Genomic DNA, 72,089 nt, shown 5'->3' with positions numbered 1-72,089 from the left:
AAAGCTATTTGAGGTCCAATGTGATGCGTGTGGTGATTGCTTTGGAGCAGTCTTGCTTCAAGAAGGGCATGCCATAGCATATGAGAGTTGAAGACCCAATGCCTATGAACGGGTCTTGGGCATATACAAAAAAGAGCTTTTAGTTGTCTACATGCCCTAAACACATGGAAGCACTATCTCTTGGGGGCTCCATTCATCCTACGAATGGATCACAAAGCCTTAAGAACTTCATGACGCAAACCAAGCTTTTCGACAAACAAATGAGGTGGGAAAATTTTCTTTCGCAATTTAAATATCATATTGCTCACATTGCTGGCAAGCGCAATCAACTGGTCGGTGCACTTTCAGAATGGCCAAGGGTAAATGTGGTGTCTATAGCAACTCACTATGATCTACCTTTTATGATAGATGAGTATGCTACTGACCAAGACTGTCAGTAGGTTATTACAGCCTTGCATTAGGGAAGAAAAAAAGAACCATTCACCTTGAAGGATGATTATTTTCCAAACGACAATAGGCCATGTGTTACTCACCCATACAATAAGAAAGTCATGTATGAATCCCATGCTTCTCTTTATGCAGGGCGAAGAGGGACTCCATAATCTACTCTTCAGGAGTAGAAATGTATTTCTGTTGGTCTACCATGAAAACTAAACATACAAGAGTATGTTTCAAAATGCGTGGTATACCAAAAATTGAAATTTGATCGAGGGAAGCAACTTGGATTGTTTCAGTCGACATGCTTAGCAAGAAAACACACTCTATGCCTGTCAAAGGACTATGAAGGCACATCAAACGTAAACCTTCTTTAGATCTCAAATTTTCAAGTATCATGGCTTGCCAACATCCACTGTGTCGAACAAAGATCCTAGAATGACCAGTAATTTCTAGAACGGTCTCTTTGAGAATGTAGGAAGTAGATGAAATTTCTCTTTCTATCATCCACAAACGGATGACCAAAGTGAATAACTAATCTAACGATTCTTGAATCTACTAAAAGCCTATGTCATGGAAGTAGATCAACGTTCTCAATGAGAGAAGTACCTACCTCTTATAGAGTATGCATACAATGATACTTCTATGGGGAAAGCACCTTTTGAGGTTAAAGAGGGAAGATCCAAAATTCCCTTACTACTTAAAGTATATGGGAAGATCTTTGTTGCTGATTAATATAGCCGAGACTTATAAGATTCTTTTCCAAAGATTAAAATGGTTATATCCATCTCATAGAAAACACAAAAAGGGCTGATGTTAATAAGCACAGAAGAGCCTTTAAGAAAAATGATTGGGTCTTGTTAAAGTTTCTCAAGGCTCATCTAAGGCATACTACGGGCAAGAATCCTACGAGCCACCAAGAGTATTATGTTAAACTAGCAAAAAGATACTCTGGTCCTTTCTTTTAAAATTCTTGAGCCGATCAATGAGATGGCTTATTAGTTGAAGTTGTCCAACCATTGGCTCATTCACAATGCTAACTATGTGAGCCTACTCAAGCCTTACAAAGGAGAGCCACAAAAAGAACCAATAATTGAGGATCCGCTAGAGATTCAAGATCGAGAAGAGGTGTTGCAGCTCGACTCGATTCTTCGACACAAAGACAAGGTACTAAGAAACGGTAAGATTATCCAATGATATCTTGTTAAGTTTAAGAATTATCCTTTTAAAGATGCTAGAGGGATGCAAGGAACCTAGCATAAGGATAATATGAACCTTGTCAATACTGACAATGCTACACTAGAGTAAACAAATGAAAATGTAGTTTAAATGAACAATGTTTTTGTCTTATAAGATTCATTCTCTTTCTTTTATTGTGCACAAAATTTAAGAAGTATGCATGCTTAGGATCATATTTGTGGTGATGACATCTCCCAAACACCAAGTAGAACTTGTCAACCTACTTTGCAAGTATCACATGGACTAAAGAGCAGACATGCTTGCGGAAGCTAAGTCTCTCAAGCACCAAATGGATTAGTCATCCATTCTTAAATGATGTCATAGTGTAAAAAGGGATAAGAGAGAAATAATGTCATAAAATATAATATCTAACTTTGCCAAATGATTTTCTCATATTAAACTGATCATTTGATATGGAAAGATAAAAGGGAAACAAGAGTTAGGATATAGATATGTGCTTCTAGACCTATCTCAAAAGGGGACCAAAAGGAGAAACGGTTGCATCTCAATAGGGGTCCAAAAGGAGACGGTCTACCAAAGAGAAATGTGCAATAAGTGCTTCTAGATTTACCTCAGCAAGGGGCCAAGAGGAGAGATGGTTACATCTCAGTAGGGGTCCAAAAGGAGGTAGTCTATCAAAGAGCAACGTGCATCTAATGGAGCTTAAAAGACCTTAGGGTTAGCTTCATTAAAGGCCTCCAAAAGTAAGTATTAAAAACTCCTTTGACTTTAGGCAAGCTAGGGTTGACCTTGAGGTGGGAACCCTACCCAAGCATGAGGTGCTTGTCGGCTTGCTAACTAAAGTGCTTAAAATGTTTGTGGGAAGCTTGCCCAAAGCTTGAGGTGATTTTTATGCTTGATTGACTAAGTGCTTGAAGTATTCAATTCAAACCAAATGACTTAAGAAGCATAAAAGACACATGTTCAAATGATCCTTCAATAAGTGCTTGAAGTATTCAATTCAAACCAAATGACTTATGAAGCATAAAAGACACATGTTCAAATAATCCTCAACATGTGGTCCTCATGATGTGCTTGAATCCTATTGGATAGGTTTTAAAGGGGTACAATGAGAATTTAGATGCATAAAAATAAATAATTAAGTACTTTCTCTCAAAGAGGAAAAAGAGGACACATATCCAAATGAAGTAATTAAATAATACGAGAGAGAGAGAGAGGTGTGGACCAAGCATGAGAGGGGGGTATACTCTCCCACACACATACACACACATTCTCCCATTATGTGGAGTACAAAGTGCAAAAGCTCCATCTCCTTCTCCAAGCTTGTTGAGAAGTGGAGAGCCTACACCAATACTCTTGCCTATGGAATGCAAATCCAACAAAGAGCCATGTTTCAATGCTTAAGCTTACCATCTTCTTCATCTTCATTACTATGCTATCATGCTCTGCTAAGCAAGAAGAGTGATGATAAGTGAGAAACTATTTCTTTCCCCCATGGATGATTCTTCTTCCTCTTCCCTACCCTCATTCCCCGCTAGCTCTCTCCACCTTCGAAGGTGTTTGAGGCCTTGGGACTGAGGCTTGCAATAGTTAATGCTTTTTGCAAAGTTTATGGTATGCTCGTGATGCATGAAGTTTTTTATCTTTATTGCATCACCAAGGTCACAAGGAACACAAAGATTATATTGTAACAAGTCTCTCTTGATAGGAGAATCTATAATACAAAAGGCTTTTGGAGGGGGGGACCGGCTCCAAGTAAATCCGGTCGTCAAGTATTGTCATGTTCTCTAATACTCTCTCTCTCTTGCAAAAGTATTGTTCATGCCAAGCTAATTAAGTATTGTGTTTATGTTGCTACCATCAATTAAGTTCACCCCTATGTTCTCAAAGTAATCTCACAAAAATTCTCACTTTAATTCTTTTAATTCCGCTATTCTCAAAGTTCATAGGCCATTTCCATTACAACAGCCAAAGGTAAATGTGGTGTCTATAGCAACTCACAATGATCTATCTTTTATGATAGATGAGTGTGCTATTGTTCGAGACTTTAAGTAGGTAATTACAGTCTTTACATTAGGGAAGAAAAAAGAACCATTCACCTTGAAGGATGGTTATCTTCCAAACGGCAATAGGCTATGTGTTACTCACCATACAATAAGAAAGTCATGTATGAATCCCATGCTTCTCCTTATGCGGGACAAAGAGGGATTTAATAATCTTCTCTTTGAGGAGTAGAATGTATTTCTGTTGGTCTACCATGAAAAGTAAACATACAAGAGTATGTTTCAAAATGCTGTTATACCAAAAATTAAAATTTAAACAAGGGAACCAACTTGGATTGTTTCAGGCGACAGGCTCAGCAAGAAAACACACTCTATGCCTGTCAAAAAAACTATTGAGGCACATCAAACGGCAACCAAAAGGAGAAATGGTTGCATCTCAATAGGGATCCAAAAGGAGACGGTCTACCAAAGAGCAATGTGCAATAAGTGCTTCTAGATTTACATCAGCAAGAGACCAAGAGGAGAGATGGTTACATCTCAATAGGGGTCCAAAAAGGGGTAGTCTATCAAAGAGCAATGTGCATCTAATGGAGCTTAAAAGACCTTAGGATTAGCTTCATTAAAGACCTCTAGAAGTTAGTGTTAAAAAGTCCTTTGAGCTTAGGCAAGCTAGGCTAACCTTGAGGTGGGAACCCTACCCAAGCATGAGGTGCTTGTCGGCTTGCTAACTAAAGTGCTTAAAATGTTTGTGGGAATCTTGTTCAAAGCTTGAGGTGATTCTCATGCTTAAATGACTAAGGTTCTTGAAGTGTTCAATTCAAAGATAAACTCTCAAGAGGCATAAACGGTTTCCATGCTTGATTGACTAAGTGCTTGAAGTATTCAACTCAAACCAAATGACTTAAGAAGCATAAAAGACATATGTTCAAATGATCCTCCACATGTGGCCCTCATGATGTGCTTGAATCCTATTGGATAGGTTTTGAAGGAGTCCAATGAAAATCTAGATGCATAAAAATAAATAATTAGGTTCTTTCTCTCAAAGAAGAAAAAGAGGACACGTGTCCAAATGATATAATTAAATAATACGAGAGAGAGAGAGAGGGGGGGGGGGGGGGGGGGGGAGGGGGGGTATACTCTTCCACATACACACACACATTTACTCATAGTGTGGAGTGCAAAGTGCAAGAGCTCCATCTCCTTCTCCAAGCTTGCTGAGAAGTGGAGAGCCTACACCAACACTCTTGGCTATGGAATTCAAATCCAACCAAGAGCCACGCTTCAATGCTTAAGCTTGCCATCTTCTTCATCTTCATTACTATGCTATTATGCTATGCTAAGCAAGAAGAGTGATGATAACTGAGGAACTATTTCTTTCTCCCATGAATGATTCTTCTTCCTCTTCCCTATCCTCATTCCCAGCTAGCTCTCTCCACCTTTGAAGGTATTGGAAGCCTTGGGATTGAGGCTTGGGATAGTTAATGCTTTTTGCAAAGTTTATGTTATGCTCGTGATGCATGAAGCTTTCCATCTTCATTGCATCACCAACGTCACAAAGAATACAAAGATTGTATTGTACCAAGTCTCTCTTGATAGTAGAATATATAACACAAACGCCTTTTGGAGGGGGGACCGGCTCCAAGTAAATCTGGTCCTCAACTATTGTCATGTTCTCTAATACTCTCTCTCTTTTGCAAAAGTATTGTTCATGCCAAGTTAATTAAGTACTATGTTTATGTTACTACCATCAATTAAGTCCACCCTTTATGTTCTCAAAGTGATCTCTTAAAAATGCTCACTCTAATTCTCTTAATTCCACTATTCTCAAAGTTCATAGGCCATTTCCATTACATGGTCAAAGTGTAGCATCGAAAAATCAAAATTGATCATCCTCTCAGAGAACAACTCATTCGATACATCAATGTGGTCCGAGGAGATAGTGTCAAGAGGGAAGATATTCTGACACCTTGGAGTCCCTCTAGGGGTAGATGTGAGCCACAAGCAAAAATTCACTTGGGCTATGGAGAAGATAAGAAGCAAGATGTGTATATGGGAGTTTGTGCTTCTTCCCTTCCAGAGTAGAGCTAAAGTAATCAACTCATTCATGCTCCCATATATAGCTTTCTATGGTCCTCTGCTTGCCAAATGCAATTGAAAAGAGTTCCTCAAACCAGTAAAAATATTCCTCTGGAAGAATAATACCAAAGTCTTGATGCCTTGGCAGTGGGCTAGCTGGGAAATAGTTGCGAGATTGGTCAAGCAAGGTGGCCTCGGGATTCTTAACCCCAGTATCTACATAGAGGCCCAATGTGCTAAGCTTGTGGTTGCACTAGCAAAACAAGACCAGTCTTGGGCTACTATGGCCATTGCCATGGTGGACAATGCCAAACTCTACTCGCAAGGTGGTCAGTGGAAAGGGCTCGAGGTACACAACAAACTGTTTTCCCCTCAATGGGGTAGCCTGAAGCTCGGGAGTGTGATGGGCGAGCTCATTAGGAAATGCAAAAGAGCAACGGAGACTTTGGGTTGAGGAGAACTTACAAGGTACTTTCACAACTCTGCATCTCATTGGTCCCCATGGTTGTGTAAGGTGGGAAGCATTTCTTTGAACCCATTTTGGAGAGAAGCTACTAGAAAGATCAATAACAAAGGTATCCGGACACATAGGCCAACTGTGGGATTATACCAGTAATCGATGGGTAAAAACAAACCAAATAGTGCTCTAGTACAACCTTGATGGGACTGAAAGTTTACTGATTAGTAGAGCCTTGGAACGGATGGGCAGATGGTGCTTGCCTAGCTATGAGTTTGAGTTTGAATGGAAAGCATGAAGATGGCCTAAGGACAGGCACATGTTTAATCCTCAAACCAAAGAAGTGTACCCACACACTTATAGCTGTGACGGATTGGTTATCTCCATCGAACAAACAGTGGGGCATGAACTGGTCACAATCAAGATGGGAGGAAGTCACCAAGAACATATGGGGCCCATAGTGGCCTCTCAATATGAAGGTCTTTCTCTAGAAGGTTCTAAGGGAAGCCTTCCTGATTGGGGTGAAGGCTCTAGCTAGGGGAATTGACCCGAATAGATGCTCACAATGTAGAACGGCTAGCGAAGACCTCTCCCACTTGTTCAAAGAATGCCCTACCATCAGCAGCCTTGCAGGTAGGATATGTAAATTGTGCAAAGGACATGGAAGATAGGCTTCTATAAGAATGATATGTTTTGGGAATGGAAGGTTCTTGAAGGCCAGGAGTTGCTTATTGCTACACAAATTGTTCGATTTTGCTACTTCAAGCAGATATGGAAGGCTATAAAACGGTTGGATATTTGACAACACCATGGAAACAGCCAGGTTTATAGAGATAATACAAGAAAGCAGGGGGGCAATCCTGGCTTTCGAAAAATGTAAGAATTCTAATGAATGGAACATGCTAATTGGCACCACAGTAGTTGACTCATATAGATAAGGACCCTAAATTGGTCGAGTGGTGGCTCCCCTATTAGGCGATGTATCGGTGACCTCTTAGAGATGTCATGGCTCGACACGAGCATGACAAGAATTTGTAATTTTTTGTGGTTGTCAATATAAATTACTCATCATTGTGAGTTTTGCCAAAAAGAAAAAAAAGGGCATGCAAGCAAGCAAGTAAATGTCACGCTTCAAAAAGAAAGCATAAGTTGCAATAAAAATTGAAAGTACAATGCAAAAATATTATCAGGTCCATGATGCTCATAGACATGGACATAGTCGCACATTGTTTTGTCTCACAGGCCACTGGGGTTGTTTTGTGACCAACATTTTAATTATTTTTAATGGGAAAAAATGTGAGGCGTTCTATAAAAAAACACTAAATTATTAGAAAACTACACTTTTTTGAAAATTTGAAGGTAAAGGGTGCCGTCAAAATCAACCGTGGAGGCAATTCTTGCATCATTAAGCTTTATCTTTCTTTTCTATTTTTGTCTCTCTTTATTTTGCATTGATTATAATATGCTAAAAGGTATTTCACCACCAACGTGACTCATGAACTATACACTGGTAAACAATAAAAAGCGACCATTAAGGAGATGTTATAACTTTACACATTGCCACCAACGTACATAAATGCTAGCAATTGAGTGAGCCACCAAAATTTGTTAGAGATTTGGGCAACATCCCATGCTTCTCCACATGGAGTAGACATTTTGGCGATCGTCAGAAGCGTAAATATGCATTTTCAATCTAACGTTTATATGTAGCCAAATGAGGGTAAATCTCCTTTGGCCATTAATAGATATAGTTGGCCCTTATGCTTTGTCGCCACCATGGTTGGCCGCGTCAAATTGAATCCTTGTGATACCCATGAATGGCACACCCTCTTGGTCTCTTAAATTGGCTTCCTTGTATAAGACCTCCCCCCCCCCCCCCCCCCCCCCCCCCTAATTTGTTTATTTTGAGATACAATTGAAATTTGAAAATGTTGCTAGGTTTTGCACAAGAAGGTTTGGAAATTTTCTCATGTAAGAAAATTGAGCCTTTTTTAGTGTTTTTCATACGATGCATAACATCATGAGCTTCTGCTCGAGAGGCACCGCATACCTAGCTAAGTACAATTGGGGGCAGGGGACCAGCGCCCCATCCCCCACCCTGTCGGGCCGGCGATCCCCTGTCCCCAATCATACGTAGCTAGGTATGCGGTGCCTCCATCACAGAAGCTCATTATGTTGAGGTACGTTAGAATGTGGGAATTATTGTGAGAAATTGTCCAAAACTTCTTGTGTTGAACCTGGGTCTTTACAAGTCCATACAACCACCCTAACCACTAGGTTGTTGTCCCATTGGCTTTCCTTTGTCTTTTTTACTTGTAAACTTCTTACAATGTCTCCTTATCTAAAATTAATATTTTCCTTTTTTTGCGTAAAATTGATTAGAACTTATACAAGGAGAGTCAATTCTAGTTGAATAATGCGAGATGTGGCTGGAAGGCTTTCAAAGTCCCTTTCTCTTAAGGATCTAGAAATGATTTGATCTTGTTGTTGAATGGGATAGCTTAGCCTAGCATCTTAAAACCTTGACCAGAGTAAGCCACCAACTTGCATAGTAGCTTTTGCATAGTGAGGCATCTCTAATCCTCATCTACAGCACATCATTGAGATGAGCTTAATCTTCTTTGAAGCACATTGTGTACAAGAACATATATGTATCTCTGCGTGTTGTTTGTTTGAAAAAAATGTATCTAAGCATACAACTCCGTTATGTTACAATTCAAAAATTCATGATGAGAGCACAAACAAGAAGGAAAACTACCTTGTGAAAATTGTCAAACAGGTTCAAATTTGTAAATAAAGTTGTGATGAGGGAAATGAATTTTCGAAAAACTTGCTTGGAGTGCACTATTTGAGAAAAGTGTGTCAGCTTCCTTACAATCGCATTGCTTAGAAATTGAAAACTGTTGATTACGAGGAAGAGGGAAAAAAAGCCTAGATTTTGAGGGAAATAGTGTTAGATTAGTTGAAATTTGCTTAATTTATCAAATTTTCCTCTTGGGAAAGCCATAAAAAGTTGCAAAAATGATGGGCATACATAAGAACATAAGACCGATAGAGGCACATTGTGGAGCTTGCGGACGCAAGGGTGGACACTTTCTTGAAGACTACCCTAGGAATCCAGCGAACAAGGGAGAAAACCGCTATAAATGTGGTTCAAGTCGTACCAAGTAGTTCATCAGAAGAGGAACCGACAATTCCTGTTCGAGTAATGACTAGAGCACGAGCCAAGGGAAACAACAGAAAAATGAGAGTGGATCTGACAAATCCAAGAATTCCCCCAAAAACTCCAGGAAAGAAAGACGCAAATGATATGAACTCAAGAGACAAAAACTACGGAAGAAAGTTGAAGAAAAGATAAGGAAGGAGGTTAAGGAAATGCAGACTCTTTCAACAGATTTTAAGGAACCTACATTAAAATTGAATGGATCAGTTCTGGTCGATAAAATTTACAAATCAATCAATGCATCCTTGGAAGCTTTCCAAGCAAGATTAAAAGTTGATCAAACGTTGGAAGACAAGTGGAAAAACTATCCAGCTCCTGATATGGAAGAAGCCAAATTAGAAGCCTACAAAAACCTGGTGAAAATCATGCAAACCATGCTGGAAAAACAAAAACCTCAGTTAGAAATTATAGGAGAACCAGTAGAACCTGAAACCAAAGCCATGAGAGAAAAAGCTTACAAAAAGGGTGAATTAGAAACCTCGGAGAACAATGACACACAAGCACATACACTGATAGTTCTTGATAGTGAAGAAGGATGGGACGAAGTGTCCATAGTCAAGGACGATTGGCCAAACCACCTGTGGGAAAGAGTTAGAGAAGCAAAAGGGGGGAGTTTGACCTTGAAATCAGCACCAATTGAAGAAGTTTGGCTTGATAAATCACCCATAGAACTAAATGAATAATCCTTGTACGGAGATTGGGGGTCATAGCAATCCGGCTCTACAAAAGCTGGAATGTTGCAAACCTTACCTGCTTACTTAGTTGAGAATGAAGAGAAATCGATGATCTACAAAATGACAAAACTAAACTGGCCAAAACAAACATTGGATGTGGCTAATTTGCAATCTACTATGTCAACACCAATTTAGTGCACAATCACTTTGGGTGAGTTAATGAAGTTACAACCACACCTATGGAGAGATTTACAAACCATCATTTTCCCAAATGAACTTGGAAAATTTACAAAACGAAGAGGCACAAGCTAAGCTTGTCAATTCTGTGCCTATGAACAAGGTAGGGGACTAATGTGAAGGGAATGAGGGAAACACTACCCTTCTAGTGCAATACAACGATGTAACAACCATGGCAATTTTAGACAGTGAAGGAGGCATTGCCATAGTGACCAAAATTGTATGGGAAGCTTGGGGAAAGCCAACAATCAGGCAAAACAAGAATGAAACTGCAATTGGTTGATGGACACATAGAGAAACCAATGGGATTACTAGAGAATGTGATACTCAACTCCTGCGGAATTCACTACCAACACATTTTTGCCATTGTAGACTTTGGAAGAAACTCAACTATGAAATCATCTTGGGAAGACTATTCATGAGACAAATACAACTAATCCAAGATTGGGGCAATGATTATCTCTACGTGAAACAAGTAGGAGCGATTACCCGAGTGAACTTGAAAGACCATTCTTACAAGAATGTCCTGAGGACACCTACACAGGAATTGGATTCTGTGACCTCTACTGAAACTAAATTTCCATCATGGATACATAAAGACACTCCAATTTGGATGTATGGGGCTTCTGAATCATGTAGTTTATGACGAGAAGACCGTGTCCTAGACAGAGAAGTGAATGATGCAGATTATGTACCTGAACCATTCCTTGAACATTTGTTCAAACCTTTTGAGTGAACCTAGATTTTTGCCACAATGGATTTTTATACTAATGAATCTACACCTACACACTTTTGCGATGAAGAGGGCTGTCATAAAATATAATATCTAACTTTACCAAATGATTTTTTCATATTAAACTGATCATTTAATGTAGAGAATAAACGGGAAAGAGTTAGATAGAGACATGTGCTTCTAAACCTATCTCAACAAGGGACCAAAAGGAGAGATGGTTGCATCTCAATAGGGGTCCAAAAGGAGATGGTCTATCAAAGAGCAATGTGCAATAAGTGCTTCTACGCTTACCTCAGCAGGGGACCAAGAGGAGAGATGGTTACATCTCAATAGGGGTCCAAAAGGAGGTAGTTTATCAAAGAGCAAGGTTAACTAATGGAGCTTAAAAGACCTTAGGTTTATCTTCATTAAAGACCTCCAATGGTTAGTGTTAAAAGTCCTTTGACCTTAGGCAAGCTAGCTTGGGGTGGGAACCCAACCTAAGCTTGAGGTGCTTGTCGTGCTTAATGACTAAGGTGCTTGTCATGCTTGATGACTACGGTACTTGAGGTGCTTGTCATACTTAATGGGGGGTAAGGTGCTTGAGTCAAAAAGAGACCCTACAAACTTTGAGGAAGGTGCTTGAGAAGCTTCCCATACATGGGGGGTAAGGTGCTTGAGTCAAAAAGAGACCCTACAAACTTAATGAGGAAGGTGCTTGAGAAGCTTCCTATGCATAAAAGTCCCAAAATTAGGGGACTTTGACTTTAAGTTAGGGGAATCTTTGACTTAACTCACCGAAAGGGCACCCCTTTTTCAAAGGGCACATGGGACACATGTCAGAATCTCCCTATTCTTAACCACATGGTGTGCTTGAATGCTATTGGTTGGGCTAAAGAGGGGTCCAATGAACTTCTAGCTCCATCAAACAAATATCTAGATATTTTCAACCTCTCTCTCTAAAAGGGGTAAGGAGGACACTTGTCCAAAGACTACCCATGTACTTGAATGCATGTTGCATGTGATTGGCTAGGGGGGAGAGGGGTCAAATGAGCTTGAAACATGTGTAAAAGCTACAACTCGCCCCAAGAAAGCAAGGGGCGTGCTGGGGGGATATACACCTCACACACACTCATTTTGTGGATTCATTCTCACTTGGTGAAAGTTGAGGAACTCCACCTCCTTCTCCAAGCTTGAAGTGAGGAACTATTTCTTTCTCCCATGGAATGTTTCTTCTTCCTCTTCCCTACCCTCATTCCCCGCTAGCTCTCTCCACCTTCGAAGGTGTTTGAGGCCTTGGGACTGAGGCTTGGGATAGTTAATGCTTTCTACAAAGTTTATGTTATGCTTGTGATGCATGAAGCTTTCCATCTTCATTGCATCACCTAAGTCACAATGAACACAAATATTGTATTGTACCAAGTCTCTCTTGACGGGAGAAACTATAATACAAATGCCTATTGGAGGCGGGGGGACCGGCTCCATATGAATCCGGTCCTCAAAGGTTGTCATGTTCTCTAAACTCTCTCTCTTGCAAAAGTATTGTTCATGCCAAGTTAACTAAGTATCATGTTTATGTTGCTACCATCAATTAAGTTCACCCGCTATGCTCACAAAGTAACGTCACAAAAGTGTTTCACCTAATTTCCTAATTCTGCTACTCTCAAAGTTTATAGGCCATTTACATTACATTGGTATCAGAGCATTTGGTTTCTCTTTTCTTGCTTAAGAAGAGAGGTCCTTAAGTAGCCTATTAATGTTTGATTTTGTTAATTATATTAGGGTAAGCGGGACTGGGATCTATTATCAATTTTGTTGAGCCTACTATGTGGGATATGGTGCACACCTCGAGAGCTTTGGTCTTAATAATGGAGTCTTTTTAGACTTGCCTACGGCTTTATCATTATTGAGCCATAAAAAGTCCGAAAGGAGGTATCCCGTGGCAACTTCGCTATGTTAGACTCACTCCACTACTCTCTATAATTAACCAATTCGAGCCGTGGGTGTAGTTACTTAAGTGCCTATTTTCAAAGGCTAAGAGGAGTAGCAGCTAAGGTTTTGAATTGCCAAAGCATACACTAAGTAAACACATAAGTTTAATTAGCATGGTTGACAATAACCAAGAGAGTAGAATGAACATTGATAACTTTGATTCTGCACATGAAGGTGCCAATGATGATGCCCCCATGTGTGTTAATTATCTTGTCACTAGGTTGCAACAAGCTATGGGCAACCCCGCTTTGCAAGCCGAAGTTACTCAACAACTTCGTGCTCATGGGATTTCCTTTCCTCTCCAAGAGGAGAGAGAGCTTACGAGGCCTCTTGATGAGGCCCCCAAAAGAAGACTCTCTCCCATACAAGAGGAGGAATCCAAAGATCAACAAAGCAATGAATCCCTAAATTCCTCCGAAGATGTGGCTCCACAAAGAAGGCGGATTAAACGATCGCCAACTCCTCCCAAGAGGAAACTAACCCATAGTCCTTCTCCTCGTCACTCCAAAAGAGAAGAGAGGAAACCAAGGAAGAAAAGGGTAAGAAAGAGGTCACCCTCTTCTCCTTCTTCTTCACCTTCCTCCTCTACCGATGAAAGCTATGGTTATTCTCCTAGAGAATATAAGAGGGGAGGACATCGCAAATCTTACCCTACATGGCAAAGGTCACAAAAGCTCAAGAAGTTCAAAGAGGGAGGAAAGAGTATCTCTTTTCTCACCTATGATGTCACCTTTGGTGCTACCGACAAAGTATTGGCCTTCATCCAACAATTTGATGCGGCCTTTGGAGACGAGGGCTTCACGGAGTCCTCCAAGCTATGCCATGTAGCTATGCACTTCCAAAAATTGGCTCGTCAATGGTGGGCTAGCCGTTATGGCAACGGTGAAGCCCCAAAGACATGAAAAACTCTACAAGTTTCCATCATGAAGCAATTCCTTGCAAGTGGTGCAAAGGACAAAGTGCTTACCAAATGTGAAGTTTAAAGCCTTCTCTTTCACGATTCTATCCACAAATATGTGGACAAGTTTTAGGATTTACATCTCAAGGCTACTGTCTTTCAAAAGATAGACTTCGCCGAGCAAAAGCAACAATTATGTGCGGAATTACCCAAAGAGATGGCCGAATATGTCAACTCTCAGTGGCCTAGTTCTATCACCAAAATAATCCACCACACCATGGTTGCTTTGCGCATCAATTTCCAACAAGGGGTTAGACCACCAAGCTAGGCATACAAGCCCATGAGATGGGAGATGCCAATGGATCTATCAATAGACAAGACATCTCAGTTAATCCCTTAATTGCAAAATTGAGGCTTCATGTCCAAAGCTATGTGGACAAAAATCATCTTCCCTCTCAAACATGAGAATGTTATCGTTGGGGCACCATGGTTTAACCGCATGGCTTCCAACATGAAGTTCCCTTAAAGGAGAATCTACTTCACCTACAGGGAAAAGAGCATGTACATAGATGCTAATGAGTTGGGGAACACCATATCCCTGCAATAAAGGGAATCAAGAGGAATTAGAGTTGTCTAATTTCCTAAATGGATTCCAAGATGTTTTCATTGATGACATCCCTAGTGAGCTACCTCTAAAATTAGGGATAATGACCATGCAATTGATCTCCTATAAGGAAGCCCACCACCTAACAAGCCTCCTTATCGAGTTTCACAAGCTCAGCAAGAGGAGATCATGAGGCAAGTGTATGAATTGGTGGAAAAAGGGATGGTGAGGTCTAGCTCATCTCCATTTTGTTCACCATTACTTTTAGTGCAAAACAAAGACGACACATATCACATGTGTGTCGATTATAGTGTACTAAATAAGATTACTACCAAAAATAGATTTCTTGTGCCGCGGGTAGAAGATCTATTTGATAATTTACAAGTTTTGGCCTAACAAATGCTCCAGACGCATTCAAACTCATGATGGACAAAAATCTTTAGGCCATTCAAATTCTCTTGAGGAGTACAAGCGACACCTCCAGGTAATCTTTCAACTTGTGAGAGAGAATAAGCTTTTCATTGATCAAGGGAATGCCATCGCATATGAGAGTCAAAGACTCAACTTCAATAAGTGTGTATTGGGCAAATACAAAAAAGAGCTACTAGCTACTCTATATGCCCTAAACACATGGAAACACTATCTCTTGGGAACTCCATTCATCCTACGAATGGATCATAAAGCCCCAAGAACTTCATGACTCAAACCAAGCTCTCTGACAAACAAACGAGGTGGGAAAATTTTCTTTTGCAATTTAAATGTCATATTGCTCACATTGTTGGCAAGCACAATCAAGTGGTTGACGCACTTTCAGTAACGACCAAGGATAAATGTGGTGACTATAGCAAATCACAATGATCTATCTTTTATAGATAAGTATGCTATTGATTGAGACTTTAAGTATGTAATTAGAGCCTTTGCATTAGGGAAGAAAAAAAAGAACCATTCACCTTGAAGGATGGTTATCTTCCAAATGGCAATAGGCTATGTGTTACTCACCCATACAATAAGAAAGTCATGTATAAATCCCATACTTCTCCTTATGCGGGGCAAAGAGGGAATCCATAATCTACTCTTCAAGGAGTGGAAATGTACTTATGTTGGTCTACCATGAAAAGTAAACATACAAGAGTATGTTCCAAAATGCGTGGTATACTAAAAGTTGAAATTTGATCGAGGGAAGCAACTTGGATTGTTTCAGTCAACAGACTTAACAAGAAAACACACTCTATGCCTCTCAAAAAGACTATTTAGGCACATCAAATGGCAACCCTCTTCAGATCTCAAATTTTCAAGCATCATGGATTTCCAACACCCATAGTGTCAGACAAAGACCTTAGAATGACCAGTAATTTCTAGAAGGGTCTCTTTGAGAATCTAGGAAGAGATTAAATTTCTCTTTTGGCCTATCATCCACAAACAGATGGCCAAAGTGAAATAACTAATCTAACGATTCTTGATATACTAAAAGCCTATGTCATGGAAGTAGATCAATGTTCTCAATGATAGAAGTACATACCTCTTATAGAGTATGTGTACAATGATATTGTACAGACTTCTATGGGGAAAGTACCTTTTGAGGTTAAAGAAGGAAGATCCAAAAGTCCCTTACTAATTAAAGTACATGGGAAGATCTTTGCTGCTGCTGATGAATATAGCTGAGACCTACAAGAATCTTTTCCAAAGATTAAAAGGGTTATATCCATTCACAGGAAGGCAAAAAGGGTTGCTGCTAATAAGCACAGAAGAGCCTTAGCCTTTAAGGAAAATGATTGGTCTTGTTAAAGTTTCTCAAGGCTCATATGAGGCATACTAGGACAAGAGTCCTATGGACCACCAAGAATATGATGTCAAACTAGCAATAAGATATTATGGTCCTTTTTAAATTCTTAAGCTAATCAATGAGATGGCTTATTAATTAAAGTTGCCCAACCATTGGCTCATGCACCATGTTTTTCATGAGAGCCTACATAAGCCTTACAAAGGAGCGCCATCAAAAGAAGCAATAGTTGTTGCAGACCCTCCAAAAATCGAAGATCAAGAAGAAGTACTTCAACCTGAGTCCATCCTATGACATGAAGACAGGGTATTAAGAAACTGTAAGATTATCTGATGATATCTTATTAAGTTTAAGAATTATTCTTTTAAAGATGCTAGATGGATGCAAGGAACCTAGCTTAAGGATAATATGAACCTTGTCAATGCTTACAATGCTGCACTAGAGTAAGCATATGAAAATGCATTTTAAATGAAAAATATTTTTGTCTTATAAGACTAGTTCTCTTTTTATTGTCCACAAATTTAAATAGTATGCATACTAAGAATCATGTTTGTGATGACGACGTCTCTCAAACACCATGTAGAATTTGTCACTCTACTTGGGAGGATGAAATGGACTAAAGAGCAGACATGCTTGCGGCAGCTACGTCTCCCAAGCACCAATGGACTAGTCATACATCTTGGAATGATGTTGTAGGGTAAAAAGGGATCCTCTACCCGCTAAGAAACATGGACTAATGACTAGGCTTTATCTTCTCTACCTCATAGTCGAGGACGACTATGATTTCAAGAGAGAGGTAATGTCATAAAATATAATATCTAACTTTACCAAATGATTTTCTCATATTAAACTGATCATTTAATGTGGGAGAATAAACGAGAACAAGAGTTATAATAGAGGCATGTGCTTCTAGACCTATCTCAACAAGGGACCAAAAGGAGAGATGGTTGCATCTCAATAGGGGTCCAAAAGGAGATGGTCTATCAAAGAGCAATATGCAATAAGTGCTTCTAGACTTACCTCAGCAGAGGACCAAGAGGAGAGATGGTTACATCTCAACAGGGGTCCAAAAGGAGGTAGTCTATCAAAGAGCAAGGTTAACTAATGGAGCTTAAAAGACCTTAGGGTTAGCTTCATTAAAGAGTCCAATGGTTAGTGTTAAAAGTCCTTTGAACTTACACAAGCTAGCTTGGGGTGGGAACCCAACCTAAGCTTGAGGTGCTTGTCGTGCTTGATGACTACGGTGCGTCCTTGATGACTAAGGTGCTTGAGGTGCTTGTCATGCTTGATGACTAAGGTACTTGAGGTGCTTGTCATACTTAATGGGGGGTAAGGTGCTTGAGTCAAAAAGAGACCCTACAAACTTAATGAGGAAGGTTCTTGAGAAGCTTCCCATACATGGACGGTAAGGTGCTTGAGTCAAAAAGAGACCCTACAAACTTAATGAGGAAGGTGCTTGAGAAGCTTCCTATGCATGAAAGTCCCAAAGTTAGGGGAATCTTTGACTTAACTCACCCAAAGGGCACCCCTTTTCAAAGGGCACATGGGACACATGTCAGACTCTCCCTATGCTTAACCACATGGTGTGCTTGAATGCTATTGGTTGGGCTAAAAAGGGGTCCAATGAGCTTCTAGCTCCATCCAAAAAATATCTAGATATTTTCAAGCTCTCTCTCTAAAAGGGGTAAGGAGGACACTTGTCCAAAGACTACCCATGTACTTGAATGCATGCTGCATGTGATTGGCTAGGGGGGAGAGGGGTCCAATGAGCTTGAAACATGTGTAAAAGCTAAAACTTGCCCTAAGCAAGCAAGGGGCCTGCAGGGGGGATATACACCTCACACACACTCATTTTGTGGATTTATTCTCACTTGGTGAAAGTTGAGGAACTCCACCTCCTTCTCCAAGCTTGTGAGAAGTGAGAGCCTACACCAACACTCTTGGCTATGGAATGCAAATCCAACCAAAAGCCATGCTTCAATGCTTAAGCTTACCATCTTCTTCATCTTCATTACTATGCTATTATGTATGCTAGCAAGAAGAGTGATGATAAGTGAGGAACTATTTCTTTCTCCTATGGAATGTTTCTTCTTCCTCTTCCCTACCCTCATTCCCCGCTAGCTCTCTCCACCTTCGAAGGTGTTTGAGGCCTTGGGACTGAGGCTTGGGATAGTTAATGCTTTCTACAAAGTTTATGTTATGCTTGTGATGCATGAAGCTTTTCATCTTCATTGCATCACCTAGGTCACAAGGAACACAAAGGTTGTATTGTGCCAAGTCTCTCTTGATGGGAGAAACTATAATACAAATGCCTATTGGAGGGGGGATCGGCTCCATATGAATCCGGTCCTCAACTGTTGTCATGTTCTCTAAACTCTCTCTCTTGCAAAAGTATTGTTCATGCCAAGTTAATTAAGTACCATGTTTATGTTGCTACCATCAATTAAGTTCACCCGCTATGCTCACAAAGTAATCTCACAAAAATGCTTCACCTAATTTCCTAATTCCGCTACTCTCAAATTTCATAGGCCATGTCCATTACAAGGGATAGTGATATAGTGCCAATCCAAATGGTATTTATCAAAATGATTGAGGAGCAACAAGTCTTCTCTGATAACTACTATGATGCCACGGAGGTGTTGGAAGAGCAAAGGATTACAAGGGAGGAATCAGACTCGAAAAAGAGCATGTAAGAGCCAAACTTCTACTCAAGGGAGGAGAAGAAAAAAAATTCAAGTTTCCAAACCAACACCTTAGACGCCAACAAAGATATCACAAAAAATGAGACAAAATCTTAAGGAAGAAAACCGTGAAACTTGCACTAGAAAACAAAACTCAATTCTTGATGAAAGTAGATGCAACGGACTGCATAAAAGACAAGATCACTAGAAGAGATCCAGATGCGAAGCATTCAGAGCAAAAAAACCAAAAAAAACCAAAGTCGCTCAAGCCTGGTAAGACCAAAGGGAAAAGAACCTCCGATGACAAAAACGGAGTGTAAAGAAAAAATACAAAGAACTGAAATGGACTTTGAAAGAAGTGTGGACCACGGAGTTGGAATCGAATAGTAACAAACCATGAGAAATCAATGTTCCATTTCATTATAAAAAATACACTTTGCAAGATCGCAAGATCATTGTTGAGAAACCCTTGCGACAATCAAAAGAACCATGGAAATTTTATGAGGGGTCTGAGAACACCAAGTAAAATGACCTTGCAGGTCCTGAAGAAGAGCCAAAACCCGCATACATAGCTACAGATCTGTCGCAAGAGGAAGAAGAGATTCTCATTAGAACACTATAGGAATATAGAGATGTCTTTGCATGGTCTTACAAAGATCTCAAAGGGGTGGATCTTGCCATATGCCAACATACTATTCCTATGAGAGATAATGCTAAGCCGAGCAGACAAAGGCCAACATCTATAATGAGACATTTGCCAAAAAAATCAAGGAAGAGATTGAGAAACTCAAAGAGACTGTGTTCATCTATGAAATAAAACACATTGATTGGGTATCACCAATTATTGTAGTGCCTAAAAAGAATGGCAAACTTAGAGTATGTGTAAACCTCAAAAAGGTGTACGTCGTTACTATACAAGATAACTATCCTCTTCCCATCACAGATCATGTGTTAGAACGAATAGCTAGTAAAGAAACTTATAACTTTTTAGATGGATTCTCTAGATACAACCAACTGACTATGGATCCCAAAGATCAACATAAAATGGCTTTCGCCACAAAATGGAGGATTTTTGCTTATCGAGGCATGCCTTTTGGTTTAACCAATGCACCAACAACATTCCAAAGGCTGATGAGCCATGCTTTTAAGGAATATCTATGGAATTTCTTGGAAGTATACATGGAAGATCTTCGTCTGCACTCCACAAAACGAGGAAGTCACTTTGAACATTTATGATGTGTCTTTGAGAAATGCCATCTGCATAGGATCTGCTTAAATCCTGAAAAATGCGTTTTTATGGTTAGACAAGGCAAAATTCTTGGACATATTGTGTCAAAAAATGGTATAGCTATAGACATGGAGAAGTTGGCAGTGATTGTTGAAATGGTTAGGCTAACATCAGCCAAAGAAGTTTAGGCATTTATGGGACATTGTGGTTATTATCGTAGACTTGTCTACATGTATATAGTAATTGCTAAGCCCATATATAGCCTTATCACCCACTTTGAATGGACTGATAAATGTGAGGAATCATTCCAAAAGCTTAAGCAAGATTTGACCACATCACCAATATTGAAAGCTCCAGATTGGAACAAAGTGTTCCATGTGCATGTTGATACATCGAGTTTTGCTATTGGTTGCATTTTAGCTCAGCCAGGAGAAGGAACCATAGATTTTCCTATCTTCTATGCCAACCAACAATTAAACCTAGCAAAAAATAACTATACAACAACTGAAAGGGAAGGTCTTGGTATAGTGTATTTAGTAAAGAAGTTTCGACACTACTTGCTAGCTAACAAGTTTGTCTTTTTTGTTGACCATCAAGCCTTACTCTATTTGGTGAATAAACCATGCAATACAAGAAGGATAGTAAGATGGTTCATCATCTTACTCAAATGTGACTTCACAGTTGTAGTCAAAAAAGGCACTACACACCAAAGAAAAGATCATCTGTCACTCACCACCGAGGAAGCACCTAAAGGGGTAGAAGATGACTTACAAATGCATATTTATATTTTTGTGGAAATGGTTCCAAGATGGTCGGAAGATCTTGTGTCCTTACTGAGCATACCGCAGGTAGGTTGCCAAATACCAATCCCTATTAACCACAATTGATTGAGCAATCTGCCCTAAATTAATTATTGACTAGAAGGTTGTATCGCAAAAATAAGGATAGAATCTGCTATTGTGCATCAATCCTGAGGAACAAGAAGCCTACTTGAATCAAGCTCATACCACAATAGTTGGTCTACATTTTGCACGAGATCAAACCTTACAATGGTTAACTTGGTTGGGAGTTTACTGACCTACCATGAAGAGGGACGCTCATCATTATGTGAATGATTGTTCTCAATTGTAGAGATAGAGCATCCATACCCCATGCCACGTTATTTCACATTTCAATGACACCATAATGGAGTAGGTACTTGGTAGAATATCTGACTAACATAACATTTTTTTAAAACATGAGTAAAAGACAATGAAGGGCAATAGAGACTGAGGCAACCAACTATGAAATGATTGGAAATCAGCTCAATCAACGAGGGAAAGATCAACAACTTAGATTGTGTGCCAATGAATAGGAGTATCTCCTATCTTAGAACATGCACACACAGGTCTAGCAGGGGGACACTTCTCTCATGAAACCACATTCAAAGCTATACTGATGGCAGGCATTTGGTGGCCAACTTTGTTTGCAAATGCGAAAGAGTTTGTTCGATGATGAGATGCATGTAAACGAGTGAAAATGCCAACAAGAATTGATAGGATGCCATTGTGACCGATGATGGGAGCACGCATGTTTGCTAAATGGGGTATAGACTTTGTGGGTCCAATACAACCACCGGCATACAAAACTTAGGAACATTACATTATTGTGGCCACATATTAATTGACCAAATGGGACTGGGCCGAGGTACGAGCCACAAGAAGAACGATGCTAGAACTACCGATGCATTTCTGTACGAATGCATATTTACTCGATATGGACTTCCTATTGAGTTTGTGAGTGATCGCGGATCCCATTTCCTCAATGAGGTGATAGAACACCTACTAGATGAGTTTATGGTAATCCATAACAAATCTGGACCCTATCATCCTCACTCGAATGGTCAAGTAGAACATACAAACAAAATTCTAAGCTCTATACTAACCAAAATTGTTAGTTCAAGCAGAACGAACTAGGAAATGCATCTCTCATTCTGCCTTGTGGGCTTATCGAGTTTCATTCAAAACGGCCTTGAACATAACTCCTTTTAATTTGTTCTATGGCCTGGATGCATTATTGCCAATGGAATTCCTACCAGCCACTCTCAGAGTTGCAAGTGAGTTGGAATGGAATGGGCATGAGTTGTCAGAACGACTCAAAGACTTAGAACGACTAGATGAACTACGCTTAGCGGCCATTGCCCATATATATGCACACAAACGGAAACAAAACAGTTTTTTGATTCACATTTGTTGACTAAAGTTTTCAAACCAGGGGATGCAGTCCTAGTATACTCGTTGAAACAACATATACCCAAGTTCAAGAAAAAAGGACACGGTCCTTTTGTCATTGAAGATGTTTCACTGACTGGTGCAGTTAAGCTAGCCACCCTAGATGGGGAAATTATGAAAAATTGGATTAGTGGATGTGGACTCCGCAAATGTAACCTTCCCTTTACTAATGATCTTTTGCAAAGAATGCATGCAACCAAGGAAAGAAAGCTTAAACTACAGCATATGAGTTGAGCAAAGCACAAGAGACTGTCAAGGCACATGTGACATGAGAAGAACAAGCTAAATCTACGATTGGAGATAAAGATGCCCTGCAATTCATGGACTTCAAAGCATTTACCACTCAAGAGGGAAATCTCCCAAAAATAGAGATTCCTCACGAAGAAGTTGGACCCTTAGCTCAACCAAAAATCCTAACTGTCGAGGAGGAAGCAGCATTAAAGAGGCAAGTGAAAGAAGAAATAGATACTATCTAGAAAGAAGAAATGCAGTGGTAAAAGAGGATCTTGCACTCGATCAATGTCAACCTTCTTACACCGACCAACGTCAATGAAGCATGGCATCAACAGGCTCTCCCCTTTCCACTCATAAAGTTTGAAGTGCTCTGAATAAAGGACAGATTGCTCAAGGACTTCCAGGCCAACCCAACAATCCCACATGCAAAATGGTGGGAGATCTAGATAAACTAACACCCTAGGTATTGCATCTTGTATACAAATGCACCATCAAGTATCAAACAAGATCATGTGCAGTGTCCGGTACCGAGAATCAGAAGTTGACAGCAACATTCTAACATCCATCAAAAGAGAACCATCTGGCTCAACTACCCCAAGTTTCCACCACCACAAAATAACCAGCCCACATAGATGTATATGGTGGATACACTATTCTCAACCATTCAGAGGGATTCCCGATTTGGCATGCATCATGTTGGTTAAGATTTCCAAAATGCTCCTCATCTGCTTGCAGACATTCCACCGCACAGAGCAAACAAATGCAACATGGATGTCATTTCTCGAAGGTAACAAGGGATTGTGCTATGACCTATCTGGCCAACCTTCGAAGGAAGTGCTCCATGGATTCTATGCTCGGGTGATGTTTTTACCATCCTATTACATGCATAATTTTGAAGAGGTGTTCTATACGGGCTTCTTCACTTACAGATCCAAAATTTTTGGCCCCGTCATCGCCAACCTAAGAACAAGTTTTTATAGCTACTCAGTAGTCGAGAAAAGGAACAAAATTACCATGTAGTTCATATCGATAGAGGACAAAGAACTCCGCCTCAAATACCAACAAGGTCTCGAGCAACATGCAAAAAGGACTGAAGCGAGGAAGCCCGACCACTACTTAGCACCCTAAATAGCTGTGTCACAGATGACACAGGCCAGGAGGGGGGGAATGTTAGCCTCTCAGCTAACAAAGCCAGAAGAAGAGCGTCAAAGGACACCATTCTCAGTTTTATTCCAATTGATTATATTAAACCCCTTTGTATTAATGATAAATCCCACAAAGTCCAAAGCTGTTGTAATATATTATTGATTGCAATGAGTTTAAAGGAGCCGAGAGCTTCCAAGTTTGTAACTTTATGCAGTTCTTAAGCTTTGTAATTGAGCTCAAATAGTTAGGAATCCATTCTTTGAACCTTGGCTAAGGTATAAAGCCAATTTTTGTAACTGTTGATCTAAGTTTTTGAATAATGAAGTGAGCTTATTGCAGAAGCTTACTGTGAATCTACTGTTTCTTCAACTCTTCGTGTCTCTCTTGTACTGTGTTGCATTCCTATTCCGAGCATACCAACGTGTTTGCAGGTGAAAGCTTTTTCATTTAACATAAATTTCTCGCGATGAAAGTGTGTTTTAGTTGTGCTCGTCTACGAGCTGTTTTTGCTTCCTTCGCACAATACACGCACAAAAACTGGTTTTTGACTTCAGGAATAGATAGAGCACATCTAGAGGAAGCCATAGAGTGTTTTAGACGCCAAAATCTACTCACCTAAAATAGACTGTTTATCTTATGCGTGATTTTTTTCGAGTATTAGAAATGACATTTGAGTACATGAGAGTGTTAAGGATACTCTACTCATACTAGGCATTACGTTTCATTGCATTCGGAGTCTCGTAGCAATACAAATTCATTAGATCAAGCTTGCAGTAAGAAAAATAGCTTTTGATGTCTGACATACAATTTAGATCGAGTTAGGTAGAAACTACTTTGACTTGGGTTTTCCGAGAGTTTAGCTATCTCTTGTAGCCTCCATGTAGTAGTGGGTCAACTACGTCCCACAAATCGATAATTTTTATGTATGTGGTTCTTGTTTTTCTAGCTTCGATATGGTGAGGCTTGGCAACCGACCGACAACATGCACCTGGGACTTGAAATGCTTACATGAGATGCTAGGGACTTGCTGCCATCCTTCGTCTTTCCTTCCAAAATGCGGGTGCCAGCAAAAATACTGGAGATGTCATTTTTTTCCGGGCGGCTGACGTGAATCGGTATCTTGGGGTGGCCTTCACGTTTCTAAGGTGGACTTTAAATGCCTTCTCTGAGTTTTCCATGGTTTCATTAATTGTATCAGTCTGTCCAGTTCCTCAAGACTTTTCATTATCGTTATGTGTGGGAGTCATTGAATCAGTCTCCATCGTCGGGGCCATGGCTTTATCCCCACTTGTCGGGCCTGGGGCCATGACCTCGACAGCGGGACATGACCTAGCAAAGTGTCCAAATTTGTTGCACTTAAAGCACACACAAAAAAGGTACCAAAGTTCAGAGGGATAACCTTAAGACCAGCCCCCACATTAACCACTAGATTCTTGGGTTTGGCCTTCCTTAGATCCCACCATACACACACCTTATTAACGACAGTGCCTGTTGCTTTGCTTGGTGGTACAAACAGAGGGGTACCAAGGGCTGCTGCCAAGTCTTTGAGGTTGCTTGACAGCCACAACGGGAGGTTCACAAACTCTACCCACACCGGACACAAATCTTGGAAAGCATCAAGAGACTCGAATGAGGGATCCCAAGGTAGCACACAAATCAGTGCTCGGTACATAGCTTTTGGCCAGGACTTTAGTCACCAACTCCTCGTCACTGAATTGCATTGAGAAGAAGCCTTTTGCCAGATATTGGGTGTTGGACACTGCTCCTCCTTGGTTGATGACGTTAGGGCTCTGAAGATAATTGATGAGATCTAGTTTGGCAGGCACCCTGCCCATGAAACCGAAGACCAGTGTAGACTTAGTCAGCTCAGCGAGTTGTCTTTAGATCGGAGTAGGAGAGATCGCCACTGTGAGGGCATCCTCGACCTCAACTCTCTGTGGTAGTGTTTTTTCAGAGCTTGATAGGCCATGTCTCCCTTTGTCACATCCAAATCCGGAAGCTGCGTCGATTTCCTCTAGCGTTCTTTTGTTCAAGGATAGCGCGCTAACAATCTCAACTAGTTCTTTCTCGATCTGCGCCTTTTGTCCTCTCAGCTCCTCCTTGTTTAGCTCTAAAATGCTACCCTGGCCTTCCCCCTTATTATGTGCTATTACTACTCCAGGGCCTTTGCCTGAATCATTGGACGAAGCCTCCTTCCCTTCCCTTGCACCCCTGCCACTGCCTCGACGTAGGAGAGCTTGTGCGAGCTATCCATGGGATGGTAACCGGTGTAATCAATCCTCGGGACGAAGCTCAGAGGGTTTACTTCTGCTTTTCACTTTTGTGTGTGTCGCGGACCTAGGCCGGATAGTTATTGCTTGGTGAGCTAACCACGGAAGCGTGTGTGATTTGTTGAAACCTATGTGAGTCCACATGTTTATAAAGTTGGTCCATGTTTACCTCCCTCTCTCATGTTCTTGTTTACTTTACGTGTCTTTGTTTATCTTTTCACATCCGACATCCTCACATATCCTCGTTTTCATGCCCGAGCTTCTCCACCATCGATCTCACCGCTTGTTCATTTAAGATCCCATGTTAAATAGCGTTGAGGGGCTCTTGCCATCAATTTACAAGAATACATGTATTATTCAATCTTCATGAATTTGTGTATCTTTCAAATTCTCTTGTTCATCAAGTGTTCATAGAAATAGTGCAAGCCTTTTGCTCACCATCATGATTTGATGGAGCCCTTCAAATTGCTAACCTATGCTTTCTAGAAATTCACCAATTTTTCCTTGCTAGCAATGAAGAGCAAGTTGTCAAGGTGTTCACTTTCCAAGTTGAACATTGGCTTGTATTATTAGCCTCTCCAATTATTAGCCTCTCCATTCGCTCACGCCTTTTCTTGGCTTGCTAAAAGCCTTAGTATCATATGGGTGAAGGTCGTTCAATTCTATGTGTGAAACATGTGTCCTCAAGAGAGCTTAAAGGCCTTAGTATCATAAGGGTGAAAGTTGTTCAATTCCATTTGTGAAACATGTGTCCTCAGGAGAGCTTAAAAGTCTTTCTAGAGAAAGAAATCTTGTCCCTTTCAAATACTATTTCCCAAAGTTCTATTCATTACTAGTAGCTCAAAAAGAGGCTTGTATTCATCATAAGAGTGTGATCCCATGATGTGAAGTATTGATTCAATAATGTTTTTTTAATATTTTGATCTGTAAAAAGTCCTTTCATTTAAGGACTTCACAAAGATTTATTTTGTTAAATTGTTTTATTATATTTTATGTTTATTAAGTCTATCATTTTAATGAAAATATTAAACTATACTTTTGTTTAAGTTCTCGTGTGTCTTTTTATTTTATATTCTTTTCATTTTACTTTGTTTTCAAATGATAATGTGCAATGTACACCTTTCATCTTATTATTAAGTGGGGCCTTTCTTAATATATACACCATTTGTGATTATGTATGCATAATGGTTATAGAATGTATGTGTAATGGATAATATAATGGTTGTATAATGGATAATATAATATACATTTTTTGGGGGTTTTTTTTTCAAACGATAATGTTCAGTGTGCACCTTTTCCTTTCTTATTTACATGGAGCTTTTCTTCACCATTTTTAATTATACATATATAACGAATAATATAATTTTATATTAAAACTCAACAAAAATTCCATGTGATTGTAGATCCTCATTTAAATTTACTCTCCATAAGTCTCATTGTCCCCTTAACTTAGCATGCCTTCTCGCCACTTCACCTTGTTTTCAATACTCTCTTCAAAAGAGAAAGTTGGCTTGTATTATGAGCGTCTCCATTCTCTCACATCTAAATTAAGAGGTGTGCAAGAAAGAAAGTCTTTGATTAAGAAATGAAAAGACTTGGTTTTTTGTGAGATGAACAATAAGAAACATGGTGCAGGTTAGGGTTCGCGAGGGCTCGCATGATTGATGGGTAGCTGTAGAAGGTGGAGATATCGGGCTGACGCAGGCTCAAGCTCGAAGGAGAAGGTGAGTGCGCTTGGAAGCCGGAGGTCTAGGAGACCTTCAGTTTGCTTTTGCTGGCCCAGTTGAGGGTGTTGTAGGGCAGGATCCCGCCTTGCTTCTACGACTGCGAGCCATTGGCAGTCTGTAACTAGTGGTGCCGGGTGTTGCGCTCTCTTTTAACTTTCCCGTTGAGGTTACACATTGTGCATGCCTATTTTGTATCTTTTGCGCGCTTATTATGTCTGTGCCATAATAAGCCTTGGTTTTGGGGCATCATCTTAAGCGCTCCTGCAAGGAGTATTGGCCCTTGTTCTCATTTGCTGGTCATTCAAACTTCTTTTTCTGAGCTTATAATTAAGTTCGACATAGTGTTGGTCTTATCTTGCTTTCATCTTCAAGGTGATGGGTTCGAGTCTCAGATCGCCATCGTGTGTTAACTTTTTTTTGTATCGTTCTCTCGTCTTGAGATTTGTGCGCTTCAACCTTTGCCACCAATCCCACCACCTTGAGACATTTAATACCTCATATGAAATAGTGCCGAGACAAGCGTCTTAACAATATATTGAAGACAACCTAACTTAAGGATTTATTAATCATTTAGGTAACAAGGCTCCTTTACTGAGCCCATTAGATTGAACCAAATGATAAGTATTGTGATGACTTGGCTAGTGAGCCCTAACAACATATTGAATACTCACGAATCTCTTAATCATTTAGGTATTAAGGCTCCTATACTAAGCCACATTACATTGAATCAAATGATAATTATTGTGATGACTTGGCTAGTGAGGCTCCTTTGGACTAGATCACACGATGGAACACTTATGTGCATACCGAGTGCACTTGTGAAACAAAACTCTTTAGATGTTATAAAGAGACTATGAGCTTATGAGTTAACTCTAGACAATGTAAATGTGTCTTCCAGTGACTAGATGCATTGTCTAATGTAAACTTGTATAGGATCCTCAATGTAATCTACTCACCATTGTGAGTTTTGCAAAATAAAAAAATAAAATAAAAATCCTCAAGCCTCATCAACTTATTTTTAATTCAATGATTATTTTGGTAACCCACGGAAAATAATATTTAAGATAAGACAAGTTTGATACAGCAACACATCTTGAACTCATGATGTCTTAATATAGTATTAATCAATCACCAACACCATCTCTATGCTCTCCTAGTATCTTACTTTGTACACATCTAGCAACAATTGCCAAGCTTAACGCTAATCTCATACAAGCTCTTCTGAAAGGATCTCACTGTCCCCTCCCCCTCCCAATATTAGCAAGCAAGAATGAAAATCATAATGTTTGGAACATGCCTCCACTGTCTCAAATTACTAGCCTCTTAGGCCTGCATTCGATGCATTCTGACTAGCTTGACAATCTTGTGCACATGTGGCAACATATGTCAAGAAGATTTTGTCGAGAGCAACTTTCATAAGTGTAATTCAATTGTCATTTTTGAAGGGAATCTTGAAACTATTACTCAATAACATGCACCATTGGAGGACCATGCTATCCATGCATACACCTTAAGGTTCTCTTATGACCCCATAAAATGAGCATCCCTTGATTTGTAACATGAGAAGCATCTTTTGAGACATGGCTAGGAAAAAGTGGACAAGAGAAAGCCAAAGCAAGTTCTACTATAGAAGAAAAGCCACATGCAATAAAAGTTGAGATGTCCTCTTTGTAGAACATGCATTGAACAACAAGAACATCAAAGATGTCAGCTTCTTGTTTGTGCTTTGATAAACATTGCACCAGGCAACAAAGCTACTAGACTACTAGTGTTATATTCAAGAAACATTTGGAGCCCAACAAGATCTTTTCCATTGGTGGGACAAAAGCAATATACTTGGGCATGTAAAGGTAGCTTGTTTTCCTCTGTAGCGTGCGGCCATTTTAATTATTCTGCATTTGGAATTTTGATGAAGCCCCACAAATTTTCCTAACATAAATATTCATCATTTTTAAATAAATGAGATTGTAGACAAATCAAGATGAGGGCATCATCAACAAACCACTTTAGGGCCAACATTTCTCCCCTTGTAGGTATCAAATAGATCCTCCTATGTACAGACAAAGAAAGAAGGTGCTTTTCTAGATGCATTATATTTCCAATCAATTGAGTAGACTTCTCTAGTTAATTATTGCATCATAAGCTCACAACTCACATTTATAGGACAAATCAAGGCTAATCTAGAGGAAGGAAACATGAGTTTGCCCTTCAAACACTATAATCATACTTTGTCGTGAGACTGTCAAAGCATTTATCACCACCTTTGTTGCAATACCTCTTTTGAGGATACCCCTTGGTTGCATAGACTGCATAGACTACCAACTAACAAAACCTCACATCACTTCAAATGGGCAAAATAACTTGAATGCATTGTTAGCACATCCCTCATTGCATTGTTATTATGAACCAAATCATGCCAATATTTCATGGATATGGGCATAACAAAGCCTTTCGTCAAGCTGCTTGTCTGGCGGTAATCCAAAAAGACCCGATTGATCTCTTGAGATTCGTGTCACACGTATATGTTTTTAAGTAGCTAATGCCATGTAGATAATTTCTTCTTTTTGCATCTCACAATATCCCAACTAGGAGAAAAAAGGGACAATCCCAAATAATTACATTCCAATGTTGCAATGGAATGACCTAGGTGACTATTAGCCAAGGCCACGTGAGCCCAGCAACGTCTATTCAAGCTAGAACTTGAACATGAATTATTTACAGATAGCACACCTCAAGATCTTTAGTAGCTTTGGTTGGAAGAGCAAATACCATGAAGAGGATTCATTGACATGTAATAGGGCTATTGTTGCCATAGAAACAATTCAAATTAAGTTTCGAATTAACTTAAAAGGGTCCTTCAGCAATCAAATTAAGTTTGAATCTAACCTAAACATGATCCTTCACTTGCTACACTTACTTGCAATATCTTTCATAGCTATCTGCTACAAGAGCTAACAGCGATAACTAAAAGCCTTGCAAACAATTCCATTGCTTCGAGACCTCCACGTGTATCTCTTGGTAGTCCATGATAAGCAAGGAAAGCAAGGTCTAGGCTAGGCCCTAATCAGCTAAATCAAGCTCACTACATTGTCCACCTCTTAGTCAAACTAAGTGAAACCCCTCTCTTAGAACAATGCTAACTATTTAACATGCTAAATTGCCACAAACACCCTACCACCCCAAGCCCATGTGCAAAGCAAAGCCATAGTGCTTAGGGTGTGTTCAAACTGCACACGACGCTCTTGAATTGCGTCAACAACTTCCTGCCTCTGGGATTCACACAATGTACAGAGCTCAAGAATTGACACACGGATCTACGATTTGCAGAGTCACCTTGTTGACGCACGTTAAAGATCGAACGTGAGCCCATTGTTTTTGCTGCAAAAGTGCATGGAACAACATTGTTTCGGAAGGCGGAGTGCAACCCGTTCTTGTGGTGGGTTCGAAACACCGTGCAGTGTGCTTCCACCATTCTATGAAAGCCAAACATGCAACATGCTCCTGCTTCACTTTCTTTTGTGTGCAGTCTGAACATTGCCTTAAGAGGCAAAGCTTCCAAAACGTCCGTAGGTGGGCTTGGAGAAATTTCATTCACTACAAAGCTCGCGAGAATGGGGGGATTGAATTCACACATCCGCAACGTTTTACTCTTGTTATGGAATTGGAAGCCTTAAAATCAATTCTCTCTCTCTCTCTCTCTCTCTCTCTCAAAACACACACACACACACACACACACACACACACAACCTCTACACTCCCTTTGACTCCCTCCCCCCATCATCGTGGATGATTATCAATCATCTTCTTCGTTGGCTCTGCGATTCCTCGATTCTTCTGCCCTTACGTGCCCAAGTGCTTCTCGTTTCTGAGGCTTGAAGCTCTCAAGTCTCTCTTTCTTTCTCTTTCTCCACGAGTGGGGCCCTGCTTCGCCTTTCTTGGTACCCTCATTGCGTACTTTCGTTCACAGATCACCGCTTCTTCTTCCCCATTCCTGTGCTTTTCCTGTAGATTTTCTTTGGATGCTCCAGGTTTTTCTACTTGCAGTTTTGAGTTCTTTCCTCTTCGAGCTCTCATCGTGACGGCAATGTAGAGGAAGAGGCAGTCTGTTGTTGGTTATGCTGCCCTCCATTATCATTTTCACCGTCATTAGAAGCGCTTGACACAGAGAAGGACGGTAAGCAGCTCGGTATCTCTTCCTCTCATTGATCTCAATACAGGTTTCCGTTCATACTCGAGGAGAGCTTTGCAGATTCGCATCTGATTCACAGTGCAGTGTTGCAAATCTATGCGTGCATCTACACCACTTGATGTGTCACTGTGTGTAGGTCCTTTTGGTGAAACAGCATTTGCAGGATCGGGATCTTCCCACATCCCGGTCCAGCTTAGGTCCAGCTTAAGACTGCGTTGCCATGCCTACAAGCTTTGATTTTGGGGAATGGTGGAACAAAGAGACTCACAGGGGTACCCCTGTTGTTGTGAAAATGGAGAATCCAAACAATTGGTCTATGCTTGAGCTGAGTGGTCCCGAAGAGGAATTTGCAACGCAAACTGCTGATAAGGACAGGGGGAAGAATGCGAAGCAACTAACATGGGTTATGCTTCTCAAAGCCCATCAAGCTGTTGGTTGTGTCACGTGGCTCGCACAGGGACTCTTGACTCTTCTCTCTACTGTGAAGAAGCGCCTTATCTATCAAGAAGGTGTGATAAGTAACGATGAAAATTCTCGTAAAAGCAAGCTTTACAAGTTCCTCAAAGCATTCTTGGCTATTGCAATCTTCATGCTTGGGTTTGAGGTCATAGCTCACATGAAAGGGTGGCACTTCACTGCGCCGCATTTGCACCTTCCAAACTCTTCTGATGTGCAGGGTCTTCTTCATGCCACATACATTGCGTGGATGGATGTGCGTGCAAATTATCTAGCTCCTCCTCTTCAATCACTTGCTAATGCTTGCATTGTACTATTCCTTATTCAGTCTCTGGATCGATTTACTCAATGCCTTGGGTGTGTTTGGATTAAGCTGAAGCGGATCAAGCCCATTCCAAAAGTAGCATCTTTTAACTCTGATGATCTGGAGCAACCGAATACAGGGCACCCAATGGTGCTCATTCAGATCCCTATGTGCAATGAAAAAGAGGTACAGATAATAACTTAAGCACATATGGTTTTCTTCCTTGTTCACTCAGATCCCTACGTGACCATCTCACATGGGTTTATGTATCATCGGATGCATGCACCTTGGCCATAGGTGCATAGTTATTGCTTGCATGAATGATTCTGATGAGTTACCTTGGCGTACAGAGTTTTTCTCCTGTCACGATATACATCATTGTTTCCTGTACATTTTGATGTTTAGATTGCTAACTAATGGCGAAGTTTTTGGCATTGGAAATACATGTCTTGTATGAATGCTACTTATCATTCTAGTGACTCTGTCAAGAAGTTCTACTAATCAGTATTTAAACAGAATGAAGTTGTCTGACCAGTATTTTCATGCTTATCAAGGAAGGGGTTTTAGTGTGCTAAAAGGTTTCCAACATTGTAAGTGTGTCAGTTTATGATTACTGCATGCAATCTAACCTGCATTATAGCTTTTGAGAAGAGCATACTCAATTTTTAAAAAAAAAAGATCATGCAAGTTGTATATTTGCTAATGCTATTTTATGCTCTGGGTAGGTTTACCAACAATCAATTGGAGCTATTACCCAACTGGATTGGCCAAAAGATCGAATGTTAATACAAGTTCTGGATGATTCAGATGATGCTGAGACTCAGATGCTGATAAGAAATGAGGTGCAGAAATGGCATCAAAAGGGTGTGAATATTATTTACCGCCATCGTTTAGTGCGGACAGGGTACAAGGCAGGGAATCTCAAGTCTGCTATGAGCTGTGACTATGTCAACGACTACGAATTTGTGGCCATCTTTGATGCAGATTTCCAGCCACAGCCTGATTTCTTGAAGCGGACTGTTATACATTTCAAGGTTTTGTTGGATTACCTTTCTCCACCTCTATTTAGAATTATCATTGTTCATTCTGTGTTTGAACTAACTGTTTAAGTTATGGCATCTCAAGTGAACTGCCCACTGTGATCCCAGTATTTATTTTGGCTTTTAGGTATTTAGTTTACTTATTGGTCAAAGTGTGGGTAGAGCAATTTACTTTGTCAAAGTCGACGATGCAGAAGCGTAGAGAGAGAGAGAGAGAGAGAGAGAGAGAGAGAGAGAGAGAGAGAGAGAGAGAGAGAGAGAGAGAGAGCCTCCTGAACCAAGCAACCTTGGCAATGAATAACTGATACTTGAACAAGGGGGGCAATTTATACCTTGCGTTTTAAAATGCCCGCACCTTGGTGGACAACTCCCTTGCGATAGCGTATTGCAACACGACGTGGTGCTTGGACGACAACCTCTTGTCTGGCCTCGCATTTTAAAACGCTTCCAAGTGCAGTACAAAGGCGACGGTTACGGCAACCCAATCCCCCTTCTGTCCGTTGCGTTTCAAAACGTCCCCCTTCCCCCCCCACACCAAATCCCCCTCCCTTCCTCCTTGTAGGGCCTTGGTTATTGCCAGCGTTTTAAAACGCTGTGGGCAGCTTTGCCTTGGTAATTTGGAGCCCAAGAGAGGGGCATCAAAAGTGGGTTTTATCTTGGCTTTGGGAAATGAGAAAGAAGTTTTGCAAAGGGAAACTTGTGTGCAGTGGGGATCAGCTTTGGGCAGGCGATTTGCAAGAGCCTCAAAGGATTTTGTGGAGTACCTTGGGACTTGTTGCGGCCACCCCTTGGAGTGCAATGTGTAACCCCCAATTTCTTGATATTGCAACTTCAGTATGACTCCCCCTTGCTCGAGTGCCAAGTGGTTGGTCTTGATGTGCTTGTCTTGGAGAGGATTGCTTGACTAGACAATTTTTCTTACAGTTTTGGGATGTTGTTAGTCCCACTATGCTTTCGAGCCTAAAACACATTTTTGACATAGGAGAGATGCCGGCCACTGTCTTTCGGACTCATTTCTCTTATACGGAAAGGTAGAGACGCATTGTCCCTCCGATAGTGGAGGCCGATGACTCTCATGTCTCTTGTTTATTACATTTTTTTTAGTATGTGGTTGAGACTATTTCTGTCGGATCTCATGGATGCTTCATAGATAGGTTTTCTACACGAGATGCATTTTGGACATCTTCACATTCTATGAGTTAGTTGAGTGGGCGTGCCAGTCAAGACAGCCAATAGCTATCATGCTTCTTGATTTTGAGAAGGCTTATGATAAGAGTCGATTAGGGCTTCCTAAAGGGCACTCTACGGAGGATAGGTTTCCTCCTACAGTGGAGCAGAGGTGCTACTGTATTATATTGTACTGCTTTCAGTGTTGTCATGATTAGAGGCCAAATTGGGTGGAGGTTTCCTTTGTATTGATTAGTCCGGCAAGATGCCCCTTGGCAGCTTACTTCTTTCTGCTCTTTATTGAGGCCATGTCACTTCACATGCGCCATAGGGGGCCATAGTTGATTGGCCTTGCCATGCCCGATAGCTCGCTAGATTTGCTAGATCTGGAGAATGCCTACGACATTATGCTGTTTGTGCGCTACGATATACACATTCTTGATTGCCTATGGGATGCTCTCACTACCTTTTGCTTGTCTAGTGGTGCACTCATCAACTGGTACAAATCTTTTGGCTTTCTTGTAGGACTTGATGAGGATTGTGAGTAGGGTGTGCAGAACAACCTTACATGGATGCCGAGAGGGAAGACTTGCAGATATATCGAGTTTCATGTTGGAATTGATGTTTCTGTGGAGCAGTAGTTTGAACCAATTTCAAAGAAGGAAGCTTTGCCATTGGTCTTCCTTGAGGCTTGCATGTATCTTTGACTGGCCGAGCCCTTGTGGTGCATCAAGTATTTCTTGCGATGGCTTGGTGCATTGCATGCTGCATGATTCTTCACTTTGGTGTCATAGCTCGTCTACGGTGCCTATTGCACAAGTTTTGTGGAGTGGTTCAGATGGATCTACTAACACACGGCTAAGAGTACATTGGGACACAATCATATCGTCCAGAGAGGAAGGAGGCTTGGGGATTATTGATCGAGAGATGCAGAGCAAGGCATTGCTTGCCAAGCTCATAGTACGTGGTTTGTTTCCTCGGGATGAGCCCTAGAAACAATTTCTATACCATGCTTTGTCACGTGCCTCTCCTCGCTTTGGGTCTATGGATCTCGCTGGCGGCTTGGTGCCCAACCATCATATTCATCTTCACAGATGCTCCTTTGAACATGTCTCATTTGTCACCCTTCATGTGTTTCTTGTTGAGGATTTGGAAAGATTTGCGCCTTGCTTTGATCTGACACCCACCTTCTAGTGTGAAGGAAGTAGAGAGATAGCCACTTGTTTGGAATGCATATGTGATAGATATAGAGGGGCATTAGCTAGGCAAGAGGACACACATTGATTGGGCTAGATGGGATGTTGGCCTAGCAGCTTCCTTACGTAGTTGGTGTATGGGATCCATAAATGTATTGTTGCGCGTATGAGGGAGATCGTTGAGGCTATTCCCTTGACTTGCATGGCTACATTGGTGTCACGTGACACATCCAACTCTATGTGTCCGTAGACAAGCTACAACATGACCAGGGTTCAGTTCAGTCAAGTCAGTCTAGAATAGGAAGTGATTTGGCACTTTTGTGAGTCTGTTCGCAGACCGTGCACGTCCAGACACTTAAGAGTAGATGCATATCCTCTGGTTGCACACAGCATGATCATCAAAACCCATCAAGAGCATTTTTACAGTGCATAGACCTATTTTCCCTATTTTTGACAACTTTTCGGTGTCGTATTCTTCTCTCTCTATCTCTCAGTCTCAGCACTTTCACGCACAGTGTCTATTCACTTGTTTGTGATCACTTGCACTTTCTCATTAAGGAAACGGAAGGCTCTCCCTTCCGTAAGTAAAAGGAACCTTGAGCACAGTTCGGAGCACTCATCTTGAGCAAAGTTCAACATTCATTCCGTTGCACCTTACTTTGGTATCAGAGCTTTGGCAGTGTTCTGTATCACTCAAGGAAAGAACCACAAGAACCACAAGTTTTTTTTTGCTTGTTGCGGTCGCTCGTAACCCAAGACCTCTTGGGCGTGTCGATTCCTAATCGTGTTTTTGAAGAGTGACAGGAAACCCAAGAAAGAAGGGCTTGTCCAGCCTCCCCTTGTGCCTCTTTTCACTCATTGAGAGCGGACCGTGCACTTAGCGGCCGACCAATCGTGTTAGGTGGGAAAAAGCAACCTTGGTGTGAGCGCAAGGCCGCCAAGGAGTGCGCCTACGGAAAAGAGCAGGACTCGGGTGAATAGACGATACTTCTCTAACACAGATTGCAAGCGAAAGAAGAACCTCAAGAACCTCAAGAACTCAAGACCCTCAAGAACCCAAGACCCACAAGAACCCAAGTTCCTCGTGAACTTAAGAACCAAAGATCACAATGCATGGTCATCACCCGAAGCGGAATGGATACTTCGCATGGAGGTGGTGAGCATGGGAGTGGCAAAGAAGAATTTTCCCCACTAGGAGGTTTTTTTGACCCTCTGCCTTCCCCATCTACGCCAAGGATTGCACGAACTCCTGTGGAGGAGTTGAAGCAGTTGTTTATGGAAAGAAAGTTAGAACGCGAAGAAAGAAAAGCAGAAAGAGAAGCAGAAAGAAAGGCCTACGAAGAAAGAAGGGCAGCCATAGATCGTGAATACGCAGAAAGCGTGGCAACCATAAAGCGTGAAGCACGATTGGAAGCCAAAGAAAGACAAGCAGAATTTGATCGCGAGAACAAAGTAAGAAAAGACAAGAGCGACCAACACATGAAAGAGTTCTTGCGACTCTTTTTAATTGTGCAGGCTCTGTTTGAACAGAATCGGGAAAAGGAGACTCTCTCAGTCTCTTCTTCTCCAAAGCACGACACACATGATTTGGATGATAAGGACAAGCATGATGATTTGCATGAAGATGATGTGATTGTTCACAAGGATGATGTGTTAGTTGATACTTTCTCTAGTGAAGCTAACCTCATTGCAGATTCGATCAATCACGAAGAACCGATCTTGGCTCTCGAGTCGAGGTCCACAGAACCCCCACAGGAAGATTCGATCAAACACGAAGGACCGATCTTGGCTCTCGAGCCTAGGTCCAAAGAACCCCCACAAAAAGTACTATGTGTTCGCATGATTAGTCAGCACGCATTGTTCGAGTGTTTCTTTCGTGATCGTTTCCTGTATTTTAGTCAGCGTCTTGATGTGATCCCTTTTCCTAGGCATGACATATTGTACGTTGAGCACATTTCACTCATGAATGAGCACGGATGTATGCGGATTGTTCATCAAGCTGAAAAGTATGCATTCAAGGAAGTCACATTCCATGTCTTTTCCTTGGCACAACACAGTTGTAGAAAGAGCACAAGAAAGTATAAGCATTAAGCATGGGCATTTCCGTTGTGAATTGCCACAGTTGATGGATTTAGATCAGCAGGACAAGATTCGATCTCATTGTTTGCGTGTGTGTGGTGAACGGTTTGGCACTCCGTCTGTTTGTTCATCTACATTGCATGCACAGTCTTTTAGGACGACAAGATTTTTTCCAGTCACTTTACATGGAATAGGTATGTTCATGTTTGTGTGTTGGAAGTGGTTTCAGGAATTTTCAGCCATGGAGATTCTTGAAGAAGGAAGACGCATGCCTCTAAACGAAGTTGAAGCATTGAAGGAGCCACATAAGACTTTGTCGCTTTCGGCGCGGCCCAAAGAAGCAAGCGTTGCAGACCTTTATGAAGTTCAAGTATCACATGACCCACACCTTAGACTGGGCCGGCGAAGAGTCCTTTCGAGGATTCCGGGTGTTGTTGGTGATCTCCCTCGACGCCATATAGTTCGGTACTAGTACCTCACGTTGAAAAGGAGGGGATCGTCTTCCTCAAAGACTGTGCATGCAATGTAGATGAACAAATAGACGGAGTTGAAGCATTGAAGGAGCCACAACAGACTTTGTGTCGCTTTCGGCGCGGCCCAAAGAAGCAAGCATTGCAGACCTTTATGAAGTTCAAGTATCGCATGACTCACGCATCAGAGTGGGCCGGCAAAGAGTCCTTTCCAGGATTCCAGACCCTGTTGGCGATCTCCGTCGACGCCATACAATTCGGTACCGGTACCTCACTTTGAAAAGGAGAGGATGTTACGTGACACATCCAACCCTATGTGTTCGTGGACAAGCTACAACATGACCAGGGTTCAGTTCAGTCAAGTCAGTCTAGAATAGGAAGTGATATGGCACTTTCGTGAGTCTGTTCGTAGACCGTGCATGTCCAGACACTTAGAGTAGATGCATATCCTCTGGTTGCACACAACATGATCATCAGATTTCCATCAGAACCCATCAGGAGCATTTTTACAGTGCATAGACCTATTTTCACTATTTTTGACAACTTCTCGGTGTCGTATTTTTCTCTCTATCTCTCAGTCTCTGACTTTCACGCACAATGTCATTCACTTTGTTTGTGATCACTTGCACTTTCTCATTAAGGAAACGGAAGGCTCTCCCTTTCGTAAGTAAAAGGAACCTTGAGCACAGTTCGGAGCACTCATCTTGAGCAAAGTTCAACATTCATTCCGCTGCACCTTACAATTGGAGGGCAGATTGTATCACCATCCCTTACTGTTGGTGGACATGTTTTCACCCTCGCTTCGGCGGGCGACCTGATTGTTGTGCAACATGGGACGCAGGTTTTTGATTTGCAGATCATGGCCATCACATTAGACTGGCCTCACAGGGTGAGTTAATCCCTGATCAATAGTTGGAGGCCCATTGGCAGCCTATTGGAGTAGTAAGTTCTTTGGGTAGGTGCTCTTGTGTTGACCCAGTTTTCACTGTTGGGGAGGCACCCCTTTGGAGGTTATGAATTTGGCAGGGATGACCATTGGCCGAGTTAGACTGGGACCTTGGTGAGTGGCAGTGGCCTTCTTTACATGCTGATTGTAATGTGCAATGGAAGTGATTGAAGAGGATAACTCAGGATGAGCGCTCAATGCATACTCAAGGTTCCTTTTACTGCATGAGAGGGTTCCTTTTACCTAATGAGATAGATATGCAATAGACTAGAGAGAGAAGAGAATGATACTATGAGTGAAGGTTCCGTGAGTGTTAAGAGAGAGAAGAAGACTAGCACCGGGGTTGTGCCATTGAGATGTTTAATTTAGTAGAAAATTCTCATAGAGAGAGAGAAATGAAATGAAATGTTATATTAACGTCTTCAGAAGGCCAGAATAACTGGTGGATCTGATATAAAGTCAGAGTAACAAAAATGACAAAATAAAATGCAATGGAATCCAAAACAGCTAGGTGTGATCTAATCAACTAGGTGGGATAGCTAAATCACAAATCACAAAAGATCCAGCATCGGTCGTTGGCGGATCTCATCAATCTCCTCCATGGTCAATAGCCTGACCAGGCGTCGTGGATGTCGGGCCAGAGTGATCCGAATCCTCTAATGTAGCCTCCGTCGATGCTGTGTAGTCCTCCGTAGTTGTGGGTGTTTGGATCTCCCTAGCTCGGTCGCTCGGTCAATCAGTGTGCCTCTGGTGTGAGGCGGCGAGCCCTCCTGTGGTAGTAGCTCCTCCGGGTGTCCAGTGTCTGCTCTAAAGAAGTCTGTGATCCGTCTCTGAGACTCGCTGGCCTCTCTCCTCATCAAGCTCTCTGTGTGTCTGCGCAGCTCAAGCAAGAACAGACCCAAGCATCTCTGATCCTTGTACCGCATGACTCTGGAGAGTGGTCCGAAGCCCTCTCTGAACAAGCAGTGGAAGCGGCCGCGTATCTCGCAGTAGACGGGGCAGTGGCATGTGTAGTGCAACTCTGTCTCAGGCTCCAGGTCACACAGGAGGCATGTCCTGGCCTTTGCTGGTACTCTGCTGTATCTTCCAGTCTCGATCCGCAGCTGGTGCGAAGATGTGCGTATATAGCCAATAGCACATCGTATTCCATGAGACAAGTGGGTGTCCATGTATCTGGGTCTCGTCACAAAACCATCCTCCGAGAGCTGGAGAAGATGCTCTCTGTAGAAAGCCATCTTCGTGCCCAACTCCTGTGCTGGCTGTATCCATGTCCTCCTGGTGTCTAGCTGAGTCAGGTCCTGGCGGATGAGCCTGGTGATCTCGGACTATGTGAGAGTCAGAGAGGGTGCATTTAGTGAGTACGGGAAGGGGGGCAGTCTGTCTATGCTGAACCCATGCGCCTGAAACCATGATGTCATCTCCCCATACCAGCATGCTGTATCTCCCTGCATGGCTAACTGTCGAGAGGACTCAAGTGCAAGGCGGGCATATCTGTTTCTGGGAAGTTCCCACATGCGGTGTATGAAGGAGATTGATGTGGTGAGCGCCTCAACCACTAGTGGGGGGACAACTAGCTCTGCTCGGATAATGGCACGTGGTACTGAGGCCTTGGCTCTAATGAGCTGTGAGATCATAGAGACTAGTGGCTTCTCCATGTCCCCCCATCCATCAGTGCGACCTATCCTCCCATGATGGTCCAATTAAGGTCCCCAAATCTCAGCTCCATAGAGCAATGCAAAAGCCACCAGGGTGTCGAAGAGCGAGAACTTCATCCGAGGATCTTGAAACTGAACATGTGAACACATCCTCTCCAATCTACCCAATGCTGCATGGGCTTTGGTTAATCTAGTCTCTGCTGCTCTTCTCAATGAAATTGCTGGTCCACTAAAAACCACTCCAAGGTAGGTGTAAGCATCTGTATACTCCACTGTCTCCTGGCCGTATGTGAATGCGGGCGTTGATCTCCTGATCCACTGTGGGGTGGTATTGAATACCATGAACTTGGTTTTACCAAGGTTGACAGACAAGCCACTTTCATGGGCAAACCTATGCAAAGCATCCAAGTGACGTTGCATCCCCTCCGGAGAGTCGGAGATCACAATATCATCAACATATAACAATAGTGGAATCCATGTTCCTGCCAGTTGTGCACCTCTATCACCATCTCTCTCAATGTAGTCATAAACCTCATCCACATACATACCAAACAGAGTAGGAGAGAGCGGGCAACCTTGCTTCACCCCAATAGTGTAATGAACCGTTGTAGATAGGCCCTCTGAGGTGCGTACATGCCCCACTACTGACCTGTATAGTGCCATGACCCCCCAAATGAGCTCTGTGGGTACCCCCATCTCCTGTAATCTGTGCATCAATCTAGCTGTGGGTATTGTGTCAAATGCTTTGCGGAAGTCCACAAAGCTGCAATAGATCCGTCTTCCATGTGATCTGCGGCCTGCCCTCCTCAATGATGGCTATGAGTGTCAAGATATGGTCAAGAGTAGAAAAACCTCTCCTGAATCTTGCTTGCCCGGTTGCGCGTATCCCCTTCCTCTCTGCCCATCTGCTCAGCTGCTCAAGATTGGATGCGTACAACCGTGCCAATGTGTGTCCGATCATGATAGTGCGATAATTCCCAGGCTCCATATGGTCTCCTTACTTGAAGATAGGTAAAATAGTAGATAGGCTCCAAGTATCAGGCAAGCCCTCACACATGGCACGGTTAAACATAACTGCTAGGAGCTCTGCTAGTAGATCTCTGGCATGCATGAAGTGCTCAGCCACTAAGCCATCATGATCATATGCTCTCCCAGTCCTCATCCTGTCAATGGCCTTCCTCACCATCTCAATTGTGAAAAAAGCACATGTGTGGGGGCATGGATCAGGGGGGTCGGGAAGGGGCGGATGTCCAGGAGCTGTGTACAGAGATGACGCGTACTGGCCCCAGGCCTCTGTAAAGGTAATGGCGGGGGGGGGAGGGGGGGTGCTCATGAAAGAGCCGCCATGCCTCACGTGAGTCCCGACTCAAGAATAGCTGGTATAGATCCTGCTCTAGGCGAGCCAAAAATGCCCTCTTCTTCCGCCGCACCAGGCGTCGGAAGTCAATCTGTGACTATCTGTGAGTGATGGCCCCCAAAAGCACCTCCGTCTGAAGTCTAGCTCTGGTCTCGCGGTATTCCTCATCATACCAGCTGTTCTGGGGCATGCTCCTAGAACGGCGTCTCTGCTGAGGTTGCGTGTGTGGGTATGCCTCTACTGTTGCATCATGTAACGTTTGTGTTAGTATAGTAGTAAGCTCCTCCAAAGGTCGCCCTGGCTCTTCTGTACACAAGTGTCTGTAGATCCCATCTATGTATACAGAGTCCGTCTCTCGCGTGAAGGTGTAGCGAGTAGGAGCTGCTGCCTGTGGCCTGTGTGCTACTCGAAAGAGATGGTCAGTGACACAAGAGCATGGTCCACTGCCACACCAACAGGCTGGGTCCAACCGTGAGGTCCTGGATACTAGGGATGAGACTCGGCTGTGCCATGACATAATCCAATGTGCTAGCTCCATGTCTGTGTGGAAAGCATGTAAACCCCCCCGCATTGGGAAATCTCTGTAGGCCATTCAAGATGACCAATCCATGTGCAGTCCCCATGTCTATCAAGTGTCGTCCATACTCAGTATGCTCCCCATCCTGTGATAGTCTGGATAGGCCCGGCTCTGTAACATCGAGCTCTCTCAGCATCTCCTCTGAAGTATCATAAAAAACTGTTTGATGATGGGTAGTCCTAGCATTGAAATCCCCTAGAATGATGATGTCACCATCTCTAGAGAACTCCCAAATGTCATCATACTCAGTGTGCTCCCCATCCTGTGATAGTCTGGATAGGCCCGTCTCTGTAACATCGAGCTCTCTCAGCATCTCCTCTGAAGTATCATAAAAAACTGTCTGATGATGGGTAGTCCTAGCATTGAAATCCCCTAGAATGATGATGTCACCATCTCTAGAGAACTCCCAGATGTCATCATCCAAAATAGAAAAGGGGGACTGTCCTCTGGGTGGTGCATACACTGACGTACTCGGGGGAAAGTAGCAAATAGCAAATGTAAAGATATGTGCCCGTCTCTGCTCTCAATCTCACCCACATATACCTAGCTTGCTCACCCCTGCGAGCTATATGTATCAATGGCCGCAACTCCTCCCTGAATAACACTGCCACTCCACCTGAGCCCCACCCTCTGTGCTCTGATCGTGTCTCCTGTCTACATGCGGTCTCCCATCTGTATCACTAATGTGAGGCATAGACTGCCCAGGGGCATGATGTGTCTCAGAGTAGAAGATGATATCTCTCCCACTAAAACTTTCCTCAAAAGCATCCACATCTAGACGCATAGATCCATTACAATTCCAGGTAGCAACTTTGAATGTGGTCCCATAGGTCTCACATCGTCATGTGGAGCGTGGCTCCAATATCACCACTCTTCCATCTCGATAAAAAGCAATCTTACCCTTTTCCTTGCCGCTCTAATCTATGGCATTACCTCCTGCATATGAGCTATCTGTGAGAGGGTAAGGTCATCCCCGAGGAAGATGCCCGTTTTCTTAAGAGTCGGTCTCTTCTTCAAAAAGTCTTTCTTCGCTTCCATGGAGGGAAAATGAAGGATGAGTGCCCTTTGTTTCGAGGTTTCCCCCTTGCTCCCATTTTTCTTGTTGCCCACTCTCCAAGCTCTTGAGTGCATCGGCTCATGAACCCCCATCAAAGGCATGAGTTCCTTTACCTCTTCATCCACATTATCTTTGTCTTAAGACGGTAGATCCTCACATGTAGAGAGGGCACACGCCTTCTTCGCTCCTCTTCAAGTGTCAGGTTAATGATGGCGGGTGTACACGTAGTTGTTTCCTTGCTTTTCCCTTTCTTGGCAATCTCAATCCACTTCTCGGCGTCATCTGCCTTCTGTTGAGTCTTTGTGATAACATCCACCCATGAGGTCATCATTTCTTTGTGTTGCTCTTCCCCCTCTTTGATGAATCGCACTTGCTCTTTGATCGTGTTTAGCTCTTCTATTACTGAAGGTTGCAATTCTCTCTCTTCAATGTATTTCGTGATCATGTCTCTGTGAGCTCCCTCTTGAGTGACGCAATCTCTTCGTCTTGGGCCGTCACACGATCTCCTAGTCTAGCTATCTTGCTTTCTTGGGCCAGCACGCGTTCGTCGAGCATTTTTTATTGTGTCCAATAAGTTGCGGTTGATCTTGTTGATTGTTTCGGTCATTTCTTCTTTGCACTTTTGAACTGCATCCTCTAAAGGGTCAAGCTTATCGTTTTGTTTCCTCATGCTTGGTCGCCACAAAAAACCGCAAAAAACGCTCTGGCTCAGCAATAACCAGGCAGCAAGTGAGCATCCACAACCCGATGCGGGTATATTCACAACCTCAGCCCACTGCGGGCATTAGCAATAGAGCAAAATAATATGAAGGGCATTGCGCACGCTGTCCTGCAGAACCCCGCATGGTGCAACGCATATACTCCTGCCGGAGACGAGATGTAGCCCCAACAGGGTCTGCTCTTGATTCTGCACCTGAATAGAAATAAAATACACGCAGCCCCCAGCTGGGTCAGCACGCGGCTCCAATAAGCCCCCTCTGTGGTACTGGCCCGCGACCTGCGCACGCGAACATCCTGTAAAGCAGAGGGTGCAACCCTGCTGGCTGCTATCCGAAAACCTGCACCTGCTCCCTCTGCATCTCCACAGCCCTGTGCGTCTGCTGCCCTGATTGCTCGGTAGCCCCCACATGATCTGCTGCCCTGCGTGAGGGGTCTGCTCCAGCCTTACATCCTGCAGCCCTCTGTGCCCTCTTGTGCACCCCTTCTGCTGCTTGCCCACGCTCTACTGGCCCTGGTTCAGTTCGTGAGGTTGAAAAAACCTGGCCTGCTCGTGCCTGTTTATCCGCACACAACAGCTAAGTTGCTGCTCCTTCACGCGCGAGAGATTCCCCAAAAGGCGCGTCAGTTGCTGGAGTTTGGTTCACGCGCGTCTCAGTTGCTGAGAGAGAGAGAGAGAGAGAGAGAGAGAGGGGGGGGGAGAGAGAGATTTTATTATCGTCCTCGGAGGTCAAATATGACCTATAGGACCAAAGTTACATGTGATGTAGTATGTGTATGGCTGATGAGTGACTCTTGATGCTCCAAAATTGTGGTGATGAGAGTCGCAATGGAGAGCCCACACTGTGGCTGGGAAAGGAGAGTGTGTAGGATTTAAGTCATGGCTAAAAATGTGAAGGAAGCAAGTTTGGATGTGACCAAAAGCTGAGCACTCTAGTAGTGTGTGGTACTTAGACTCTTGAACTTGCAGTGAGCATAATGTTGATTTGACTCTTCTCCATTGCCCCAACGTCCTGTCTCGCATCAAAGGGAGTGGGAGCTAAGCCAAATGGCTGCGATAGTGCGTATTGCTGACAAGGGGATAGGCTCAAGCTTATAAGGGTGAGTACGGTTTCCTCTTTCAATGAAGAACATGGTTTTGTAGTTGGGGGCAATATGGGTGGTGTAATTTATGAAGCGTGACCCACCGGATTTCTCCCAAGCGGTAATACATTGGCGTTGTAGAAAAGCTTCATTCACTTGGGAGTCAATTGAGGCATCATGTAGCAAGTGTAATGCATCCCATCTCCCAAACCACTTCTTTATGTCTTGCATCCATCCCATGCTCAAGATCTCGCTTTTATGCATCTTTTGAACTTTTTTGCTTACTTCCCATGCAATTGTAGGAAGTGATATGAGGGGTTTTGACGCATCGTTATCATGTACTCCACAGCCCTTTCCATGCCCATAACCTCAATTGGAAGAGATCTCGACTCAAGTAAGTAGGAGCATATATGATGTTTGTGTCTTAACTTGGAGAAATTTTGTAAGAAAACGCTTTTGGACCTCAAAGAGAGAAAGAAGAAGAAGAAGAAGAAGAAGACAATTCTAACGTCGTAGGAAACTACCCCAAGAGACCTTAGAGATCTATACGATGAGAGAGAGAGAGAGAGAGAGAGAGAGAGAGAGAGAGAGAGATTTTATTATCGTCCTCGGAGGTCAAATATGACCTATGGGACCAAAGCTACATGTGATGTAGTATGTGTATGGCTGATGAGCGACTCTCGATATGCTCCAAAATTGTGGTGATGAGAGTCGCAATGGAGAGCCCACACTGTGGCTGGAAGAGGAAAGTGTGTAGGTCCAAGTGTGTGTGTGTGTGTGAGAGAGAGAGAGAGAGAGAGAGAGAGAGACCTGTTCTCTCTTCTATGTGTGTGTGACTGTTTGTCACCTGTGTGTGCGTGTTATTTCAGGGGAATGATGATTTAGCCTTGGTCCAAGCACGTTGGTCTTTCATCAACAAGGACGAGAATCTGCTTACAAGGTTGCAATATATTAATCTCTCATATCATTTCGAAGTTGAGCAGCAGGTGAATGGTGTTTTCCTCAATTTCTTTGGCTTCAACGGCACTGCTGGTGTGTGGCGCATCAAGGCCCTAGAAGAGTCTGGTGGATGGATGGAACGCACTACAGTTGAAGACATGGATATTGCAGTGAGAGCTCATTTACATGGATGGAAGTTCATTTTTGTAAATGATGTCAAGGTGAGATATACCTATTGTTTTTTGCTGTCCTTTTACTTGGATGAAAATATGCCCCTTTCTAGCAGATTTTTCCTCAGCATTAGTTATGCTTTTCATGCAGTGCTTATGTGAGGTGCCAGAGTCTTATGAGGCCTATAGAAAACAGCAGCATCGCTGGCATTCTGGTCCAATGCAGCTTTTCAGACTGGTTCTTCCTGACGTTGTGCGAGCAAAAGTAAGTATTTTTTGTTTTCATCATATGTGTGTGCAAGTAATTCTCTACAAATTGAGATGTATACTTCCTATTTCCAAATTTTAATGCTCTTGAATGGCTAGTACGTTTTGTATTGTTTGCATGTTGGTAGTTTATTATCTACATGTAAGCATACATTTTCATCACTGTTCAGAGCTTTGAACGTAAAAGTTTCACGTACAGTCCGTTACATATGTGCGTCTGGCCATGTGCAGATATCTATTTGGAAGAAGGCTAACCTCATTTTTCTCTTCTTCCTGCTGCGAAAATTGATCCTTCCTTTCTACTCGTTCACTCTCTTTTGTATCATTCTGCCCATGACCATGTTCATACCTGAAGCTCAACTACCGGCCTGGGTCATATGCTATGTTCCAGCATTAATGTCTTTCCTCAATATTTTGCCTGCTCCTAAGTCTTTCCCCTTCATAGTGCCATACTTGCTCTTTGAGAATACAATGTCAGTGACCAAATTCAATGCTATGGTGTCGGGTCTTTTTCAACTGGGGAGTGCCTATGAATGGGTGGTCACCAAGAAGGTTGGGAGAGCCTCAGAGACAGATTTGGTCGCCTTGGCAGAAAAGGACTCTCGCGAAGATGTAGAGTTGGGTACATTGCATAGGGGAGTTTCAGAGTCGGGTCTTGATGTTCTAACGAAGCTGAATGAGGAGCTTCCGCAACCCCGTAAAAAGAAGGTTAATCGAGTCTACAGAAAGGAGCTTGCTCTGGCATTTCTCCTCCTCACCGCATCGGCACGAAGCTTGCTATCAGTACAAGGTGTGCATTTCTATTTCTTACTTTTTCAAGGGATCTCGTTTCTTGTGGTCGGGCTGGATCTTATTGGAGAGCAAGCGGTGTAGCCATAAAGGGTATACGACACTATTGGGTCTGCTGATATAAGAGGTTGAAGTAAGGCACATTTGGGTCATATTTGCAGCATAGGCTGAGAGCTGTAATCATGATGGTATCCCTCGATGCTTCGCTTCGAATAAGAGCGTGTGTGCATGCTGCTGCTTCCAAGCAGCTTTACTATGTGCACAACTCTAGACCGCATATCATTGTATCGACGATCCTGTGTGTAAATCATGATATTTGAGGTTTGAAGCAGTTTTGGCATCAGAAGGTCAGCATGCTTGCCTTTGCCAGAGCTTCAGATAGGGTGGCTGGCTTGGGCCTGTGTAGAAAGAGCATTAATTTATTGATTTCTTCATGGTCTCTCTAATTTGACTGGGTGGGGCATTGTGTCAACTGCACCACGGTGCTTGTTATACAAGAGTGCCCTCTTTGGGAGGCAGTTTGTATATAAAGTTGCTGACATGGGCATATGACATGGATCTTCCCCAGCCTAACATTCTTATGATAGTTTTATTCATTCTTTGGATCTGGCTTTTATTTTTGGGTCTGTTGTCAGTTTTAATGTGTAAAAAGATGGCAGTTTGGGCGTTTCTCTTGCAACACATATTTAGCTTGTATGAAGCATCCCTGTTTTGGGCCCTTCCGAAACGGGCAAACGTATTTCGGCAAGTTCAATTATTCACTCTTACCTGACGATTTGCGTGAACTTTGAAATACAAATGGTCATGTGCATGTAATGGGGGAGTAATAGTAAGTGTGTTTGTAAATTTTCAATGCAGGCTACATCTAACATCTCTTCATAATATATTATCTAGTCTGTTTATATATTTATTTATGTTCCAGCTTCGTGTTTTCCTGTTTCCTATTGGGTCTGAAACTCCGTTTCTCCACTTGTAGCTGGCTGATACACACATGATCAATTAAACACACAGCTTCAGTCCTTCAACACCTAAGTTGGTAGTTTGCAGGAGAGAGTCCTCTTTGGGTTTTGGAAAATAATTCATTGCTCTTTCATAGGTTTGTCATCTATAAGAGCCCTTTATCGAGCTTAATGATAAAAAGTCTAGCTTCTCATTATAAATGTAAAATTTGCTATTGTATTCTTGTGGTAATCAAGCAGATGTGATGCAATGGTGCATTTTGCCAAAAATAGCAAATTGTCAATGTGGACACTAAACTTTTTATAACAAATTTGTTTTGTCAACTTTGATGGGAATGTTCATGGAAAGATAAAACTTTGAGGAACAAAAAGAATCTACAAATTTCTATTTTGCTCTTGAGAAAAGTGTCAATTGTAATTTTGCCAACCTATTATTGATGTTTTCATTTCTATTCTCAATGTAGGCATTAGAGGGGTGTTTTAGCGATCAACTTTGGCACTTTGCTCGCTTACATTATCATGGAAAACATTGGAAAGGGCCACTCTAAGAGAACACTATCTTGAAAACATTGAAACGGGCCACACTAAGAGAATTCAAGACATTTATAGGAAATACTAAACTTTCAAACTCGCAAAAGTTGGCCTAAATAATGTGTCCTATGAAATTTCTTTTGAAACTTGCTCGCATAAGGCCAAATTGGAAGATCTTAATATAATCTACAATTTTAGCATGGTTTTTCTTAATCTCCAAAAGTACAAACTACCATCATCTTGAAATGTGCCTAACTTTGACAAAGTCAAAATAATATTTGCCTTTTCTAATGTCATGTGATATTAAGTGCTAGAAAAGACCAATACGCTATCTCATTTTGACAGTAAGTCCATGAGTAAAAAAGGCTTGCATTTGGAGTATGTGGAATTGGTACAGAATAGACCGCTAAATGTTCCATAAAGCCGCACATGTAGAATTTTCTATTTAGGCCATATCTTGTAATATGAGCATGACAACATGTCTAAAATAAATCATCCTCAATGCTTGGCACTATGAGGCATACCATATAACTTCAAAGGTGATATAAGTCGAAAGATGGCACTTATTTTATCACAATATTTAGCTTCAAAAATCTATTGAAAGCATAGTGTTAGCGGTGGAATCCACAATGGAAAATAATTTTGTAAGATTTTGATTTGGAACTTTTGGCACAAATTTAGAGCTTTTTTAATTGTGTGCTCAAATAGTCTCATTGTACATAAGAATGCTCCCAAATGTATAGCTTTTTGACATAATATTATAGCTATTTATTTAAGAGTTCAGATTAGAATTATAAGTCGTGTGAAAAGTTATGTTCAACAAGAACTTGTTTTGATTCTTTAAGCTAATACATATTGTATATTAGAAGTTTCTATTTTGTATACCCATTCTATCCTAAAAATAGCATCTTTTTATGTACTTGTTTTATATACATGTGTTTTTTCTATGGTATAAATTCGAGATTGAAAACACAATGTAGCCTTTCTCCTCACAAAGGAGGGTAAGAGCTAATTGCTCCACTAATCTAGATCAAGCCACTTTGTAGTCTCAAAGGATATTTGAAAGTGTATCATATCTTATTGGGATATGGGACATTAAGTTCGAGATCTTATTTGTTTAGTGTATGTGAGTGCTACATCCTAACTTGCTTTGAATGTATCCAATTATTCTAGCTCATTCCTAGATACCATACTAGACATTACTCATTTAGAGACATGGTATGGTGAATTAGTTTTACTATAAAATACACACTCAAAGGAAAACCTTTCTATCTCACAATTTCCATTTGCAACAAGAAGCCACAACATAATACCAAGGTCTATAAAAAAAGCTAAAAAGACAATCATGCAAGTTCAATGTTGTTAAAATACATTTACTTGCTATCCATTAGTTTTGAGTGACTACATGCTTTGAGAGCACAATGATGAATATGAGTATATTTGGGAAAATGTTTTTCTATGTTTGCACTCAATTAAAAAAGATTTTAGTGTTATGGACAAGGGAATTTAGGATTTGTACCTTGTGTACCTTGTAGACTAAGGCTGTGTAGTATGCATTAATCTAGCACCGTTAGTTGATAGAACTAGATCTTAGGGCTCACAACAAATGCACACTTGTGGAAACCCTAAAAGAATTTGTATATAAAAGGGAGGCTCCCTCTCACTTGCTCTTTCTTATGTAATGCACTACTCATAAATACGAGATTCAACCCCATGCTGTCGCTCTCTCTCTCTCTCTCTCTCTCTCTCTCTCTCATAAGAGGTCTTGAGTTCAACTCTCCTCATCGGATAGATCTTTAAGGTCTCTTGGGATAGTTTCCTACGATGGTAAAATTCTCTTCTTCTTCTTTCTCTCTCTCTCTCTCTCTCTCTCTCTCATAATAGGTCTTGAGTTCAACTCCTTGTCTGCTAGATCTTTAATGTCTCTTGGGATAGTTTCCTATGAAGTTAAAACTCTCTTCTCTCTCTCTCTCTCTCTCTCTCTCTCTCTCTCATAGCATCCTCGATCTAGAGGAGTATGCACATCTGCATGCATAGCTACATCGGCGTCACGTTGCTTCTTGGCACGCAACAATGGTATGCGGCTACACTCCAATCAATTCTACACTAGGTAGGAAGGCTACATATGCAAGGATAAGTGCAATTTTCTTATGGTATCATAATAAGCGTTTAATTACTCATTAATCGTCTACATTCCTTATTAATCGCTCCTAGATTGTGATTGTGGCAGCATGATTATCTCGGATGGGATCCAAATCCACATCTTGCCCTCATGCAAAGGTCTGCTATGGCGAAGAAGCAGGAGGAGTCGAGCAGTACAGAAAGCAGCGCTTCAACAGCCGAATAGGGACGCATGCAACTCACCATGCAAAAGGAGCATCAAGTGCTAAACAAGAAAGTAAAGCAGGCCCCAAAGGGCGGCATGGGAAGAGAAGAAACACGGCGTGTGCAGGGCTGCCATGCAAGGAAAATAGCACACAAGTGCTAAAAGTCAGGGAAAGGCAAGGCGTGGCAGCGCCTCTGTGGCTGAGGAGGTATGGAGCTGGAACAGAGCCAAATGGGGTGGGGCTTGCTTTCCTCAAGGGGATTTACATTATCCCTTGTTGCCATCATGCAAATGCTTTTTCCCCACGACAAGGACTCATGAAATACAATTCTTTATGACTACGGTACAAATTTGCAGTATTTATTTCTCAAACTCATCATTATTTTCAGATTTTTACAGGACACATACGGTAAAGGGGCCAATAAGGGTACGGGTACCTCTACAAAAGCCCTTCTACCCCCAATGCTAAGTATTACAAGGTGAGATTTCACGAGGGCTTTCCAAAAAGGAAATCAAGATATGAGGGAAATAAAAATACAATATATATATATATATATATATATATATATATAGAGAGAGAGAGAGAGAGAGAGAGAGAGAGTCACAATCGTTTTTTCTTGTGAAAAAAGCTCTTTACTCTTAAAAAGCTTTAAAAATAAAAAGATATACAAAATAAAAGCAATGTAGTCCCATCCTAAAAATGAAAGGGACCCATTTGACAAACTCCATCAACATTTAAGATGAGTCTCCATCGTTGGCACTGAAAACATTGGAAGGATGCCTAACTCGACTCAACACTAAGGCTTCCTTTAGAAAGCCAAAAATAGACCAAAGGAAGAGCACTAAGGGATGTTTGGTGGAGTGGATAGCTCGTGTAAGGGCGCATCTGGACCATGAGATGTTGTGATCAAGCCTTGTTGACGAAAAGGCCCTCTTCTCCCCCTACCCTGTCACGAAATTCACCCTCGTTTTTGTTACACTGCAAAACAATATCTTCGCACTATATATGCTGTCTTTTGCGTTGATTTTTTTACTGTGTATAGCGACGACGGAGATCTTCCGATTGTGCCTCTTTATGCAGGAAATGGTGCATTACATGTGTAAAATTTTGCCGTACACCTTAGGTGGCACTCTACTAGCCCCTTTACCCTATACCTCAGCAGGACGTCATTTACCAATGCTTAGACACCAAATGAATTCTCCTATATTTATGCGACTTTTCTGGCATTCGGCTCCATATGCTTCTATGATTCTTTCTCTATTTGCGATGGCAAGCTTCACATAAATGGAATATCATCTGTTATATTTATGAATCTATCCTCAATAATCTTTGGGATATTTCATCACTTTCTCAATAAGTGAATTTCATACTGAAGTTCTTTGCCATGCTTACATGCATGTGCTTTAGCAGGATACGAATACCACAACAGGAAGTTATTTTCTTTGCCACATCCATGCCATGTCAAGATATCGACATATATGAGGACCTTATGCAATCAAATTGCTTCGTTAACTATTTCCTATTTTTCCTCTATGTATCAGCAGTACAATATAGTATCACCAATCACTCTTATTTCGACAATTTAACACATACACTCACCGCAATTCATGTGTCACTGGTCCCTCATCATTTAATTAATCCGCACACTTATATCGCTTTTCTTTTGTCAATTATACACACAATTGCACCTCAATCAACTTGGACGCCAATCTAAATCCTTACCATCTTTGGATAGCTACCTAAATGGTAATGTCACCAGATGGAAAGAATCAAGATCCTCACGCATGCCAATTGTGCTTATCTACCACATGTGAGTCGAAATTATTATTCTACTCTCTCTCTTTAGCAAGTGTTTCATCTTGACGGTTCCTAAATTTCTATAAATGCATTCATTAAGAAATACTATAGTTCTCACTCTCATCTATAATACAAATTGATGCACAAATTGTATTAAATATCATACGATCACAAATTACATACTATGTAATTTGGTGCTTATGTATTTCTGTTGTCCATTGGTCACAATACAAAGGCCGTCGAATGAGGCATTGTATAGTGTTCATGAGATGATTTTCATGGATTGTTTTGGAATGGAATGGTTGAAACACATGTTAGAGCTTCTACACTTGAACAAGACAAGACTCTCCGTGGTAAGTTATATGTGGAAGTGGGCCACCACATTTACAGAAAATTGTTATGAAATGGATGGAATGATGGAATGGTATGGTTTGGAAGGATTTTGTGACCAATGTTGCCTTCCTATGGCAAGATGCATATGTACATACTCTTGTGGTATGGGACACAAGAATATGTAGTATGCGTTGACGAAAACTTAAGCACCTAAAATCTATAAAATCTTGGTATTATTTAAGCAATGCAATAGACGAATAAACATGCTAATACTTATGACATTCTCTATTGATCTAGTTTTCATGCATACACATGTCAATTCTAGTTTTGGTATAATATGAGTGTAATTCTGTCTATTATTCAATTTATTAAACTTTCTTGACAAATTTTCTAGCAACACTTTTGAGAATTTATGTTACAGATTTGTCACCTACATCCCTCGCAATTGAGGGCAGTTGCTTTCCCAACCCCAAGGGAATTTAGGATTCGTACCATGTGTACCTTGTAAACTAAGGCTAAGTAGTAGGCATTAATCTAGCATTGTTAGATGATAGAACTAGTTCTTAGGGCTCACAACAAATGCACACTTGTGAAAACCCTAAAAGGATTTGTAAAAAAAAGGGAGGCTCCCTCTCACTTGCTCATTATTATGTAATGCAATACTCACAAATACGCATAGGGGGAGATTCAACCCCATGTTGTGTCGCTCTCTCTCTCTCTCTCTCTCTCTCTAGCATAGCATCCTCGATCTAGAGGAGTATGCACATCTGCATGCATGGCTACATCGGCGTCATGTTTCTTCTTGGCTTGCAACATTTCGAGCTTTCTTTGCCAACCCTTTCCGGAATATCCTTCTATAGTCCAATCCATAAAATTCATCTAGAAAGAAAACCTTGCTTTGCATATGCAAAAAACAACCCACAACTTTTTGGCTCGGCCCTTGTTGGGTATGGGGTAAAAAGCATGTAATGCTATCTACATAGTTGCTGTCCATGGATATTGGCTACAAAAACATGTTGCGATGTTTTCTATACGAGGTTGTATTGACTCTCCGTCATATTATATATCAACGTATGGATCTTTTAGAGTACAATATTAAAATGCGAGCGACATAAATTTTAATAGATTTTTTAAAAGACCACCATGCCCCCATTTTCATGATACACTATTTGATAGCACAAATAAATTTTCACCACTACGTGATTTTACTCTATACTTTGCACTTTCACACTCCAAAAGATGTAATCCCAAACAAGGCTCTTGGCAAGAACTTATGTTGATTTTAGAAGCATACTACTTTTGGCATCCATGTTAAACATGGCCAAGGATGACACTTATTTCAACCATTCCAAGTCTCCAATTATAAATTTGTTTGCCATCATGAATAGCTGATTCACTGCCATGCCTTCAAATGCAAGCATGGATGGCTATATTGGGAGAGGGAGAAAAGCCCTTAACCCCATCTGTAGAAAAAAACGAGAGCTTCTAAGTGCAACATTATTAGAAATACGGACTTTGCATAGGATTTGTAAGGAATCCTAATTTTTAGGAATTAAGGCTAATGTTGTGTAGGGTTAAGGGAACAAGGGTATTCAAGAACTTAGTTTTGAGTAGGCTTTTGTAGCCTTTTTTTAAGACACACGTAGGATGTGGACCTAGGAGGTCATTTTCTCTCTCTAACTCTTTGAAAGTGAAGGGAGTAAAGGGGTGCGGTCACATCATAAAAAACATGGGTCACTAAGAGCCAAAATTTGATTTTTTTTTTCAAAAAAGTCATTTTTACTTATAAGCACTGAAAGTTCACTTTTTCAAAAAAAAAAACCTTTGTTCTTTTCTCCTCCCTCCTCCCTCCTCCCTGCCCCCTTCTCTCCTCTCTCTCTCCCTCTCCCCCTTGCCCCCTTCTCTCCTCCCATCTTCCTCCCTCTCCCTCTCTCCTCTCTTTTCATCCTTTGCTTCCTCACACAATAGCTGCCATGGTGCTCATGGACATCACAAATCGTGTGCCTCCACCACCACGTACTTTGTACACCAAAAGCATACATATTTTCTTATCCACGTCGGTTGCATCGAAGGCCGCACGTGAGGGTGAGAAGAGGTCATCCCAAGAACGTCGTACTGTTGGTGAGATGGATACTGATATTTGGGTGGATGGCCATTTGTATCCTTACGATCCTATAAGCTGCTTTCATCCATCCTTTAATAGTCTTTTAACGGTTCTTCAATATCTTGGGAGGGGAGAAGCATGCTTGTTAGGCTATTGCAAGTAGTTGTGTATGGGTGCATGTGCTTCTTTGCATTCGTGGATGCACAAATCTCAAGCTCTTCAGCTCAAAACAATGGCATTACAAGAAAGTATTGCCTCTTCGAAGAGGGAGGTTGAAACTCTCTAACAACAAATGCTGAAAAAGGTTGCTAACACCATCACATATTTGAAAGAAACACCCCTTGACGCAAGAGAACAATATAATTCTTACTTTTGGTTGCGTTCTTCTTATCATAGAATTTAAAATCTAAGATCTTGCCTCTACTTGTTTTGTAGTGCTTGGCACAAAGGTGGCTTTTGTGTTGAAACTCGATGAGTGTTAAATAGTGAAAGGTCAAAGGTTAGAGAGGTTAAGTGTCACCACTTTTACTCTAAGAACACCTTCATTGTTACATCTTTCAGGTAGGTAATCCATACTTATTAGAGGTGGATAATCTCATTATAATGTATATTTTAGGATTGTTTATTCCCATTTGGATGGAAATACTTGCAAATTTGTACATCATATACTTAATAAGTGTCTTTATTATACATCTTGCAAATGTTGAATTCATATATGTTTTTGTTTGAAGAACAGGTCTCTACCGCGTTGTCGTGCTGTGACACGTACATAGTGGGAACGCATGCTACAAGATCTATCTTGTATTTTTTTTAGATACATAATTATATTTCCTATAGTGTACATATGCATATTTAAGTATAATAATAAGCCTTCTATCTCATCCTATTATTTTTCTCAAGGGTAACATATCCTTACTTTACCATCAGAAAATACTATGGGAAAAGCATCAATAGCTCCGCTTCTTTAACTTGGGGCAAAAAGCATTGATTCTTTATTTCTACTATTTCATTATCATCTCACACCCTAGCTAGATCCTATATCTAGGGTAAACTCCAATATATATATATATTCTATGTATTTTTTATACTTTTCTTATATTTCTTTTTAAATAGCTACTAGGAGAGAATCAAATCCTAGTGGGACACTAGGTGGCATGATTTCAAAGATACACTTATTTTAATGCATTATTGCAAGCATGATTACAAAATTTTGTCAAGGAGCAATGTCATGCTTTCATATGGCATGAGGTGTCCTTTGGAATTAAATGAAAGTCTAGGCTAAGGAGACCACATGAAGACTTTTGCTGCCATAAATGGACCCTATTTTGATGAATTTTTTACACAAGGTTCCAATTCGAATTGGAAAACTATTTTAAAATGAAAATCGTAGCTAATGAGCTGAAGTTTTTTCCCATATTTTTACTTTTTTATTTGGAGCCACGGTTGAGGAGATATGATCAAAATACTGGACCCCAGTCTGCCCACATCATGCAGGGACAACTCATTTCCAACTTTTCCAATTCCTGTTCACACTGGCTCCTCTCTTCTTGTGTAAACCCTTGTGGGTTCCCTTCACCTATAAAAGGGGACCTCTTCTTCCTTGGAAAGAAGGCAAGCATTCAAGCCATTGAGGAGAGGAATTCTTGAGGGAGTGAGTAGTAATGCCTAACTGTACTTAGCCATTAACATAAGCCTAAGCCTACACTTTCTCATAGAGGAAGACTAGCCATCCTTGCATGCTATCCTTGGAAGATCAACTCTAATCAAAGAAGGGGGTGGACTTGGCGTATCAATCAAAGTTGAATTCTCCCCTCTTCTTCTCTCTCCATCAATAATGGTGCCGAAGGGTTTGTTAAGTAAGATGTGTTCTACATTGATGTTTTCTTGATTTCTTGTTGTTTTCATTTTCATCTCTAATCCAAAATATATATATATGTATCTAATCTCATCTCCTTAACCAAACCTATCTCTCTCACTCTTAGTAATTCACTCTACAAATTTTAGGTTCTCCTTGCTACAGGTACATCTCTCCCCGCAGTATCCTTATTGCCTACGGGCAAGAATAGGGCTTGGGAGGGAAACTTCTCATCTCTGCACTTCTCTCATATCTACATTTTTCTCATATCTACATTTCTCACATACTATCCTAGATGAATAACCCACATGATGATCATTTCTATCGCTTTCACTCTGTACGATCTATTAGAATTAACGTATGGATTAGCCGTAAATTACACTTTCAACAACGTATAGTGTTTCTCTTCGGCCCTGAAAGGCTCAATGAAATACTTCTATCACCGGATCCCATCATACTACCTCTCATAGACTATAATTTTTCTTTTGACGTAAGCGTAGTTATCTTGCTATGAACCAAGAGGATTTGTACACACAATTAATCCCAATCACTAGACAAAATATATATATTATGGTAAGCACAAAACTACAATTCCAAAGAACAATTCGTAGCCTATTTGGTCAGCCAAGATTGAATGCCATTAACTCATCCATTAACCCTTTCATATTACCCATGATACGATATGACCATAGCCTTGATGTTTTCATCTTCGTATTGTTTTGACATTCTCTTTTGCGTTCTTTCTTTGTGTGTGCGAATGCAAGAGAGAAAGAGTGAGTCTTCTTTGATTGCACTTCTTTCCAAACCCTAGTCTTCATGGCATCTATGGTTTAACTCCTTCATATAGTTTTTGTTGAGTTCTATCACAAACTCTCACAGCCATAAGCCCGGTGCTTTCCTGGCAAGACCGCAAATTTCTCGACATATTTTTGGTGAACCCGACGCGAATCTGCTAGGGTGAGAGTTTGTGGGTAACCATGGGTGATCATGTTGAGCAATAGGGTATGCATTTTGACCCAGCAACAATGCAAATGTTTCAAGAATTTGCAATGTTCATGCAACAACAACATGCTACTGAAAGAAGGGAGATTTCAGCAACGAAGGCCATACAAGCGGTCGTCAACATAATGGATCAGTTCAATGGCAAAGATGTAACCAAGTACTTACGCGAGTATGTGAAGGAGATGGAGCTGCATCGCGTGTCAGAAGGTGAGATGATTGAAAGCTTTGAGCTAGTTGTTGCTCCAGAAATTAGGGAGCATGTTAGGGCAATTAAAGATGGGCATGGGAGAAATTGGGAAGAACTCAAAGTAGATTTAAAGGAGGAATATTTCATGGAGGACTTGGAGAGAGTGACCAAAAGGACATTCTTAGAATGGGTAGTCAAGCCAAAGCAAGGACTATCAATAACAGAGCTACTTAGGGAATTTGAGCGGCGCTATGCACAACTCACTAGGACAGAAAGGGCCACACTAGATGCAGAGAAGACAGATCTTTTCTTACAAGCTCACTGCTTGCCAAACGACAAAGAAGAAGGGACAAGATGGTAGTAAACACTACAAGTCCTTCCACCTCAACTTCTGACAAAATGGTAAAACCTACTTTTATCGCTCCTAAGTTTGATGAGTCCATGCTAGATGAGCTTGTGAAGGGAATGCGTGACTTGAAGGTGAAGTTTGCAAAGCTTGAAGAAAAAGGCCAACCATCAGGGCCACTTCCTAGGCAAAGACAACAGCCCAAAGAAGGGTTTGTTAATAGATGTATTTGGTGTGATAGTACAGACCATGTAAGAAGGGATTGTGATGATTTTAGTGATGCTTTGTCAAAAGATGTTGTCTTTTTTAAGGATGGTAAAATCCACTTAAGAGAGACAGTCTACCCTTGAGAACTAACTTTGGGAAGGGGGGAATGCAAACCTTAGTTGAAGATATGGCAACCAAGCATGCCACCTCTTCAGTTGAGGCAGCTACTTATGGAGTAACATTTTTGTGATGAAGAGGTGAGTGACCATCATGGTCAAATTTGGCCAAATGTCATGCAATTAGCTAAAAAGGGAAAGCTTACAAAAGAGATTCTACATGAAGCAGGTGATTGCATACGTCTAGAAACAGGATGGAATGATCCAGTGGACTCATTGTCAGTGCATGCCTACATTACAAAATGCCAACAAAATGAGGCAATTGTAGAAGAGAAGCGCAGACGTGAGAATGCTGATGAAGGACCATCAAAAAGAGCTTCTAGAACTGGGGGAAGAAGTGACTCAATTCCTTCTCAAACACCCTCAACAAAAGGAGCATCTCCACCTGAAGTACTCATGGAGGAGTCTACAACAGGAAAGAAGAAAGAGCCAACAAAAGGTAAGACAAAAGGCCCAACTTATAAACTACAATCTGATATTGAGGTTGCTACAGATTTAAAGAAAGTCTTGAGGAAAGGATCTTGAATAGCAAGATTGAGTTCACTCTGGGAGAAGTTCTTGGCATTGCAAAGTGTGAATTCCACGAGGAGATCATTGACATCATCAAGAGGAAGAGGCAAACCCTTGCTGAAGTTTCTCGTCCACAGGTTGAAGGGGAAACCTCAAAGACACAAGGGATGCAACTGCAAAATAAGGAGAATGATGGAGATATGGTAGGATGCTACCAATCTAGTGGGAGAGTGAAGCAAGTGCATTTCTCAAATGATGATGAAGAAGTTGAAGATATTCCTAGGAGTTACTATTCACGAAGTCATTGGGCAAGGGCTACTACAGAAACTTTGGTCAAGGTAGGTGATCTTGAAGAGCCATTTATTGCCTTGATTGACCATGGTTCAAAAATAAACATAATGTCAAAGAGTCTCTACAACAAGTGCAAATGGCCGATGGACACAGATCATGGCTGGATGGTAAAAGTGGCAAACAATTCATCCGGTGAATTGTATGCAGCATGTCCAGGTGTGAAGGTAACAATAGGTGATGTAAAGATTGACCAAAAATTCTTTGTACAGGATACATCTTCATATCATCTCATCCTTGGACAGCCCTACATTGTGGGAGTTCGAATGGAAACAAAGGTAATGGACGATGGTTTAGCATATGCTAGGATACGTAGCAAAGATGGTAAACGTGCTGTCCAATTTCTCACAGTTTGTGTAAACCATGAAAGAAATCGTGACAACCTCAGAGAACATCCTCTACCAAAGGTGAGCAAAGAGTTTCATGATCATAGAGAAATGATGGGTTTTGGCCAAGTACCATTGTAAAGCGGGATTGCAGTGGTACAGAAAGAAAAAGGGTCTCGCCTGATCCAAAAATAGGTGAAGCATTTTCAACGAGCTCCTTGGTAACAAAGAATGGATCAGTATGTTTTACAAAACTTGAAGATTTGAAGAGATGTGAGAAGCAATATGTGCATAATGTACAAATAGGCATGAAAAAGAGTGGGTTGCTAGAGCCTACTGAAAATGTTTTGGGTTTGTGTGAACAAGTTTCTTTTGTAGATACTATGGGTGAGCTTGATGCTATAATGAGGTCTAGTTTGCATCTTGAAAATGAAGTTGTGGAAGTTTGCTCTATGGAAATGTATCAAGTAATAGAAGACTTTAAAGAAAGCCAAACAGTAGGCCCAGAAGTCCATGTTGAAACTAAATACAAGAGTGTAGCAAAGAAGGTGAAACTAGTAGCTTCACCCTTACCACCCAACAACAGGGAAAAGATTGAACAGGCTTCTTTACAACCAAGTTTGCTGAATCCTAAAAAGATCGGGCATACCTTCACAAAGGAGTCTTTTCAAGATTTGCAGATTGGTTGCGAGGAGTTTCTAACACAGGAGGAGACAAAGTGCTTCAAAGAAATGCTTTCAAAGCATGGTAAGGCTTTTGCATTTGAGCCACATGAGATAGGATGTGTTGATCCTTATATTGTAGCTCCTATGGTAATTTTCACAATACCTCATGTGCCTTGGAATCTGCGGCCTATTCCGGTTCCAAAGGCTCATTTGCCAAAGTTAGTAGAGCTACTGAATGAGAAAATCAAAATGGGAATCTTGGAGCCTTCTTGTGCTCCATACTCAAACAGGTGGTTCACAGTTCCAAAGAAGAATGGTTCTCTACGCTTCATCCAAGATATGCAACCAGTGAACAAGGTGACAATTAGAAATGTAGGTACAGGTCCAATTGTGGATGAATTTGCAGAGGCGTTTGCAGGGAGGGCAATCTACTCAATGGGGGATCTCTACTCAGGGTATGATCAATTTCATCTTGCAATCAAAAGCAGAGACTTGACAACCATGAGGACACCTTTGGGTTTGGTAAGGATGTGTACCTTGCCACAGGGAGCAACCAACTCGGTTGAACATATGATGAATGGGATGAATAAGGTCTTACGTGACTTTATTCCTCAAATCACAATGCCTTTCATTGATGATTTGCCTATCAAAGGATGTGAAGAAAGTGACAAAGATGAAGCTTTGGATCTCAAGGGATGTCGCAGGTTTGTGGTAAATCACATGAATGATTGTGATAAAATTTTGTCTAGGATGGAAGAAGTGAATCTTACATTGTCAGGGAAAAAGTCTATGTTTGGTGTCAAAGAAGTGCTCATTGTGGGGCACATGTGCGGGCCATATGGTAGGAAACCTTGTCCATCAAAGGTAGATGCCATCCAAAGAATGAAAGAAACATGCACTAGCATCACTGAGGTTAGAAGGTTTCTGGGAGCATGTGTCTTCTATGTTATTTGGATTCCACATTATGCACATGTAGCTGATCCTCTTTATCAGCTGCTTAGAAAGAATCAAAAGTTTAAATGGACAGAAGCACATGTAAAATCCATGAAAAAGCTAAAGGAGTTACTCCAGTCAGCAACGACTTTGAGAAAGGTAGACTATGAGTGTCAAAGGCCAGTGATTGTGACAATAGATACCAGTCCTACAGGGATTGGATGGGCAATAGGGCAAGATGACAAAGAAGGACACAGGTATGTGGTAAGATTTGGAGCAAAGGTACTAAGTGCTTGCCAAAGAAACTATCCACAGATAAAGAGAAGTTATGGGGTATGGTTACAGCCTTGAAAAGTGGGAAACAGTACCTAATTGGTGCATGTGTGGTTGTAGAAACAGATTGTCTACCACTTCTTGGGATGATTACAAGCTGCTCAACACCAGACATTGCTATGTTGCGGTGGATTGCCTACATTAAGTCCTTAAATCCCGAGTTTAAGCACATTGCAGATAAAGACAATACAGTGGCAGATATGCTATCAAGGGTAAGGTATGAAGATGAGTCACAAATGATTGATGAGGGAGATGATGTAGGCACAAAATTCTATTCTATCTCTCATGTCAAAGGTAACAATGTCTGCATGACTAATTCACTTGAATTGTTCTTGAAAGATCTTTATGAAGGTGATTGGCTTTCTATTGGAAGGTACTTGAGTACTCTAACAAAACAGGATGATTGGTCTGAACAAGAATTCAAGAGGATACGCAGGAAAGCATATGGGTACTTTTTAAGGGATGGTTACTTGTGGAAGCATCCTAAACAAAAGGGTGCTACACCACAATGGGTTATATGTAAAAAAGAGACTCAAGTAAAGCTCATGCAAGAGTTTCATGAGAGTCTATGGGCTGGACACAGGGGTGTGTGGGCAACCTTCTCCAAGTTGAAAGAAAAATACTGGTGGAAGGGTATGTATAAAGATGTATCTCAGTTTGTAGAGTCATGTGTAACTTGTCAAATGTATTCAAATGTTCGACATCGTGATGGATTGCACCCTACATATCCACTAGCCATGCACTATAAATGGGTTGTGGATCTAGTCACGATGCCTTTAGGACTCTGGCAGATGAGATACTTGGTTCTTGCACGAGAGGACCTAACTAACCAGGTTGAAGGAAGAGCATTAAGAGCTAAGACCATAGAAGCTGTGTGCAAATTCCTTCTTGATGAGGTGATTTGCCGTTATGGTTGTGTGGGAAAAATCACTGCAGATCGAGGTGAACTGGATGCCGAAGAAGCAAGGGAGTTCTTTTCTAGATTAGGGATCAAGCTTTCTCTTACTACAACTTACAACCCTGAAGGCAATGGAAAGAGTGAAAGAGGGCATCCTCCTATCATCAAAGCTTTGGCCAAGGCTTGCGAAGGAAGAGTTGGTGAGTGGCCAAAATTGTTACCATATGCTTTATGGGCTGATCGTACAACACATAGCTCAGTAACTGGCTACATGCTTGCGGAGCTAATGTATGGTCAAAAGCCAGTGATGCCGGTTGAAGATACAATTCCCACATGGAATGTACTACCTTGGCAAGAGGGGCTTAGTAGGGAAGATCTCCTTGCACTGCGTATAAGGCAGCTAGAGAGAAGACCTGGAGACATTGAAGCTGCAAAGAGCGACTCAAAAATACAAGGTTGAAAAACAAGGACTATTTTGATAAGCGACATCGACTCAGGAGCATAGCAATTGACAAAGGTGACTGGGTTTTGGTGTATGATAGTAGCCTTGATAACCAGCACACAGTCATGCGTAAGTTCTCAAAAAGATGGTTTGGACCGTATGTTGTAAAGCATGTGCATGAAAATGCTACTTACAGCTTGTCTGAACTAGATGGTACAGAAGTAAAGATTCCCATTGCAGGAAAAAGGATTAAAATGTTTAAGAGAAGAGGAGACAATGATCTAGAAGATATTGATGAGGAAGAATAGAAAAACACAGGTGAAGATCAAAGTGAACATGAAGCTCTGGAATCGTCCAGTGAAGAAGAAGACAAGGAAGATGTATAAGAGGTCTAATCTTACAAAGAGACAATGTGGCACATACCGGAGGATGTGCAGGTTTAGAGGGGGTGGATGTCGTGTTGTGACACGTATATAGTGGGAACGCATGTTACAAGATCTATCTTGTATTTTTTTTAGATACATAATTATATTTCCTATAGTGTACATATGCATATTTAAGTATAATAATAAGCCTTCTATTTCATCCTATTATTTTTCTCAAGGGTAACATATCCTTACTTTACCATCAGAAAATACTATGGGAAAAGCATCAATAGCTCCACCTCTTTAACTTGGGGCAAAAAGCATTGATTCTTTATTTCTACTATTTCATTATCATCTCACACCCTAGCTAGATCCTATATCTAGGGTAAACTCCAATATATATATATTCTATGTATTTTTTATACTTTTCTTATATTTCTTTTTAAATAGCTACTAGGAGAGAATCAAATCCTAGTGGGACACTAGGTGGCATGATTTCAAAGATACACTTATTTTAATGCATTATTGCAAGCATGATTACAAAACTTTGTCAAGAAGCAATGTCATGCTTTCATATGGTATGAGGTGTCCTTTGGAATTAAATGAAAGTCTAGGCTAAGGAGACCACATGAAGAATTTTGCTGCCATAAATGGACCCTATTTTGATGAATTTTTTACACAAGGTTCCAATCCGAATTGGAAAACTATTTTAAAATGAAAATCGTAGCTAATGAGCTGAAGTTTTTTCCCATATTTTTACTTTTTTATTTGGAGCCACGGTTGAGGAGATATGATCAAAATACTGGACCCCAGTCTGCCCACATCATGCAGGGACAACTCATTTCCAACTTTTCCAATTCCTGTTCACACTGGCTCCTCTCTTTTTGTGTAAACCCTTGTGGGTTCCCTTCACCTATAAAAGGGGACCTCTTCTTCCTTGGAAAGAAGGCAAGCATTCAAGCCATTGAGGAGAGGAATTCTTGAGGGAGTGAGTAGTAATGCCTAACTGTACTTAGCCATTAACATAAGCCTAAGCCTACACTTTCTCATAGAGGAAGACTAGCCATCCTTGCATGCTATCCTTGGAAGATCAACTCTAATCAAAGAAGGGGGTGGACTTGGCGTATCAATCAAAGTTGAATTCTCCCCTCTTCTTCTCTCTCCATCAATAATGGTGCCGAAGGGTTTGTCAAGTAAGATGTGTTCTACATTGATGTTTTCTTGATTTCTTGTTGTTTTCATTTTCATCTCTAATCCAATATATATATATATATATGTATCTAATCTCATCTCCTTAACCAAACCTATCTCTCTCACTCTTAGTAATTCATCCTCTCTACAAATTTTAGGTTCTCCTTGCTACAGGTACATCTCTCCCCGCAGTATCCTTATTTCCTACGGGCAAGAATAGGGCTTGGGAGGGAAACTTCTCATCTCTTCACTTCTCTCATATCTACATTTCTCACATACTATCCTAGATGAATAACCCACATGATGATCATTTCTATCGCTTTCACTCTGTACGATCTATTAGAATTAACGTATGGATTAGCCGTAAATTACACTTTCAACAACGTATAGTGTTTCTCTTCGGCCCTGAAAGGCTCAATGAAATACTTCTATCACCGGATCCCATCATACTACCTCTCATAGACTATAATTTTTCTTTTGACGTAAGCGTAGCTATCTTGCTATGAACCAAGAGGATTTGTACACACAATTAATCCCAATCACTAGACAAAAAATATATATTATGGTAAGCATAAAACTACAATTCCAAAGAACAATTCGTAGCCTATTTGGTCAGCCAAGATTGAATGCCATTAACTCATCCATTAACCCTTTCATATTACCCATGATACGATATGACCATAGCCTTGATGTTTTCATCTTCGTATTGTTTTGACATTCTCTTTTGCGTTCTTTCTTTGTGTGTGTGAATGCAAGAGAGAAAGAGTGAGTCTTCTTTGATTGCACTTCTTTCCAAACCCTAGTCTTCATGGCATCTATGGTTTAACTCCTTCATATAGTTTTTGTTGAGTTCTCTCACAAACTCTCACAGCCATAAGCCCGGTGCTTTCCTGGAAAGACCGCAAATTTCTCGACAGTGTCATGGTACAAGGTGACCTCTTACTATGCTAGTTGAGTGGTGGTGTTTGCAACAATGGCTCTAGGAATTGGCAGAACATGAATCTTTTACCGTGGCACAAAGCTCTTCTCAAGCAATGTGGCTCCCACTACACCAACAATCATTATGCTAACATGGAGAGATCTCTAGTAGGACAATACAACAGCTTTTCATTAACAACACACCCTTTCCTAACATGAGGGCACCCCCACCAAAGATATTTTTAAGTGATACGTCACCCCATGAGCATATCATGTCATGGAATGGACGCAAGAACTATGACCGCACTACCCCTTGGAAGTTGTTCATGAATGTATATTTATCAAAGTCAATGAGAATAAATTTGGACTTTCTTGTTTGTTTTGATGTGTAAGAGCACTCTAGGTCTATTTAGAGATTGTTTGATAAGTTAAATAAGATTTGTAGTCATTGACATGATAAAGTAAAAGAGATCTTTAAGGAATAAACCTCGATGAGATTCCTACCCTGCACTTGTAACACTATATCTCTCTTTAGACCCTTTGATTTCTATCATTGTGGGGAGTCCAAGGGGGTCTATATTCAATTTTTTAGCAATAACTTTTGTATGAAGGAAATTTTGGTTGTTTTAAATTTTGTACATAGTCTAGTTCATTCTGATTGTTTTCCTTCAGTTTCAAATTTTGACCGAGGGCACTCCTTGAAAGCCAATTTTGAAGGTGTTAGGGTGAGATTTTGTAAAAGTTTTGTATGTAAGAAATACAACCCTTAACACAATGAAAAACATTGGTTCTTTGAGTATTTTCAGATTCCATGGTTTTGATGCTCGTTGGAGCCCGTAGATTAAGGGAAAAGCAAAAAATGTATGTTTTACATCATTTTTTAAGAAATTGCTAACTTGCACCTGGATTTTTGGAGAATCTGAGCAAGATAAACCTTTTTTGCATCACACACTGGTCGAAGAGCACAACAAGATGAACAAATTCATGTGAGACAATCCCGAACAGATTTAGAGCCGACGATTGGGAGTTACAGGCTGTTGAAAACAGCCTCAAAGTTCACTACTTAAAATAAAACAAAACTTGACACTTGAATCATGGCCAAACAATAAAATATGCTTCTATTTGTCATTTTAAGGGCCTAGGGACCCTCAAAAAGAGGGCCCACAAGGGCGCACAATAATGGCCAAACAGGGGTCCCTGTTTGGCCATTTTGCGTGCCCTTGTGGCCCCTCTTGTCGAGGGTCCCTAGGGCCTTAAAATGACAAATAGAATCATATTTTATGCATGGCCATGAGATAGAGGTGTAGTGTTTAATGTACTCAGAGCAACCCCCCCCCCCTCTCCCTCCCTTTGTTCTGTGTTCAAAGGTCCCAGGGCATTCACTATGTAAAATTTTCCTATATCACGTACGTTCACTAAAATGGATTAAAAGTACCCCTTATAGGTCGACACATGTTTCTATAACTTTACAAGAATATAAAATCCCTTCTGTTCAACATACTTGCTTTGTTACATATACTTTAGTGAACTCCCCGGGTCAAAGGCCTCACAAATGGTGTGCACTAAACATTCAACAAAAGGTTTCTTGATTAGCAGTTTCCATAGGCTCGAGTGGTACATATCTTCTATGTTAACAATGCATGCATCTATAATTCATGCTTACACTTTCTCTATCCAGATGAACTACATAGTAAAAATTAAATCCACAATTTAATAGTTAAATTCACAAGGTGATAGCTATTGGTATCGTCTTTAGCAATACCAAAGAAAAAGCTATCAATAGCTAATGAATAGGGATATTTAAGAAGATTTGATACCAAAAACTTGTCAACACTACTCAAAAAGGTGGAAAATCAAAGGCTTTACAATATATGTATACTGAAACACGAATCAATAATGAGTTAATTGTTCACCTATCAATCACCGCTATATATCGAGACCACCATCTCCAGTTGTCTTTTCTCTAAGTCAAGCTTGGCATAGGCATAGTGTGAAAACAATAACATGTTGGAAAGCAAGAATTTAGGTTTCTCAACTTGTGAAACGTTGCTAATGAAGCAGGATATATTCAACATCCCCAAATGAGGACATCTTGACAAAGGTTATGATCCACTTTAATAAGAATAACCATTAATGATTAAAATGAAATCAAACTATTGCTTGAATTTCTTCATGGTGGAGTGATTAAGACTTGAGACTTGAAACATCTTACATGCAAATTAAAAGATACATAAAGATCATCAATGTTTCTCAAATCTGTGTGAAACTCCAGTAATCTAAATTAAATACTCTCAGTCAATGCGACACCATTTAGCAAAAAAACATATTTATATTGCACCAAAATGAGTATAAATAAAAAAGCATTAATAGAGGAATCCAACCTCATGAAAATAATCACAAACGGAGACAATGTTGTTGCTATTAGGCTTCTCCTACAAGTATTTGTCTTTCTCATCTAGAGATTCATATACCCTTGAGTATTTGTGTGTCTATGACACTAGGGAAAATGGTAGTACTTTATGGATAGCTTTTCTAAGAGCTCCTAGAGAGTGCTTATTGATTCAAGATTCTACACAAATCCTACTATTCTTATCAAAATATTTTAACATGGTAGTAAAAGGTTTCTCACACACCAAGAATAGAGTGATTTTCATCTTTGCACATGATTTCTTGCTCATGTCCTCTCAAAATAAGTTGACTCTATAAGTAAACACCAGATTTTGTGAGCACAAAATTATAAATTACAAAATGATATCATTCTAATAATCTATTGGAAACTATACAAATAAGAAATTAGAAGGAGAATCTTTGATAGCTCTCTAAAGATAACACAACTTACCTGCATGGTGAGACTCAATCACATGCTACACAACCATAGATGGCGTACCAAAGTCATCAACAAAATAGCACACCACAATGTTATGAGGTGTGAAGCCCTAAACAATAAAATCCATAAAGAGGTTAATTTTCTCTAGATGATAAACTTAAAGATGGAGATGATGTTAAGCTCTAAATGTAAGCTATAAGGGTGGTTTTCTTACCATTCTATCTTTATGTTGGAGGTGAACCCTTGCAATGCCCACTCGCTGTTCACACCTCTTGTGGCATGCAAGTCATGTGAGCTCATACTTTTGCCACCTTCGAGAGTAGAAGTTTCCATGTAGTGTGAGTGAATGAAAATAGAAGGAGGAGAATCTTGTTTCATGCTGTAAAGGAGATGAGAGAAGGTAGAGGATCTAGCTTGGTGTGAAACTATGTGGTGGGCAAGGGGAAGAGATGGGGGAGGAGCTTGCTGGTGCTACAATGGAGGTGGGAGAAAGCTAGCAGAGAGATAATGTTAGACTATATGGGATGTATATGGTTGCAACAAAGGAGAGCTTGGAAAAGGGTTTGTAGAGAGAGAAAATCACTTTTTAGCTATAGAATAGGTTTGGAAAGACTTTGGAGGGTGAAAAATGATGTTTTGGATTTTGTTGAAAAAATCAATTTTGTGGGGTTTTTAGTGCATGTCTTTGACTTTTGGAGGTCAAAAATATCTTTTTGATCATGAAATAGGTTTGGGGACCTTTTAAGGAGAGAAAACTTGAAATTTGTTTTTTTTTGAAAATTTCAAAATTTTAGTGTATTTTTGGGGGAAAAGAGGTCAAAGTGGTCCCCCCCCCCCCCCCCCCCCCCCGCTCCCCCAAATCCCTTTCCCCTAGCCACCTCCCTTATCTTCTCACTAGGTAAGAGGCCATTAAGAGGTGTAAAGCTACCTTGTCCCCCTACTTTTTTGAGGGTATAGAGTGTGTCCACCACCCTCTTTCTATCGACTGGCCTCTAATTAACCTTAATTCCAAAGGGTCCCTAGAGGCAGTGTTCGAGAAAAAATGTGTCTTAACTTAATATCATGCCATTTTCAATTTCAAAATGCCGGTTAAGAGCAAGGGGAAAAGGAGAAATTCCGCCCCAAAATAGAGAAAAATAATGAAAAAACTCAAAAAATAACCTAATTTTCTAAAATTTCCTCTTGGAAAATTCAAGGAAATGAATTTTGTATGTTTGGAAAAATGATTTTTCCCGAACATTGCCTAGAGGGTTCATATTTTCCTAATGCCAGACCCTCCCATGTTTCGAATTCCTTGCCATGCTCATATATGATTAATGATCACACAAGAAACGATCAACTTCTCACAATGCATTATCTCTATACTGCAAGTGGCAAACAAGTTAAGCTCAACATTATGCTTATGTTTGGGCCACTGAAATTCTAGGGTGCATACCAAATCCTAACACTGGCACACACACGTACGCATGCACCCATGTGCACACACACACACATGCTACCAGCTTTGATTAGTTAAACCATGCCCTCCTCCCCCCCCCCAAAAAAACCTATCTATGATAAGTTTGAGGTCCCTTGCACCAAGGGCACGATATTGCTTCTAATACTTACTCACATGTTTGATTTGAATCATACACAGTTGGAACATTGCACTGTGAATTGATTTTTATATTCTCCCCCCTGACCACTTATAAAAATAAATAATCTTAAAGGTATAAACACCTACCCCCTGGGATAGCTAGTTTACTTCGTTGGGACTTTAAACCTGGTTGTCTCTTGTATATTTTTCATCTCCTGTGGGTAATGCCCCTTAGTTTCATCTTGTCCTTACGAGGACCCTTCATGCTTGTACAACCCTCTCTCCCTTTCTCCCTCTGCCGCATTACCTTCACTATGGCATCTGGACTCACCTGTGCAAATTCCTACCCTATCACTCTCGTAGCCTCCACTATACATGCTGAGGTGGCCACATTAGTTTCCTATCTGGAAAGGCGAAGAGATGGATTAAATTGATCGTGGAGGATCTACAGCTTGGAGTATATCATGATGCCTCAACCTTGCAATACTTCTTTATAATGAGGTGAGGGTGCTTTTTGCCGCTCACTTAGCCTTGGTAATGTTTGGTGTGTGTATGTGAAAGACAAGAGTGAGTGTGTTGCTGCTTACTGTGCTTCCATGGAGCTTACTGAGCAACCTTTGCTGGTCGG

The 72,089-nt window shown here is 41.1% G+C and overlaps 1 protein-coding gene across 2 annotated transcripts; it reads left to right on the top strand.

Moving 5' to 3' along the window:
• The first annotated feature begins 31,542 nt into the window (after window positions 1-31,542).
• Window positions 31,543-48,921, top strand: LOC147417635 (putative xyloglucan glycosyltransferase 5). 2 transcript variants are annotated; one of them, XM_086507437.1, is made up of 6 exons: window positions 31,543-32,021; window positions 32,173-32,982; window positions 33,522-33,830; window positions 47,010-47,300; window positions 47,401-47,514; window positions 47,748-48,921. In XM_086507437.1, exons 2-6 carry the CDS (start codon window positions 32,257-32,259, stop codon window positions 48,387-48,389), a joined length of 2,082 nt encoding a protein of 693 aa, XP_086363563.1. In that variant the 5' UTR covers window positions 31,543-32,021; window positions 32,173-32,256; the 3' UTR covers window positions 48,390-48,921. The 2 variants fall into 2 exon arrangements, with proteins under 2 accessions (XP_086363563.1, XP_086363562.1); XM_086507436.1 differs by having other exon boundaries at window positions 31,543-32,982.
• The last annotated feature ends 23,168 nt before the right edge of the window (window positions 48,922-72,089 follow it).

The sequence above is a fragment of the Adiantum capillus-veneris genome, chromosome 30, assembly GCF_014529385.1.
Source record: "Adiantum capillus-veneris isolate H3 chromosome 30, ASM1452938v2, whole genome shotgun sequence".
Classification (NCBI taxonomy): domain Eukaryota; kingdom Viridiplantae; phylum Streptophyta; class Polypodiopsida; order Polypodiales; family Pteridaceae; genus Adiantum; species Adiantum capillus-veneris.
Note: the sequence above shows the minus strand (reverse complement) of the source record. Positions and strands in the feature narration are given on the sequence as shown.

Coding starts and splice junctions, on each gene's coding strand:
- LOC147417635 (XM_086507437.1), top strand. CDS start 32,257: ATGCCTACAAGCTTTGATTTTGGGGAATGGTGGAACAAAGAGACTCAC. Junction 47,301..47,400: donor TTTTTGTAAATGATGTCAAG/GTGAGATATACC, acceptor CTTTTCATGCAG/TGCTTATGTGAGGTGCCAGA. Junction 47,515..47,747: donor CTGACGTTGTGCGAGCAAAA/GTAAGTATTTTT, acceptor GGCCATGTGCAG/ATATCTATTTGGAAGAAGGC.